Source organism: Corapipo altera, unplaced genomic scaffold (assembly GCF_003945725.1).
Source record: "Corapipo altera isolate COAL_440 unplaced genomic scaffold, ASM394572v1 46, whole genome shotgun sequence".
NCBI lineage: Eukaryota > Metazoa > Chordata > Aves > Passeriformes > Pipridae > Corapipo > Corapipo altera.
This window is the reverse complement of record NW_020884883.1, coordinates 9,042,995-9,115,083: the sequence shown is the minus strand read 5'-3', so window position 1 is coordinate 9,115,083 and position 72,089 is coordinate 9,042,995. Positions and strand designations below refer to the sequence as shown.

At 41.0% G+C, this 72,089-nt stretch overlaps 1 protein-coding gene and 1 long non-coding RNA gene across 3 annotated transcripts; both read right to left on the bottom strand.

Moving 5' to 3' along the window:
• Nucleotides 1-7,864: 7,864 nt before the first annotated feature.
• KCNF1 (potassium voltage-gated channel modifier subfamily F member 1) lies at nucleotides 7,865-10,569 on the bottom strand. The gene is made up of 2 exons (XM_027641185.1): nucleotides 10,185-10,569; nucleotides 7,865-10,083 (listed from the first exon to the last, which is right to left on the bottom strand). Exon 2 carries the CDS (start codon nucleotides 9,885-9,887, stop codon nucleotides 8,424-8,426), a length of 1,464 nt encoding a protein of 487 aa, XP_027496986.1. The 5' UTR covers nucleotides 9,888-10,083; nucleotides 10,185-10,569; the 3' UTR covers nucleotides 7,865-8,423.
• A 26,120-nt stretch (nucleotides 10,570-36,689) lies between these two features.
• On the bottom strand, nucleotides 36,690-54,279 carry LOC113946040. Of its 2 annotated transcripts, none has more exons than XR_003527274.1 (5): nucleotides 54,199-54,279; nucleotides 52,863-53,017; nucleotides 51,364-51,488; nucleotides 38,181-38,247; nucleotides 36,690-36,838 (listed from the first exon to the last, which is right to left on the bottom strand). It is a non-coding gene; the product is annotated as an uncharacterized LOC113946040 (long non-coding RNA). The 2 variants fall into 2 exon arrangements; XR_003527275.1 differs by lacking the exon at nucleotides 54,199-54,279 and adding an exon at nucleotides 53,598-53,637.
• Nucleotides 54,280-72,089: the final 17,810 nt, after the last annotated feature.

Sequence of the window (72,089 nt, the reverse complement as noted above, 5' to 3'; positions counted from 1 at the left end):
CAGGTCCAAATGGTAAAGGCTTTTGCGAATGGAATTTGCTGTTCCAATGCAAATAACAAACTGGCAAACAATAACCACTCCAGCCCTAAAGCCCGACCAGCAGTTGGTTGACATTTGGGCTGCAGAGAGTTTGCAGATTCCCTACGAGTTGGATAGGAGCTGTGTTTTGCAGCAACAATTGATTTATTACTGTGACAACGAGTAGAAATAGAAGGACTTGCTGGCAGGCAAGGTTGTGATTCGTTCCTTTGCAAACAAGCAAGAAGTGTCCAGCTGGCCAGTGGCCATTCCCAAGCAAAAACCCAGTGGAGGATGCAGGTTTTATCTCCTCTCTGCTTGAATTTTGCCTGCTAAATAGTGTTGGAATTAGGGTGGATTTTTTTTATATTGCACAAAACCACATTTGTATTTAGTAAAGTTTCGACAAAATGAGTAAGTAAGGGGTATGCAAAGGTCAGGCTGTCTTCTAGATATTTCATTTCTCAAGCAGTAGGAGGACACTTTATCTGTTATTCATGAGCAGAAAATCATTCTCATTTGTATTGCAGCAGCCCCAGTAGGGACCAATCAAGGTCCCATTGTGCTGATGCCTGATTGGTGGCTGTGAAGAGAAAATTGCTGGAGCCTGCTTGGATGCAGTTCAGCAACATCCATTTTTTTGCCATGTAAGGTTCAACATAAGCACATTCTGATCAGCAAAGCACTTAAGTGCATGCTTAAAGTGATCTCTTTCCAGCCAAATGCTTCAAAGTGTTCCAGCACTCTCAAAGAGAGGGGAATTTAAATATGTGCAAAAATATCCTACTAAATCAGACAGGGCTGCTGCACATGAACCTCGCTTATTTTGAGTTTTACACATGTAAGGAAGTTTTCTGTTGATGTAGGGGTTTGAGGATAAGAGGAACATGTCCAGATGAAGTTTTGAGACAGTGTGTTTTCTCTCCTGGGCACGCTCTCATCCTGTCCCTGTGATCTGACACTCTTCAGAGAGCTGCGACTAGTGGGACAACACTAGTCATTCAGCAAGCATGTCAGAGATGTGAGCATCAAGAGAGATGAATCATTTCCATTTTCTGAAACAAAACATTGAAGTGTAATAGACTGAAATTAAGGTATGAAAAATGAGGGTGAATGAAGGGAAAAATATACCAGTGAGAAGAAGTGTCTAATTATGGAGTAATCTTGATGGAACAAGGGAAGAAACCAACATGGTATGCATTATTTCATGGTGATTGATCTGTTATAGACTAAGTCAGAAGGGTTAAATCTTCACTGGTTAATAATGGACAAGTGGAGACTTCAGAGATATGGGAAGTTAAAATCAATTTTATATGGATCCAAATCATGGTTCATCTACCACCAACACCTGCGGCTCTTAGAACGCTTCCATCAACACTGTCTCCGTACAATCCTAAACATCCACTGGTCAGATTATGTGACCAATACATCTGTTCTAGAACAAGCATCAGTCACAAGTATTGAGGCCATGTTGCTGAGAACACAGTTGCATTGGGCAGGACACGTCTCAAGGATGAAGGACCACCGCCTCCCTAAGATTGTGCTTTATGGTGAACTTGCCACCGGCTGCCACAAGAGAGGAGCCCCAAAGAAAAGATACAAGGAATTCCTGAAACAACATCTCAGCCTTGGCCATATTGATCAACATAACTGGTCTACTCTGGCCTCCAATCGTGAGGTCTGGAGACACACCATCTATAATGCTGCTGTTTCCTTTGAGAACGCACACAGGATCAGTCTCAAGGAGAAAAGACAACGCAGAAAAATCATGTCTTGCCAATATCATCCAAGGGGTCTTTCTGCTGTGCCTTTTGCAACCGGACTTGTCTATCTTGTATTGGCCTCTTTAGCCAGCATTCTTGTAGCAAATGTGGGTACAGCCCTCCCCAAATCTTCCTTCACGAAGCCTAGCCATGATGATGACAATAAATACATTATTTATGTGAATATGGTAAAGGACATTTGTAGTGTATCATTTTTGCTGTAAAAGTAATAATAATACAAAAAAATCAACAATAACCAATGGCTAGCTACAGCTGCTTCATATTCTAAATATTGTGTAAAATATCCGTATCTTACTATGCTAGTAAGCCTGGAAAACACTGACTTCATGAAGCTGATAACAGTAATGCATTGGAAACATTGTGTGGGATTAGTGGAGTGCATCGTAGTGATAAAGAATTTCTCTGTAATGCTCTTATAGTAATTGAAGCTGCAGTTTGTTTCCTGCACAGCAAAACAGCCTGAGGCTGCCAGAAGGTTTACCAAAACTTCCCTTTGCAGTGCCAAATAGTTTGCTGCCTTTGTCCAGTGACTGCTTGCCTGAGTTTCCATAACTTTGTTAGCCCTAACACAGAACTTGTGAGCTCTAGCACAGACTCTAATGAGTACAGTTCATTTTCATTTGTTAAGGTGTCTAACTGCCGTGGAGTGTACGTGTTACTTCCTTATAGGATGGAGAATCACAACATTTCATGTTTAAATCAAAACCCAAAGCACTAGGGTCAACATTTGTGTGCCTCATTATCACTGAAATCAGTTTAATGATGCACTGAAAATAACAGGATTTTTGTAGGCATATACAGCCTACCATTCAGTCTTCCTTTTCATTATGAGACTTTGTTTTTAAAGAGACTCCTCTGCTTAGACTCCTCTTAAAATTTCTTTTCCTTTCTGCTTCTAGTGTTTATGTTTAACTGACCAGGATGATTTAGCAGTACTTGATTCTCAGCGAGTTAAAAAAATATTCAAGGTTCCCCTTACATGGCAAGACAAAAAGCAGCTTTAAGACACTGGCAGCTTTCTCATCTACATATGAAAGCAAGAAGAGAAAAGAATCAATTAAATGGCACAGCTTCTCCTGGAGCTCTCAGACTTTTCCATCATTTTCATTTTCCTCTTAGTGATTTATGGGAGCTTACCTGGTGCATTAGCCAGGCTGTCTTTGCTGCATCGTTCCCCCCCAATATTCCTAAGGCAGGCAAAACTCCTACTAAATTCAAGCCTAATGTGGTACATTTCAGGAAGAGAAATCAATTTTGGTTTTAGTGGGATATATACAACTGAAGCAAGAGTATTTTATATACATTGCCCTGAGCTGGCTTTTACACTAGTGTTATGTTGCTGCAACTCTCAGTGAAGTTTGGTTTACACCAGGTAATGCAGAACTTATTATCCACATTATTAAGGACCATCTGTCTCAGAGGGAAAGTGTCTTGTGGAAGCTGGTATGGAAGGAAATGTTGATATTCCCAAATGAACAGCACAGGGAAAATGCAGTAGTATTTGAATGGAAAGTTAGCCAGATCCTCAGAAATCTGGTTGGGTAGCAAGTGTGCGTGCCCAGTAACTGTTCTACCTGTGTGAGTAAGGAATTGTGAAGTTTGTTGGTGGATATAGGACTGATGGCTGCGTTGACAGGTGGGAGGGAGGAAACATTTCTGCCTAGATATAATTCTTACGGGACACCACTCTATTTGCTTTAGCGCATCTTACAATGCAGATGTGGCTGGAAGAGGGTTGAGGGAGGGTCTTTCAGTATAGCTATTTACTAACTTATATTCCTTAACCCTTACTTTTATGGATATTTGAATGCTCTGTTTCAACAAACATCTGTTTGTCACTATTTTATCCAGTCTCAGGTGAGCGTTAAGGGTAGTTATTTGAAAAAACAGTACAGAGAGAATACCTGAGACCAAAAACAGTTTTAGTTTCTTCTCTTTAGCTTTTTTATCAGATACATTCAAATAGTACATTAGGCAAAAAGAAAGCTGCCTAGAGGGTTACCGAAACAGCATCACTTCAGCTGCAAAAAGGACCTCAATGATGAATACCCCTAGCACAGTCAGGGACAGATGGACTATGCTGCATGGTCCTCAGACCTCCCTCTCTTTAATAGGAGCTGGCTTTGCCTCCTCATGTTCACATTCCCCTCAATCCATGCACAGACCAGAGAGGCCATTTCAATTAACCTTGTGTGGCAGGTGCCACACCTGCAGGGCTGAATGTCTGTCCTGCATGACAGCAGAAAATAACAGTATTCTAGTATTTCTGAAAATTTTTATTTTATTTTAAGTGTCTTCAAATCGTGTATATGAGTCAGTCCAGCAGTAAAACCCTAGCTGTCAATGACTGTTTCTGCCTGAACCTGAAGCTGTCTCCAAAGCCAAGGTGGCTGCGACATGCCAGCCAGGGAGTGTGGTGTGAGCTGATGTGTTAAACACCTGTCACTTCCCTGAGACTAATACTGTGTATCACTGAATACTCCAGCCATCTCCCACACTTCTGAAAGCAATTTCCACTCTATTAAGCTCTACTCTTTATGGTGTCCAGGAAGCTAGAAACAGGCTTTATTTTACCTAGAGCTTAGCAGTCACCACCAGTGTACCCTTGAGTGTGTTATTAAATTAAGGCTATTGAATCAGATTCTGTTGGCAGCTATTTGATGTCAAATCTGGACTAATCCTAAATTTACAGTTGAAGTTGATGTTAGTTAGGAGCTAAAAGTTTGTTGCTTCCAGTTTTAGCTCTGTATATCACAGGCTGTTTTAAAGATTCAAAGTTTTCTAGAAGCAGCCAGAGCAGATGTCCTATGGAATACTTCTCAAGCGGATAGTTTGATCTGTTCACTGTGCTCTGAAATTACCTGCACAGTGAACTGAGGAACTTCTGTATGAGAGGGGAGGACAACTAAAATTATAGTAGTTTGGTTTTGTTCTCTATAATTCTGCTCTTCTATAGAAGGTTACTACATTTTCTTCCCAGAACTCCCAGATCCTTTCAGGAAGGGTGACCCCTTTCCTTCATACACATGTGAGTCCAAAGAGGAGTCTTTGTGCGGCAGAGGTAAGGAGACATCTATGTGATTTATGTAGATTTTTCTGTATTTGGACACATGCAGGCTGTCCCAGTCCTGGTTCTCAGGTGAAGGTTACTAAATACTGGGGACATGGTTCCCCTGAGAGACAGCTATCTTACAGAGCTTCCCACATGTGTCTGGAGATGGTCTCACTGAGAATGCCTTACGTTAAGTAATTTAATTGTATAGACTCAGCCAAAGCGCGCCCACAAAGTGCTCAGGAAAAGCAGGATGTGAGGAAGTTGCTGGTGTGTGCAGCCTGTGCCCCCTCACCTCACCCAGCATATAGAAATAAAACCTGCAGGAAATGTGGTGCCATTTCCCCTTTGGAAAGACTTCAGAGCTTGTCCTAACTTGGATTTGAGAAAGTTCTGTGTCTAATAGTGGGGAACACCAGAGACTTTGGAGGGTGTCCCTTACTCTCTGAGAAGAGGCTGCTCTAACCCTCACCTTCCACCCCCAAGACTTCCAGATTTTTAAATCCTTTTCTTTTTTTAGACTAACTTGTAATAACAGAAAATCGGCTCTGCTGGGTTGTGCAAAAAAATAGAAAAGAAACATTCCCTAGCTCACTCTATCCTTTAAGGAGCAGAGCCTTCTCTCCAGCCCTGATTTCAGACCCAGTGGCTTATGGTCGTTTCTTGGTCTGTGAAAGGTGTCTCCCCCAGGGACCTAGAAAGCCTCTTGCTTTCTTCCATCAGGGTTATACACGTATAAGGTCCCCTTGCTCTTCTCCAGTCCCACCATGTGCTGCAGGCTGCCAACCTGCCCTGTCCTTCCATCACTGCCCACATCTCCTCTTGCCCCTGCAGGGTTCCCACACCACAGGCAAGGCAAATATGCAGGAATCCATCCTTCCCACTAACAGCCTTTTAAGAACATATAACTTAACAGCAACAAATCTAACCAATATGGTCCCTGGTGCAGCAAGCCACATGGAGCCTGGCTTGAGACCAGCCTGGGCTGAAATGCCACCAAAGTTGTCTCAAAATTCTTTCCACAGTGACACAGCATAGGCAGAGTCCAGTGCTCAATGGCACAACTCATTGGAGAAATCAACCCATAAAACTATTTCTGATAATAGAGGCTTATTTTTTATTTCATGTCAGGTTAAATAAATCACAAAGCATGGCAGTAAGGATTTAGCACTTGTGGTACTAAACCATATTACTTAGCATTTACATAGTGCTTTTCTCATTCAAGAAAGTGCTTTCTCTAACTTCATTTACTCTCCCTACCCTCTACATGTCACGAGGGAAGTCAGGAGCATTTAATATTCTTGATGATCGACAAGGCTGGACTCACACAGTTTTGTTATTTTTTCTCTTTTCCCACCCTCACCATCCCAGCTGAGTCGATTTTTGGTGGCTGCAGCCCATACTTGTGACCTGGAAATCTTATGCAGTGCAAGGAGCACGATCCTGTCCCTTTGATGAGAGCTGGGTAGGTCCTGGCCAGGTAGCCAGGGAGCAGAGCTGAGGCTTATTGCAAGCAAGGAACAGATCTCAGCAGAGGAGATGGATTGAGAGAGCAGTCCTAGAGGCAAAGAGCTGGGATAGAGGGGAGGATGGCGGTGAAGGAATGCTTGGGCTGAAGAGGTCATTTGAATTGGCTGTTTGCCTTAGGTGGCAGAGAATTTGGGACAAATGCTAGTGGAAGGATTCAGGTACAGAAAGGTTTAGAGATTGTTCGAATTATTTTACTTGATGGAGGTATGTAAGGCAGGACATGGTAATGAGGGTAAGAGGACATTAGGTCTGGCACAGAGCTGGGGCATGGGGATACAGATATCCCTAGAGGTGAGCAATTTGAGGTGTGAGGAGTAATACTGGGAAAGGCCTTCAACCTGGGGGAGCTGAGGGCTGATTTCCATATCAGGAGAAGCATGGGGCAGGTGGTGTTCCCTGAGAGTGGCTGCCCTTCACCACACACCTGCCCAGTCCCTACATACCACCACTGCTCCCATTCCCAGCAGGGCACTTCCCACCAGCAGACACACTCCTTCACTAGAGGACAGGGCAAACAAGGTGCCAGGAGAGAGCACAAAGCCCACTCCACAGCTCTGTGCCCCTCCTGTCACTGCTCCTCTGGGGTGGATGCCACAGGTACATCAGTTGCCCAGATTCCAGGAAAAGTCCCAGGGACCTGCAGGGGGATATTTGGCATGAGGTGTCCATGGATGGGCTGTGGTTCATGCTACTGCATTTCACATGGGTGAGGAGCTGCTCAGCACAAAAGAGAACAAATAAGGACAGCTACTCTAGCCCTTTAATCATCTGGTATCCTACTTTTAACGTATGTGCCAGTGCTCCTCTCTCCTTTAAACTGACATAACTCCTTCTTCCAATGGATTTCTCTGGTAGAGACCAGATGCATTCATTCATTGTTTACAACAGCTAAATTTAGGCTTATGTAGATGGCACTCACTTTTGGAAAAGATAGTACCTACATATTAGTGTTGATTAATACACTGATTAATTAATAAGATACTGATTAGAGCCCAATACCTCTGTAAACTAACATTTACAAAACCATGCAGTCATTTTAGGGGTGAGATGTGGTGCTTTAAAAAATAACGTAGTAATATCTTCATTCAGCTAGATATTTTTATCATAAATCAAATGGACATTATTTTTACTGGAACTTTCTCTACACTTACTTTCAAACAATTAAAGTTTCTTTTTAGAAACATTAAATTTAACTCCCCTATAAACTTCCTTTGCTTTAATAGTAAATTAAATATACCATGAATTAACTTACAGTTTTAAAAATTACTTGATTATAAATCCTTCCTGAAACGTCCCTGCTATATAAATCAAACTGCAATTAAAAGCTAGAACAAATATTTTTAAATTTTCTCCTTAAAATACATTGATTCTTTTCTGCATCTCTGCTCAAAACATAGCTTCACGTCTCATTGAAAATTACATTTTATCTGAAAAGAGGAACAGAGACCTATCCAAAAAGTTGACCCCAAATTACATTTTATAAAAACAAAGCCATTTATTCACTCTAATATTCTGCACACATTATATGCTGATACTTTCAGTATCTCTAGGCTGAAACTGCTTGTAACATTTTGCTGTAAGCCTGAATCTAGTACAAGTGAGAGGCTGTTTTAATTTTTTTGAGGAGCGGTTCCCCTAGATGCAAAGGCATTGAAGAGAGCCTGGAAGACACAATCTGTGTGATGCTGCTCTTTATTGTCACAGGTACAGAGTTCTGGTGTGGCAATGCTGCGCATTCAGGTCATTGAACATTTACTGATGGGGAAGGACTTTTCAGTCTCTGAAATGGTTACAAATGGTTTTTGTCAGAACACATTCAATATAAGCGGTCTGATCTCAATGGAGTCCTACTATTTTATTTTGGATAATAATGGCAAAGTCTTACCAACTGTCGATGGGATACCATGGGGTTAATTTATATTCATGTTGGAAAAGCAAAGCAGAGCTCTCTCCCAACTCTGACAGAACTGCAGCTCTCTTCAATAGTTGATTGTCAGGTTGCCCCGATCTGTAGCTTAGTGCTGACAACAGTTCACAGTTTATTTGCAGCTTTGAAGCCTGGTCCTATAGTGTTTCTCTTCTGACAAGAGATGAATAAAGGTGTCACTGTGGGAGACTTTTAGCCGGTTGCTATAAAAAGGACTCTCCGTGCCTTCCCTTGAAAGATCCTCTAGCTCACTTTTGGAGCCTGCGGCTTTCCCCTCAGCTGAGTTTAGCTCCATCAGCTCCAATTCATGTTTGGCAGCTGTTTCTAAAACTCTCTGTTTGTTATAATACCTGACAAAGTTGTTAATGATTGGGTGGATGGGAAGGGCGATCGCTATCACCCCACAAAGAAAACTGATGGCAGCATTCAGTTTTCCTAGTGTTGTTTTAGGGTATATGTCTCCATATCCAACTGTGGTCATGGTAATGATTGCCCACCAAAATGACTGAGGGATGCTTTTAAATAAAGTTTCGGGGTGACTTTGCTCCATGGTATAACCTAGGGCAGAAAAGACAAAGATTCCAACAGCTAAGTACATGAGGAGCAGCCCAAGCTCCTTAAAGCTGCGTTTCAGGGCGTAGGTTAAGGTCTGGAGCCCTGAGGAGTGCCGTGCAAGCTTGAAAATCCTTGCGATCCTCATGATGCGCAGTGCCTGGACAGCCTGCTGAACATTGCTCAGCTCCATCAGCTTGGCTCCTAGGTGGGTCAAGGTCAGGCTGACATAGAAAGGAAGTATTGCTAGCACATCGACAATGTTCATAAAAGAAAGGGCAAAGTGGAGTTTGTTGGGAGAGGAGATCAGCCTCAGCACATACTCCATGGTGAACCAGCCTATACAGGCTGTCTCTATGCTGTCCAGGGTTGGGTGTTCCATACGGTTCCCCTCTGCATCTATGACCTGCAAATCTGGGATGGTCCCGACACACATCACAACAGAGGAGATCAAAATAAACAGAAAGGACAGAATAGCAACCACTCTAGCTGGATAGGAAGATTCTGGCTTCTCCAGAAATTTCCAGATGCATTTTTGGCACCTTTTCCAGTGACTTTCTGAGGCATCTACTCCCAAGTCATCCAGAATGAGTTGCACCCTTCGGGCTATTTCTTCCAGTTCCTCCTTTTTTTCACTTAGATGAGTTTTGCAGCAGTCATCCAAAAATTTCAGATCCACTTTCCAAAATTCCATTTCATTTTTGAAACATATGGGGCATATTCCTTTCTTCATATGAATTTCCCCAAAGTAATATACGTCAATAATGCATTTGAAAGCATCTGGGTCTCTGTCAAAGTAAAATTCTCTCTTTCCAGGATCATAGTCATCACAGAGGGAGAATATGCTATCGTATCCCCCTGATAAACAATTGATCAGCTCTGCCAGCCGTGTTTCTGGGTATTGATTCAGGTTATCTCCGTAGAACACCTGCCTTACTCCACCGACATTGACTACAATCTCCATTTCTTCACTTTTTTCTGATGCATCAGTCTGCACATCTGGAAACATAGAGTCACCTGCCATTTTAGTTGTATTTGATTTTGTTGGATTTTTAGCCCGTTGTTTGGTTTCACAGTTTTGTGGTTTTAATCTCTCTTGAAAGCAAATCAGCACTGAGCCAGCTCTACTACAAATGTCACCAAAGTGACCCGGAGTCGTGGTGGGAAAGGTTACAGATAGAAACCTGCAGTCAGAAAAGCCGTGTGAGGTATGCAACAAGCTGCAGAGAAAAGACAAATCATCAGGCTGCTGTGCCTGCAAGCAGGATGTTAGAAAGCTCCAGCAGACTGGAAAGAGAAGAAACCATTTAGTAAAACTCACCACTCTGTTCAGTGCTCGAGAGTCTTTTCAGGTCCCATTCTCTCTCTAAAAGTGATATCTATTCACAGCTTGGAAGTCACCGCAGAGAAATAAATCCTGAGCTCTGATTAATGCAACGTGCAGTGAGTGACAGTTCTCAGAGCGACAGTCGGTGTGGTGAGCCCACAGAAACTGCCACAGCTTCTCCCTTCGATTCCACAGATTTCCCTAGAAAGCTGCGTTTGAATTTTGTTTCTCTTTCCGTTTTCTGTTTACTTTAAGGTCTTCCAGAGTTCATCTGCTGACTCTTGCACATTGTCGGTCGGTGCAAGCATGCAGAGGAGAAACTTGTGCTTGTTTTCCCTTTGCTGTTTCTCAGCACAATAGGGAGCCCAGGCTGCCAGGAGTCCTTTTCCAAACTCTACCCTCTCCTGGTGAAACCCAGCAAAGCACCAGCGGCACAGAAAGCACATCTCGGCTTTTTATATGACTGCCAAAAGGTGCAATAATGTGTTTCTATCCTGCCAGGAACTTTAAGGAGTTTTAAAAACATTTTTAAAAACCTAATGCAAAGCATAATTGTGCATAAAATCATTCAGAGTTGCAGAATGCCCATGACACAGGAAGACACACAAACATCGATTTCTGGTGGCAGAAACCAGAAGTAAAACTGTGTTTTGGGAATAAATGTATGGCACAAATTTTGCTCTCAGTGGGACTGGAGAAACTCTGGAGCATCTCTGTCCTGGGTCAGGACATTGAGTTAATGTAGATTTGTACTGGTGTCATTGCAAAAGAGGTAGAGATCATAAAGTTTTTATTGCATCTGTAGAGCAAAACTGCCCCTGCATTTTGTGCACATTTCCCAATGCTCTGGGTCCTCAGTTTTAGCCATGTTTCCTTGATCTGCAGTCAGCTGAGCCTGAGGAAGGTTTCAGTAATTTATGTTTATGACGATTTCTCTGGGAATGCTGTTTACCAGAAGTAGTGTTGTGTAGTACATCCAGCACTTAAAAAGCAGAAATAGAATAACAAGCATTTCATTTTAACTTCATTTTCTCCAAATTCCAGGATTTGATGAACATTTGTTCCCCAGACCCTTAAATGCAGGAAGGTCTACCACTCTGCTCTTAAATTCTTAAATCTGACTCTAGAGTTCATTTTACTGCGTCCAACAAAATCTACAGTTAAAAAGTTAACTGTTTCTGGCCACAACAGAATGATCTTTTCCAGTTTACTGGCTTCTGAAAAGCTTCTCAGTGGAGGGGAATAGAGAGCAACAAACCCAACCGACAGTTTACTTCTCTAGGCTTGTGTCCATCCTCGGAGAAAGGTGAGATATGTGATGTGATGTGCCCACTGTCCTCATGGTTGTGTTGCACAGTGAGGGGGACCCTGGTGAGTATACAGTGCTTCTGTTCCACTCTCTTGCCAGAAGTTTATGATCGATTAGTAAGAGGCTGTGTACCAGACCTCATCAGGAGTATGCACATACATCACATACCCAGGAAGTGGTAATATCAGGTCCCAGGAAAAGTGATATCTTTTAGTCTACACCTGAGTCACACAATCTCTGGAGGCCAGTGTCACCTTCATGGGCTCCTGAGGGTGCTACATAGTGTGGGTATAATACAAGATGTCCCTTGAATTGTTTTCCAGGCACATATAAGTCTACTGAAACTTGTAGACTTCTTGGGACAAGAGCAATACCTTGGAGGCCTGGAAAACCCCTGTTTTGTGGGTTCATCAATAAACAATTATCCACCTGGGGCTTTCCTTCTCACTAACATGAATGTTAATTACTTGATTTTAGCAAAATAAATATTAAGATACCAATAGCAGTGACATGCTTGAACAGGAAAAAATATAGATGGGATTACTCAGTATCTGATCTTACAAAACAAAACTGAGCTCTGAGAAAGTTAGGTTTCAAATTTTGTCAGCCTTCATCAGCATAGGGAAACAGGTTCTTTAGATGTAAATCCTCAGATTTAACCATCTCAGATCCTACTCTCCTTGATCAATTATTTGTTTCAATGACCTTTTGGGTTTTCTCTAGGTAATGATAAGAAATCAATGTAGAGTCCAGCATGACCGACATAGAAACACCACCTTTGTTTCTGAAAGGACTCTTCCCCCCTGCACCATTTTACAGAACAAACACCTACAAAATAGGCATGCAGGATTAATACATATATTGTTCAGTTTGAAAGGTGAAATCAGCTCCTCTCAAATGATAAATCTCAGCACATTCTCAAAAGGTTGGGAAGAAACTATTTTTGAAATGCCAGATACATCCTTATAAAGACTTCACTTAGTGCAGCTGCTAAAATCCTTGTGCTTTATTCTCCCTCGTCTTGCACCTTTTCAGAGTTCTTTACACCTTTCAATGTGCCTGTGAAATGTTAGAGATCTGGTAACATTTTAAATCCACTTGGGCAAATGTAAATGATCCAAAGAACGGTCCGGGAAAATCATAATTAAACTAAAACATTGTTTTTGTAGCTGAAAAGAGTGATATAGGCTTACTTGATGAGTGTTTTGTATCAGACATATCATAGAACAGCAAACAATAGGAGCAGAATGAATAACTTGCAGTAAATAATTTATTTCACTAATTCATCATCCATGAAAAGAGAGCTTCTCTAATCTAAAAATTTCAATAGATAATTGTTGCCCTGTAATTCATTTATGACCACTTTCCTGTAATTATTAGGGCTTCTAAATTCAAGTTCTGTTGATTTACGTGATCAGGACAAACAGGTCAAGCTGTGCTGTGTGTCTGCTGGAAGCAGTGTATAGTGGCAATTGAATTCCTACAGAGTCAACGAGAAACACAGAGGGGTTTGTTTCTGTGTTGGTGCTTTGGCTCAGAGAACAACATGCGTTTGAGCTGACAGTTGTGTTAAGTTTTGGCTGTGGTTCAGACAAGCTCCTTCAGGGAGAAGGAAGCTCAGCTGGACATCAAGCCCTGAAGCCCGAAGGAAAGACTCCTGGGTTGCTGGGCAACCCCACCAAATCCAGCCTCAGCTCCAGCAGGAACACAGCATCTCCCAGGGGTATTTGAACTCCAATAGATCTTGGTCCACAAGGTGTAGGTGGAGCTTGAAAATGGCTCCTCAGTGGCACTGCTCTCCACATGATGGATGTGGGTGTCACAGAGCACCCACAGTTCAGCACCTGGGGACCTGTAGTGGCAGCGGCGTGCAGAGGATGCTGGTGCTGAAGGTCTGGCTCCCTCATTGGCGACTTTTTGGGAAAGCACATTCACCCCTGGGTGACTCTGTGCCAATCTGTGAAGACAGGTTGCTCCTCTTGAGCTGTACACTGGCTCATACCTTACTCCTGAGTCCCAGCCACCACCTCTGCCCTCCTGTCTGATGCACCCCTGCTCCCCACACAGCTATGGGCAGTAGTGGTGCATGAAGGGCTGTGAATAGGTTAGGAGCCAACCCTAGGGAGATACGGTTGGATTCCACATAGGGAGGGACGTTTTATGTAGAGGCAGGACTTGGACAACCTCTGCAAGCAGGCTGTGATGCAGTCAGACCCTGTCTGCACTGAGCACAGCCCTGCCTGCAGTGCCTGGGACCATCTGACCCCTCCGTCCTTCCAAATCAATGAAGTGTTTGGTGCTGTGTCTACACAGGCAAGCTCAAGAAAGTTTAGGGACCTGATAATAACCGTCCAAGCAAGAAATAACTAGAGCATGTCTGACACGGGTCCAGCCCACACTAACCAGCTAACATGGCAGCGTCCCATCCCTCATGTGGTGATCAGAGACCATTCCATACAGGCTATTTGAAAGCAGCATCAGCAGTGGAGATTAAAATGACTTCTTAAACTAGATGGAGATGAGTTGTCAGTTGGCCTCAGTACCCATAGACATCCCTGAGCACATGTAAATCTCATCATGCTCGGTATAACCCACAGAAACACTCTTATTCTGCTGTGTTATATTTGGGTTTTTTAATGACATTTGCAATACTGGACCCATGATAGATCCAGCATCTAACACACAATTTGTTTTCAGCTAGATGCAGACTATGGAGATCTACTCAAGACAAGAACATGTGATCAAAATGTACTATAGAGAAGTCGATCAGAGACCTAAAGGAGGGTGGGGAATGAGGATATCTTATTCCCCCTCCTTTCCTTGAGGCATTGCGGGGATAAAGCTTTCAGACAGCTGCATGGGTTCTACTTCATCAGTTGATAGCACAAGGTTCTGTGTGGAAAAAGTACCATGTAATTACTTTGTGCCCATCACAAGATATGGGAGGCAGATAATCTGGAAGAACGGGAAGCAATAAATATGTCATTATGGGTTTTAGAAAGAGAAAGTCATCCAGAGCAGCTCCTCTGACTGCTTTAGCACAGCCAGATTTAGTAAGAGATGCAGGATAGATTTTACTGTAAGTGTCCTTTAGGGCTTCCGAATATTAGGTGGATTCTATTGGTTAGTGCAGCAACCTCATTGGAAGATCCATCACACTCCGGCAAATTAATCTGACTACTGCAATATGCTGGTTTATCCTTTATAGCTCAATATTGCAAATCTGTTTTGAAATCACACCTTCTTTAAACTTTATAACATGCTCTGCAATAAAGCTGTCTGGTTTGACACATTAAGAAAACATGAGATTGCGTTCTCACAGGTGCTGTGGTTCCCATCATGGGTATGGGGCCACTGCCATAGCACCGGCACCGGCCCCATGCACCGCCCCAGTGCATCTGCAGGACAACAATGCATGACTTGCTCTCATGGACTGTAATGCCACAGCATGTGGGAAAAGAGTGTTGTGGGCACTGACTGTCTGCAGGAAACCGTCGTGGTGCCACGGCAGCAGGTCATGGTCCCAGCACTGATGGGTGTCTTGTGTGTGTAGCCACGAGCTACTGGAGGGAGTTCGAGCCTCAGAATAAAACATGTTCATTGCCCACTGCTGCTATTTCTGACAACAGATGAGTCTTTTAAATCCCTTGATATCGAAAAAGAAGGGTCCATCAAATGCAAAGCGACTGAAACAAATTCTCTACATTTTTAAATACATCCTCATGCTTTGTATGATGTTTCTCAATACACTGGACTTCCTTCAGATTGATATGTTAAAAGTAAGAGGTTATGAAATATCTTAGCTGAGGTGGGTATCTAGACTATAACGCATACCTTCACCTTATAAATCTGGGTTTATGTGTCTCTGTCTCCAGCATATTTATGTATTCCTCCACGGCTATTATTTAAGATCAAACAAGTCTTTTCGCAGTTTATTTTCCCCTCTCTTAGCTACTTTGGTTCTTTTTTCAAGTTCAAAACTTATACATATTCATTCAACTTATTTTATCAGATCTTCTAATTAATACCTTATAAAAGGGCTAGTAATAGCTTGCTGCAAATTTCAATTTGCCTTGCTTTACATTTGACATTAATGAGCCTGTTTTCCTCTACGATTAAACCTGCCTTAAGTGACCACTCAGGAGAACACCCAAATCTCTGATTTATTGTGAATGACCTTTAATATATAAAGTACAGTCTCCACTGTAAGCAGCTAACACTTGGGTTCAAATTGAGCATATCAGTGGGTCATGAGTCGGATGGGACTTGGAGATGCTGTAAAAGTTTTAAGAACCTTGTCTTGTTTACAGCATCACTGTGTTTTTAGGAAGGACTGGAATTCTGCTTCCTGGTCTTAAATACTGATATCAAAAGCTTTGAATGCTGTTGCATGTACAAAGAAAAGAGAAAAATGAAGTGACAAGACTTGTTACATTTGCAACCAATGACTTAAAAATTAAGAAGTGCATGTACATTGAGTATGGCAAAGGTCCAAAAAATTGCATGCACACATTCAATTAGGGGATGTATCATAATGAATAGGCACAAGATGGTTGAATGCAGTATGCATGGGTGACCTCAGCTCTGGCATTCCCAGCTCCAAGTGTCTGCATCTACAATCCCACTGTTGGCTTTTGTCACAACTTGGTGTATATAATTTCTTGCAGGACCCACGATGCACTGGTGCTGCTGCCCGGCAGCATCCCTGGAGCAGCCTCACCAGCTTGAGTGAGGGAGGCCCAGCAAAGAAATGTAAACATACTGGGGTGAGTGTAAGAGGGTCTTGGTGGTGGCAGTGGTGAAATGATGGGGCTGACCTTCCCAAAGGTGAACATTCCCATCTCTACCAAATGATGTCATTACCAATAATTGTCTTGAAGGAAAGACCAAGACCATGGCAGCAGAGAGGGAGGTGCCACGGGCAGACTGTCTGCTAAATTTCAGCAGCCAAGACAGAAAGCCAGTTTCTAAGGCTGCCAGGGAAGAGATTTTTAATGTGTTATTATGTGTTTTCTTTTAAAAAATTCAACACTGCAACCCTCTAATGTGCTTGGAGTTGGAATAGTTATTAATAATACTCTGTACAAGCTGAGCTGTTGTTCCTAATTCTTTGAAAGAGGAGTATGTGTAGCAATTTAGTGTGTACCATTTGCCAATAGAAGAATATTTTTATATGAACTTATCAAAATAAGGAATATAATAATGTAATTCATAGTAAACATGGTCAAAGACAGTCCTATATGTGTGCTCAAAGAAGAGGAAAAGATATGTAATATTTTCTAATGTGAAAAAGCTGTAAAAAAAACTGTTGGAAAATACCCATGGAAAACATTTCATCAGTGTGCTGAAAAAGAATAAAAAATAAAATACTTTCATTGATCCTAGTACAGAGGAAAATACAGGCTTTAACAAAGCCTGCAATTCTCACAGACCCTTGTATGTACAGCTATAATTTTACTTCTTTAGTGAGTGGTAGCAGACAAAGGAGAGGAAGGTGTGTAGGCAGAAGCAGGGGCAGAATTCAATTTTCACAATTACGAAATTATCATACCCATGGAGAAGTCCTGTGGACATTTGATTTCATTAAATCCTGCAGGACTAAGGGCTGTGGCATGATGCCCTGGAGCACCTTGCTGACACCTGCCTCCCACAGCCTGCAGGCTCTCTGGGCTTGCTCCCTCCATCTCCTATGGAGAGGTGATGGTTGCAGACCTGCCTGTGACCAGGAAAGCAGACAGGGACTGGAGGATCTGGTGTTCCCTCACAGCATCCTGCTTGCGCAACCAGTACAGAGCAGAAACATTAAAGCATGCAAATTTGTGATCACGAAAGTAATTTTTTATCAGTAAACTTTTGCACTATAGATCAGGGAAAGAGGAACATCAAATGTGATTTCTGTTTCCCTTGGTGTCCAAATTACTGCTTTGAGAAGTGATGGGATCATGTTCTTACTCTTACTGCCTTCGAAAAAAGAAGTCCAAACCTCTGTATGACCCTGCCTTGACAAACTGCTTTCTGCATCTCCCTTTTTTTTCTGTATTCTTTAGTTTTGCTTAGCAAAAACATTTACTGAATTTGGGTCAAATTTATGAAGAGTTTGAAGTCAATGAAAACTATATTTTCTGGAAGAGAAATGATGTGTCAGAAATAATTCCCTGGCCCTACTCTGGATCTGTTTTCTGCCACTGGTCAAGTCTTTGGACTTCTTGCTACTTTTCTTAAGCTGTCTGGCAACACATCATATTGTTTAATAGCTTGCAAAGGAGTCAAATCATAAAACATTTTTAATTTGACAAACAGATTACAAATAAGCTTTTACACTGTCTGAATGGCTCTAAAGCTAACCCACATGTTTCTAAGTGATTTGTCTAGACAATAGTTGAGTCAAGCCTTTTATCCATTCTGTTTTATAAAATAATCGGTTCTGCTCAGTTAAGACTGCATTTAACATTACTAAATTGAATGCCTTTCATTACTATGTGCTGTTTAATTTAACATAGTATTGACATCTTGCATACTAATTCACTTTGTTCAGGGTAGAGTCATAAACCCCGTTCGAACGACGCGATACGTGCAACAGAGATCCATTGTACTCACTGATAATGTCCTCAAAGACAAGACTGTAGAACCCAAGATATCCCAATGAGCAAAAATAAAAGGCTAAGGAGATGAAAGAAAGTTCAGTGATGAATGGGAAGTGCTGCTGCTGAGACCTTTCTTTATTACTATTCTCTGGCATTTTCAATTGTTCTGTCCCGATGAGTAACGAGGACTTCATCGCTTTTGTCAAGCTTCACTGCAAATTGCTGCTGTGACTAACACAGGTTAATCTCAGGACAGGCAGGAGCTCCCCACTTCTGGTGATGGGAGAATTTCAACCACTCTCTGACTTTTCTTGGGTGACCTTGAAAACAAGTCCCTGCCTATGACAGCAATGTTACGACTTCCCTTAATGGAAAACATATCCAACACACTCTATACCCAGTTTTAACTGCCCAGTCCTCTGTAATCTTTTCTTAGGCTTCTGTGCACTGTTACTGAGACTACGCAGTAGCTGAACCACCATGAGGAGGAACCATTTACCTCACTGGGACATCCACGGTCACACTTTGCCACAAATCACTCGGACAACTCCCACAGAGCAGCAAAAAATTTCCTGTTTTGGCAGAAAATTGGTGATTGCAAGAATGATTAGAGTAGAAACCATGATGATTCCTGATATTCAAAATTTTATCCAAATCATGCTAAATACTCCAGTATTTAGCTGGTCTCATCAAAGATAGCTAGTGTTATAAAAAATAGCTCAAATCTGTAAGCAGATTTCCTTTATTTTGCAGTAAGCATGGATAGCATCATACATCTGAGGTCAGACTCTAGTTGCAAACATCCCCATAAATGTGACCAGAATATACAATTATCAGATCTTATACGTGCAAATAGTAGGCGAATTAATTGTCTGTATTTGGAAATGTCTTTGCACCTTATGACTGAGGTTTTATAAGCAGTTAACAATGTCTCATAATAGGGTGTTTGCCTTTGGCTTATTTGAGAATAGAGCTGGATATACAGTAATAGTACCACCACAAGTATGCTAAATAATCTATCATTAATCAATACATGGCTGGTTTCTTCCCTCATATTGATCTTAACCTGGCTGTGTACTGAAGGCAAAATCAGGTACTGTGTGGTTGTATATGTCTTGCAATAAATTCCTGATGTATATGCATGAAGAAATAAATGATGACACCACATAGCTGAAGGACTACAACCCTGCTCCCCAGCTTCACAGCCTGCTTGGGATTTCTTTTTCAGAGCTTGTGACAAATCATTTACTAATCAGTCTCACTTATCTCTTGAAGTCTACTTTTTCCTTGATAAGACTGACTAGCATTAATTAATATTAACTAAACCTGTACAAAATACAGGACATTTTTCTAGGAATTTCTGATACCCTGACATTTTGTTGAGATGCAGGAGGAAGGAAAAACTAATCTGCATTTTAAAAATTTCCTTGCAACATGTCAAACAAATCTAAATATAGGACATCCAAATCTTTATTTTAGCAACACTGAAATTTAACATTGTGAAAATGTTTATACACTGTATACTAAATATTACATTCTGATATTTTATTATAAATGCAATGCTGCTATTGCAACATAAGGCCAAAATAAAAAGAAGTGAAATTACAAATCCCAATTAAAACATTTTAGCTACAGAGATAATTATATTTTGATATTATGAAAACAATTGCTTTCAATATAAGGATGTATCATGATTAAGTGTTTTTATTTCAGTTTTTGACAACTTTCAATTTAACTGCACTGTGTTTATCTGACATCAATCTCTTCTGTCAAAAAAATTATCTATTCTGTTTCCAGTTTACAACATCAGTAATTCAAACATTCATGAGATTCTTCTCATTTCCCTGCCAGACCCTTTCTTAGGCATTAGAAATGACAGACAGGATTTGTCAGATAAAAGGATATTTTCTGAACATACAGCCAAAGGGTAGAAGAAAGAGTCAACATCCTCCAAACAGATTTTTACTAGCTGTTGCCTTTGTTTTCTCTGTAGCCCCTCTCATCTTATTAAGTCTGAATCATCTTCAATTTCTCTCCATGAGTACATTTTTCAAAAGGAAAGAATGTCCTTAATAAAACCTTTGGGGAACTAGGGGTGTAATGAAAGTACTCTTTACACTAATCAAAGAGTAACAAAGCCGATCCATCCCCCATGCATGGACTCCAATCTCAAAAGTGGTTGAAAATCAGTAAAACACCAATGAAAATAATTTCTTTTTGTCAATATATGAATGCAATGAAAAGTAGAATTAGAATCTTATAAAAGAAACCTTTCACTGCTCCAACCACAACTGGTTTCTAACTGCAGCACTGCAACATCAATGCCTGGTATTTACAGTATGAAAATGTTACAGTTGCAAGGCCAGAATAAATATTAAGCTACCTCACATGTGACACACCTCTATACAAGCATCTTGCACATTAATGTATTTTTTTATGCAAACATCTAAATTTCATCTTCTGTAAACTGATTTCTTGTATAGCACAAGAGTAAAATGGTCCACCATCACCCTGGGTATCAGGATGAAATGTATGTAAAACTCCCTCTGCAGTCATTCCTCAATTTGAATAATGCTGTTAACTCCTCTTTTTTTTTTTTTCGTTTTCCATATTTGATTGTGAAGAAGTTGGCACTTGTGGGTTTTTGGGCTAAAATATAGCATTCCATCAAAATGTGTGATTTTGGACAAAATTAAAAAATACGTAATTTTTGTACACACATTGTGGAAAATTCTTTTCTTAAACTGAGTCATTATTTAAATTAACAACTTTATTAATACGTGTGCTGTATTCCACAAGAATTCTGTATCAGGTTACTCGTTGATGACAGTAAGTTGATTTTCAAAGGATGCAAAAGCTTCCAAATCAGCATTTCAAAAAGCAGGTAAACATTCTGTAGACTGTAAGTGCAGAATATAAACACTAGTGGGTCCAGACAGTGTTTCAAAACTTGCTGCATGTTTCAAATAACTGACAAAGTGAAATTCCCTATTCTGTTTACCGTAAAGTCATTACAAAAAGTTCTCTCAATTTAAATACAGAAAATTATTGCAGTCATTTTGTTCTTTTCCCTTCTCACAAATTGCTTGCAAGGTGATCCTGTTATTTTTCCAAATATATGCTCTATCTCTACTTATTATCTAGTGGTATTTACACAGGTACCATTGAATAGGTCTTTTTCATGTATTTGGGAAATTATTCTAGCAATGAACAAGAAGCAGACAAGAATGTATAGCAATCAAGGGTACTGTTCCTGATACAGACCAGGATGCCATTGGCCTTCTTGGCCACCTGGGCACACTGCTGGCTCATGTTCAGCTTCCTGTCAATCCAAACTCCCAGGTCCCTTTCTGCCTGGCTGCTCTCCAGCCACTCTGTCCCCAGCCTGTAGCGCTGCAGTGGGTTGTTGCGACCAAAGTGCAGCACCCGGCACTTGGCTTTATTGAATCTCATTCCATTGGAATCAGACCAACTCTCCAGCTTATCCAGGTCCCTCTGAAGAGCCCTCCTGCCTTCCAGTTCATCAACACACCTCTCCCCCCCAACTTGGTATCATCTGTAAATTTGCTAATGGTGGACTCAATCCCCTCATCCAGATCATTGATAAAGATATTAAACAGAACTGGGCCCAGCACTGATCCCTGCGAGACACCACTGGTGACCAGCCGCCAACTGGATGCAGCCCCGTTCACCACCACTCTCTGGGCTCAGCCCTCCAGCCAGTTCCTAACCCAGCACAGGATGCCCCTGTCCAAGCTGTGGGCTGCCAGCTTTTTCAGGAGTATGCTGTGGGAGACGGTGTCAAAGGCTTTGCTGAAGTCCAGATAGATCACACCCACAGCCTTCCCCTCATCCACCAGGCAGGTCACGTGATCATAAAAGGAGATCAGGTTGGTCAGACAGGACCTACCCTTCCTAAACTCATGCTGGTTGGTTCTGATCCCTTGTCCATCCTGTAGGTGCTGTGGGATTGCATTTAGGATGATCTGCTTCGTAACCTTACCAGGCACTGAAGTCAGGCTGATGGGTCTGTAGTTTCCTGGGTCCTCCTTGCAGCTCTTTTTGTGGACCAGTGTGACATTCAGCAACTTCCAATCATCTGGGACCTCCCCAGCGAGCCAGGACTGTTGGTATATGATGGAAAGCGACAACAGCTCAATGAGTGAACATTGTGCTGCTGTGGCAAAGAAAACCAACAGGATACTCATCAACAGGGGGATCACCAGCAAAGAGAAAAAAGTCATTATCCCACTCTATTTGGCAGTTGTCAGGCCACACCTGGAACACTGTATTCAGTTTTGGTCCCTGCTATGCAAAAAAAGGATGTGGACAGGCTAGAGAGGGTCCAGAGAACAGGCACAAAGGTGATAAAAGGACTAGGCAGCCTGAAATATGAGGAAAGGCTGAGATCTGGGTTTGTTCAGCCTTGAGAAAAGAAAGTTTAAGGAAGACCTTATCACCATATTCCAGTATTTAAAGGGTGGCTACAAAGAAGTTGAAGACTCCTTTTTTTCCAGGGAGTCACATGGAAAAGACAAGGGGTAATGGGTACAAGTTACTCCTGGAGAGATTCCAATTAAGCACTATTGGAAAATTTTTCACAATGAGAACAATCAACTATTGGAATAATCTTCCTAGGGCAGTGATGGATTTCCTAACACTGGACAGTTTTAAGATTCAGCTGGAAGGTGTGCTGAGCCACACTGTACAGACCATGCTTTTGCCAAGGAAGTTTGGACTAGATGATCTTTTTGGTCCCTTCCAACCTGGTATTCGATGACCCTATGATTCATAAGCCAATACCCTTATCCACATGGTAACCTGGAAGATTTGTTGCATAAATAACAACCATTTCTTCAACTTGTAAACAAAACTCGTGAGTGTTTGTGTGCAAGAAGAGGTGTATGGATTATTCCAATGGCTCTTTGGCATCAAACTGATTTGAATGAATAAATACCCCTAAGCCCAGCACTGACACTACGTATGTTAGAGTTCTTGAGTCACTAGAAATTCCAGAAGGATGAAAGTGAAAAGACCCATTTTAAGTTACCTATGAGACAGGTACCTGGGATTGCAGCCTGCCACACTCATTGCGAGGCTCATGATCTGGTTCTGCAGGGCCCAGCTCTGTGAAGACTCCTGTTTTACTACTGCTCCACATTTAAAAGGAATGTCTCAGGTCATTGCAATAAGGAAAAATTAGCATTGGGGCATGTATTCTGTGGCACAGTGATGCTGTGTCTCAAACTGCTACATCTGCTCTGCACATTCATGGAACAAGTTTCCCCAGAAGGAAAATGAAATCACTGATTTCCTCTTGCAAGAAGAATGATAGAGGCAGAAAGAAGACTCAGCCTAATGTGCATGTCCTTTGACCCCACCTAGAGTCCAAAACAGGTGAGCTGTTGAGTTCCCCATCACCTTCTCATCCATCACTCACGTGAATATCTCCTTTTTCCCTGTCTTCCCTGAAGGCTCTCAGCAAAAGCCATCACAGCTGCCTGAGGAAGCAAAAATCACCAAAATAAACACTGCTCCCACACATCTCTCATCTGTCTTCCCACACATAGTGGGCATTATGGAAAGGAACTTTCTTTTGTCACATTTGGAAAGCTTTATTCCTCTTAAAAGTGTAAAGCTTGATATTTACTGTCAGCTGTGGGATGTTTCAGTTCAACGAAATAGTTTCCTTGCTGTAGATCCATAAATAACCCTATCGAGTAAGTGAAAGACATGAAGTATACATTTTATCCTTCACAAAATATACACTTCTTACCATTAAGTGAGTGACTTCATTTTATCTGGAATTAGCAGTGAATTTCCTAGTGGTCTGCGTTGTAGAAAAACAATAAATAAATAAAAGTTAGTTAGAAGAAAAGAGATTTATTTGTCCAGATTTATCTTGAAAGGTTTTTCTTCCCTAAGAATATGAGTCCATTTATTTGGTAATTATTTTATTTATTTTTTTTTAGATTGTATATTCTCATTTTAGCAGTAGTTTGAGAGGAAATCTGATGGTGTACACACATTAACACAATAATGTAGCTTTATTTCCTAAATCCTCTCTGAAAATTCAGGTGTTATAGTCTCAGCATTTCTACAGCAGTACAAATTCCCTAAGCACACCACAGGGTTTCATACACCAATTCCTTGCTAGAAAAAGGACACTGAGTGCCCAGTACTCAGGGCCATCAGAAAGGTACTGTCAGGTGAGGCACTGAATGAGGAAAAAAACCCAAAAAAACTCAGTAATCTTTGCTAAACAAAATCAGCTTTCATGGCCAGTCCCACCCTCATTCACTTAATTTCTTTATCTGATCATAAAATTTGATTATATGTCTTTTATCATGCCTTGGACCATGGCACGTGCTGCATGAGGGAAAACATTGATTGTCCTTTGCAATGATTCAGAGAGCAGCAGCTTCGAGTGTCCTGCCACTCCTAACACATCTATCGATTCTCCTGCAGGGATTCAAAATCTTACCAAAGGAGGAATGGAGCAGCAAAAATATTTCTCTTTCCTGTTTCGTGGTCTCTAACTTTGACCTCCTTGGCCTGCTTCCCTGTGTTGAATGAACTTACACTGATTTAAAGCTGAGAGGATGCACTGAAGAATTACCCAGTTAACCAGTTGGAATACACTGCATATTTTTATCACTATTCATTCTTGATAGGACTTTTTAGCCACACTGATGTACTACCACCAGTCTGAGTCTGAGAAGAGATACTCAAATATAAAGCTGCTTATTACCAGGATAGCTTGGCCTTCCCATACAGCAAATGTTCTTTTATATTAATACAATTGCAGAAGGGGAGTGGCAATGTTATTGGTAATACCAAGTTTTAATACTTGAAAATGCTGCCTGATGACCACTTATTAAATCTGTCTGTAACAAAGAAAAACTAACACAATGACATTCTACTTTTTCACAGGAGCTGGGACTTGCTCTGAAGTGCAGTTACTTTGACCTCAACCTCAGCACATGGGTGGAGCATCTGCCAGGTCACTCTCCCCACCACCACAGCGCTTGCTCAGAGTTAAATACAGTAACAGATACTTAGGAGCACATGGGTTAAATATGCTGAGTTTTTCTGGCTCACTCATGGGAGATTCTCCTTTTGGTGCTTTCCTGTCTCTCATTCCAGGTGGACTAAAACAGTGGTGGATATACCAGTTCTACACTCAACTACCTCTCACTACCCTCCTCATGCCAAGGACATGAGTTACCTAGGCAGGCCTTCAGTTCTGGTTGTAGCATGCTGCATGGAGGTGCCAAATTTGCACACATTGGCTTGTAGACCAAGCATTGCAAGTGATAGCAAAGTCTCCAAAAATGGTAGTTGAGGGCAGAGGATGTAAGGAACAAGAAGAGTGAGTAGCTGACAACACTCTGCATCCTTGTGGTGCTATTACCATAGAAAAGAAAGTCCCCATTCATTTTCTCTTATCTGACAGGCCCAGCTTTATGGTGTCTGGAAGCCAGAGGAAAGGATCAATAGGTGTTTGCTGACAACTGAGATTTTGTTTTAATCCATCCACAAATGTTTATGTTTTGGTAGCGGATGTTTTTATACTGGTCTGAAATGAAGAGAAGGCCAGCTAGCCCTTTCCAGGACTCATGATTTAAATAGCAGAAATACTGCTTGCTGCAGAGTAGAGTTCCAGTTTCTGCTGGTAAAGTCCACCCTGGTGACAGAGATACAATTGTCATGCTGAGGTTAAAAGAAATTTATTCTGCAGGTAGGTTTTAAATAGAGATAGTGCCATTTATTAGCAAAAATTGCATCCCTGAAGGAAACAAATAAGCTTTGAAGGATATAAACTGCCACCTAAACCTAGTAGTCCACACCTGATGAACTGTGTCTTTGTAAATACCACTTGGAGCCTGGATGTTGAAGTTGCTGTACAGAAATACAAGGTTTTTTAGTAAGTTTATGGTCAAGCAGTATCCAAAAGCCAATGAATTCACATGAATTCATGTCTATGCTTTTTTATTTAGTTTTCTTTAAGGGCAGGTACACAGGAAATTTCCATAAATCGTACATCAGGCTGAAACTGCTAATACCTGAAAGAAAACCTTAGCCTGAGAGAATTGTTGGTTACATGTGTCCAAAGCATCTGGCTACAGTTATGATAAAGGCATGATGTTTCAAGCAAGAAGGAGTAGAGAAAAACCAACCCATCTCAAGTCTTTAAACCAGTCTATTTTTTATTTAACTTTGATTCTAGACAAAATGGCAAACAAACATATTCAACTCAGATTCACACTCAAGTTATGGACAGCAATGTTTGGTGAAGCCTTTTGAGATTCTCAACCAAATTGCTGGACCTCTTTCCTTCAGCCACCTCTTACAGCTGTGTTTGGTGCTTGGGTGTTTACAGGGCATCAGTCAGTGTGATATAGTGGGCTGGCTGAAAACCAAAGACAAGGAGTGTTTGAAAAAGTTATTTCCATTAAAATGACAAGTTGTTTTGTTTGTGCTCCCAGCTGACTCTTAAGACTGCATCAGCTGTAGTACCTGTGCTTCACCCCCTGGTCTTCAGTTACATTATAGATTGTTTTTTGGGGTTGGGCTTTTTTGCTAGACTTTTCAGGTTCCCAGGCACATTGCCATGTTCTGTTACTTACACACAATGCCTCTATAAAACCCTTATTCTCCAATCTTAACACTCCTTTGGGCTGTATGAGAACTTTAATTTCAAATTTCTAATTTCAGTAAAGGCACTGCACAAAAACTGTTGAATTATTCAGAACTATATGTAACAGGTACAAATTCTCTAGGGTCTGTCTAGTTTAATTAAAAGTAAATCCCAGCACATTGTAATTTCTGTGAGAGACTAAACAGGAAGAAATAAAAAACCTGTAAATGGAAGATAAGTAAAAAAACACCTTCTGTAGATAACTGTTCCCCTGCATTTCTATCAAAGCATTCACTGTTAGCTTACCTAAATTCTGTTCATTTAGAACAACCTACGTCATTACACGCAGGACTGACTTTTTACACCAGGAGTAGATAGTTCTTCATAGAAAGCTTGTTGGAGTAAGAAATTAATCAAGTTATTGTTTATCTGGTGCCTGATCTCCCTGAGGCATAAAAAAGGTAGAAGTACCTGCCTTAGGAAGTGTTGTCAGTGTGTCTTTGTTACAGCTGGGGAACATAAACCTGCCATGGGATTACAGCAATGGCCCTGTCAGATCCAAGACATCTAGACATCTGAATTTGGGATATTCTGTCTCAGACCGAATCCCACCACCTTGTAAGTGTCAAGAGGGACTGCAGGTCTGTCCTGTGCAACTGGCCGGGCACTGAGGGGAATATTTGCACCGAAGCTGGAGAACCGAGTGAGACACAGATGACCATGAAGAACAGCTGCACTTATTATCATTAGAATACTCAAGTGAATAAATAAAACTTCTAACAACTGCCATAAGCAGATGTTAGAAGCCAGAAACTGTAAAGCAAATGTTACCTACAGTATGCTGACTGAAATGAAGTATCTGTTCATGAGCACTCGGGCTAAGTCCGCCATAAGAACGAATTGGGTAACCACTGAAAGCATTTACTCAGGAATGCTCCCTTTTACAATTGATAATGTCACTTCTGATCCCATTTCCTAGGATGTTTGTATCTGTGATGGTTTAACCACTCAGCTTCTGTGCAAACTTAGACCAACAGAAAGAGTTGCCTTCTCCCTGTGTCATTCATGCAGGTATCTATAGGATGGCAGAACTGAAAGAGAACTCAGCCGTGGGTAGAACTAGAACACCTTCACAAGATAAAATCCGTTTGGGGATAGGCAATGCCTTCTCACATTGTCTTGAGAAGATGCCATAGAGGCCTCATGCTCTTAAAGTAGACTGGGAAAGCAATAACCTTGTTTCTCTGCTGTTTGGACGAGGGAATGGATTCTGTATTGATTAATGTCCACAGCAAAGCACAGTGGCAATCTTCTCCAAATCAGATGTGACACTATGAGGGAAAGTTGGGTGAAGCTCTGTCAGCTTTACTGACCATCTCTCATTAGTACTGAATTTCAAGACTTGGTTCACTTGCCCATACATAGGCACCTGGAGCCATTTTAGATGCTTCAGTTGTATCCTGCTTGACTTCCAGGTGCCAGAAAGGTACAAAACTCCCATTAGCCTTGTGTCATCTTACTCAGCCTCATGCCAATAGCTCAGATGTCCTCGGGCTCCTCTGTGCTGGTCCCCAGTTTAGAAAGGGTAGGTAATCCCATGAGAGGACAGAAACCCTACTTAATTGATCTTTTATAAAGCTGCAATTCCACATTCTTGCTATTAGAAGTTTTAGACAGCATTCAGGCTAACCAATTTTTGAAAGCTAAAATATAAACAGATTTACCAATATTTACTTATTTATTTATATTATATTTACCTAAAATTCATAAAACTTCTAGAAAATAAATCTGTTTATGAGCAGCTTATAAGCAGAGTGGGGCATTAATTTCTGATGCCTTGGAAACAAGAGCACTCCGAAAGAAAAGTGTAGAAGATGAACAGAAATACTAGTCATGTCTCAGTTGTTTGTGGAAAAAATGTGTGGGTAAAAAAAAGAGGTAAGATATTTCCTTCTTTTAAGGATGGTATTATCCTACAAAGTACAATATTTCCTATGGCCTGGCAGGGAAGACTAATTCGAAGATCTATGGACTTGTAATAAAGGAGACAATTCCCATGCACTGAAATTTTGGATGTCTTTTTGGCAGGGAAGTGATAATGGATGTAAGCAAGATTTGGAATACACTGAATATCTGAAATGAATGCAGACCGGATTGTTGCTGCCTATTGGCAATTTAGTTGGAATTTAAGGAAATGGGCAGGGACGAAAGGCAGGAATGGTACTCAAAACCATCTTTCCATTCACAGAAAATGTAGCATGGCTTTGTAGCAATATTGGGAAACACAACCTATGTTTACCACAGACTTCTTTCTCCCCATCTGAAGAAAGAAGTGAATGACATTTGCTTCATCTCAGCGGTTGCCTTGGGATGTATCAGAGACAGGGTCCTTGGAACAAAGGCTAAAATTGTTGAGGTTATTTATTAGAGATGTTTTACTTTATTCCAGCTAGTTAGAGCTAAAAATGCTATGTTTCTTGAAGTGTGGTTTTTTCAGGAGTTAATATTTTCTCTTAAAAGTCTGTAATTCTGCAATAATAACTAATTCTAACTGAACAAATGCTACGAGGCAGTTCTGATGGCCAGAGCTATGAATATGTTAGTAGCACTGAAATTCTATTTATCTATTATCACCCAGGCCAGCACTAGAATGGTCATGTGAACTCACATGCATTTACATAGTACCCATTCACATGTGAAGTGTTGCACCTTTGTGTTAGACTGGAATCCAGTGTTTTCAAACACATATATTTAAAGGTAGATATCCAAAATCCTTATCTAGATAGATCAATTATTCTTTTCTGAGTGGTCTGCCATCAACAGTTCTTATTCTAATTAGGAAATCAGAATGCTTTTACCAGACTGACAAAATACAAGGTTAAATGTTCAGTGTCACATATTTGGTTATCAAGACTTGGGCTTCTGCAAGTCTGATTGCTTTCTGTGCAAGTAAACTTGCAACTTCATGTAAGTATTAAGAGGTACAAGGAAAATGAAGGTGCAAGGTTTGTGTTTAAAAAGTTAAATAACTAACATGTTTATCCTGATAGCTATTTAAAATCACATATAAACACTTCTTCATTCAGTTTTCCTATCTGCATTAGTATATTTATGTTTAAACGTAAGTATCTGCATTTTAAAATACACATGTTCTCTCATCTTGTACAAGTGCTGAAAATGCTCCCATACCATGCAGAGGAATACAGTATGTGGGTGGCAATTTTCTCCAAACATTTTATCAAGCAATTTTCAGACAGCTTGGATTACAGATTTTCTTTCCTTGCTAAAGAAGAACAACAGTAGTGCGGTTAAAGCTATTAAAAGATAACAGCTGATACCTACAGAGCTAGAGAGGGCTGGGAAGGTGGGAGAAAAATAGTTCTGTTTTAGATAACTGAGCCTAATCCTGTATTATGCTGAGCTGCCCCAGTTCTTCTTTCAGGAGTGTACAGAACTCAGTGCCTTGTAGCCTGGAGTGGCTGCTGTCAGTGAGCATGAATTTCAGTTCTTGGTACCTGATCACTAAGACATGTCTGGCTGCAACGAGTCTAGGGAATGCACCTGAATTAGTAGTCTCGGAAACCCAGACTTTATCTATACGAGGAAGGCAGGGGAGACCTGTAGGGTGCAGACAGGTTGGAGATGGTCCCCACTGATCCACATTCCTGCAAGGACAGGTATGGAGCAACCCAGCTGTCTGTATGGTCTTAAACCATGCTGTGCTAACTTAAGCAGGTTTTGCATGAGCTGGTACATCTGCACAGCACAAAGACACAACACAGCTTGGAGTTACCCTTTTAGTCTGTGGTTCTCCATGACATTCTCCTCTCACACTGATCTACTGCTAGTAATTGAAATACAGATAAAAATGATTCATCCGTAATCAAAAAGGAAAGCATAGTCATGGTTGTATAAGAAACTAATGAGAACTAATCCTGATCCCCCAGAACTCTGGACTAAGAAAGAGGTGACCCTATTTCTAACGTGCTCTTGTTACTGTTCATTAATACAGGTATAGAAGACACCTGGTTGTCAGATGTATTAGTGAAGAGTGAAGAAATCACAAGTTTGCCAGTAAGCTGGTATGAAAGAAAGTGCCATGTTTGATATCTTATTATAAAGAAATTATTGAACAGGTAAAGATAGTTTCCTGCATTTTTTTATTATTATAAGAATACCACATGCCTGAGGAAGTGGGGACATGGAGTGAAAATATTGACTGTGAATAGAACTTGATCAAGAGGGAAAGGAAAAAGCCCTTCTGTGTAAGCTAATGAAGCCCTTATGCCCTTCAACCCAGAAATAGCTTTTATGTATCTTCTCAAATTCTGCAGTTAAATCTTGGAGCTTAGTGCAGTGTCTTGCATTAAAGGCATCTACCATTCTTTGAGATGACTGAGGGTACTCATCTTGGTTCAGTCCAGAAAGACCTTGATCTTGGGTCTCTGTTACACCTAAAACCATGCATCCTCGGGCACACCAAAGAGCACTAGATGCCAAGGTATGGCAACCGAGTGTAGCCTTAAGACTGGACCTGTCAGATCCTTCTTCCAGCTCTGCTACAAATTTCCTCTGGGACTTTGGTTAACTCTAAAGTTAATTACTGTAGAGAGACTCAATTTCCATTAAGTTCAGTGGGAACATTGATTCTTAAAGAATGGGATTCAGCTAACCTAATTTAGATACCTTATCTGTGCCTGTATTTTAGGTGCCTAGTGAATAAGTTCTCCAGAAATCCAGGCAGACAGTATCTTCCTTTGAAGACATCTCACCACTGACTGTATGGGAAATATCAGATCTTTTTTTAGGAAAACTGGTTTGCTTTGGTATTTAAAATGCATCACATTAGATGTCTGCAGTTAGATAGACTGGATTTGATAATTTAGATATGTGGATGTGAACTGTATAATTTAAGTTTAAAGAACACCAAGATGTACAGACTTTGCGGCTAACTTGTACTTGCATTTCTGAGCAGACCAAGCATGCCTGTGGAAGCTGTATGCCCAAATGTCCATTTAAGCAAACATAGCCTTTTGGCAGTGCAGATACCCACCAGAAAAAAGGGCAGTGAGTGGAATTTATAGCAAACCATTGAAGCTGTTGGCATTAAGTTACACAATTTGTTTAACTGATATGATAATATTCATATGACCTAATTGCAAGATAAACAAATATTTAGGAAATACACAGTTCTTAAGATGGATAGTGAGCTATGAACTGAAAATTATTATTGTAATTTAAAAGCACCGTCTGTGTTCATCACACTAATTCATTTTCTTCCATCATCCTAATTCAGAAAAAATGGAAACAACATGACATTTTCAGTGTGCAAAATGATCTGCTTATAAGCAGAGCAAACAGCAGCCTAGGAGAGTGCAGTAGAAATGATTCAATGAATTATACCAGATAACATCTGAGAGAACCATGATATGCTTTCTGAAAATATAGAAACAAGATGGAATTCAAGAAATAAATTTTTCAGTGTGAACTGGTCTGCTAGCTGTACTTGAAAGTTCAAAAAAGAATAAAGTCTAAGCAATGGTACCTCACCAAAAAGTTCTCCAACACTGCGGTAAACACAGACAAAAGATTTTGGCATTTTATTCTTTGTTGTCATATCAGAAGCAGTTGTTCAGTCTATGCAAATACACTGCTCTTCAAAATTTGGGACTGGGATTCGTCTCACCTAGCTTTAGACATTTGCAGTCTCGACAGCTATGTCTGAGCCCAGCACCTTTGGCTTGCTTTGTACTCAAAGGAGAGCAATAGGTAATCTAGAGTGCAATTCAGCTGTCCTATTTAGAAGGCCTAATTTTAGGTTAAGATGAATCACATTCCAGAAGTGTCTATGTCTCTCCATCAACTAGAAAGAGAGCTCAGATATGAAGTTTCGCATCTTATTTTTTCTCAGTGAACACCGCTTTAGAAACTCTGAATCTTAATGCTTGCAGACTTGATTTTATACTGTGTAAAAAGGGAGAAAAACAAAGTTAAAAAAAAAAAAGAAATCTTCTGGAGGCTAAAACAACTTGAGACAGCTGAAGGTAATATTAAAACGTCTGGAGCAAAGGTAAGCTAGCATTTAGTGTCACATTTACAGAAAAGGGAATTCTACCTGAAGAGTCCTTGGAGGGGTTTGATTTGTGTTTAAGACTGCCCTGTCATCAGCGAAGCTTCTCCCACGGCCATGCCATCGACCTCTGAGCTACTAGGACTACCAGGAGCAATTCCAGCTTCTTTCTGCATCAACATTAGTGACAGGCATGTTTTGGATGAGGCATCAGCTGAATGGCACAAAAAAGGGCATAAACAATGAAAGCCCTTCAGGAGCTTGCTTTACAAATTTTCCATAAATCTTTTTTAAATCATCAGTCTAATTCAATCAGCCCAATTTTTTCACCTCAAGTTCCTCCTACCTTAAACACAAATAAATAAGAGGAGAACTGGGTCTGTTTCATTAAAGATTTTTCATGGATGAGTTTTGCATTGTATATGGTAAAAACCCCTGCCTTTTTCCATTCTTCAAATAGACACAACAGAAGAAATGTCTCAAGGCAAAAAAAGGGCTGACCACACTCCTATGGCTCCTGCATACTGTAGCCACCTCTGTGCATGGAAGGTACAGATGACAGATGATGCTCCATAGCTGGGACTGAGGGAGGATTAAGCACAGCAGAAATACTGAGCATAGGGCCTCCTGTGGCCAAAATCTGTTGAAATGGAAGTGTAATAGATCCTAATAAAGTCGTTTTCTGGATAGGAATCAAGCTAAAGAACAGATTACTGTCCATAAGAAGAAACTAAAATCCCAGAAATTGCATAATTAAGACTATTCTAAGGCTACAAGTAAGGCACACTAGTGTCCTGTTGCTGGGGGAGATGTTTCTGTGTGATAGCTCTGCTCCTGTCTTTACCAGACTATGTCCTTTATATGAGAAATAGGCCAATATGATTGAATTTTACAAACCAAGGCATGTATTTGCACTGGCTGTCAGCATTGTGGTTCTGGGTTTTCTGCCTGTAGCTGTTGTGAAAACTGGATACTGCAGCCCCGCCAGAGCCAGGGGAACCAAGTCTCTTGCAGTAATTAGTCCAGCCCAACTAACAGCAAAAAACATTTTCTCAGCAGGGAAAAGGTTGTCCTTGTGCTTTTCATTCTTTTTCAGCCAAAACATGTAAAACATAGTTCTTCTGATATATAAAGTACAACTATCAGTGACAAATGTCATTCCCCTTATCTTCTTCCCATCTTACATTCTACATGGGCTATTCTATTTTACGACAATTAAAAGGTCCTGTTATTCTTTGAATTGCTGTAAAACTGAACAGTCTCCGTGTGTTCAGAGCAGCTTGCAATTAGCATACCTGATCTTAGAAAATTCAGTCTATTAAAAATATGGACATATTAAAGCACAGCATATGGAAATCTGCATATGTTCATCTCACACAGTGGGCTTCAAATGCCAGAGTCATAAAGGCTCCTAGACATCTCATAAAAGAGCTTATATATGTCACCACTCAGATGTAGAACTTCAGGGTATTTTCATACTTTCTTGGAAAATATTATATTACTTCACACTTACCTTTTATGATGTTTTCATTTGAAAAAGATGAAGAAAATATGAAGATATTTTTTAAAAAGCTAAGGTTTGCTATTATATAATCACTCTATTGGATTTTGTAATTTTCCTTATAGCCACAGCACCAATAAAACCATGAAGATAAGAATATGAAAATTTTAATGCAAACTAAGATGTATTTTGCCATGCAAATTGTCTCATTTTGTGAAATTTCCTTCAAACCAAGGGCCTTCTGGAGAGCCATTTCTGCTTAAATGCATTTTTATTCTATCCTATAAAAAGTGCAAGAAGTAGTGCTTTCATAGGAATACAAAGTAGAGATTAAGACTGGGTTTATATCTTTTTCAAAAAAGGAAGTCCTGTAGTGGACCACAGAGTTTTCCTCTTCTTATAACTGCCAAGGCAAAGACAGGTCTCTGTTTTATCCAGATTCTCATTTAAACAAATACGCTGCAGTAGCTGAGGGCTGGTTTCCATTTTAATAACAAATATTCTGTCAATAACAACCTTGTACATGAACAGGAGTTTTTCGATTTATATTAATCAAAGTAATTGAATCACAAAATTTACTGCTGACAGTAGGACATTGTCCTGACATTGTCCTGACACAGGACAATGGATTCTAGCAGATCTGAAGTGTTTTTGGAAATGGTAGTACTGAAGTAAAAAAAAAATTAATTATTCATTTTGCTGCGTACAAGACTTAAAAGCAATATTTGGTAACAGAACAAATGCAGCTCAGCCTCTTCACTTGTCTATCTGAGGGATGAATTTGGCCCAAAGGATGGGACTTGGTTCACACCTCTTCTGTAAGAGCAGGTGTTCATAGGTAGGGAAGGTGGCTGAACACTGTAGCCAGTAGAGATTTAGGATAGCCCAAGCAAGTACAAAACATGAGTTAGGAAAGATCTGATCCTTTCTGCATAGAGCTGCTGAGGCCAGGAGGGTATTGCAGGCCATTGCAAACATCTTGAAATCCATGTTTAGACAGTTTCTAAACCAAAAGAGTAAGTGATGCTTGACTAAGCAGATGCACTTACCCACTTTAGGACAGGGTGAGTCACCCTCTAGATTCCTTTTGAGGCTTTGAGCAGTTCCCCATTGACTATAGGATTATAGTGGGATCTTAAAGATTTAGCATATAGGAACATACATACATTGAAGATGCCTAGATGGATGCATCTGAAGGCAGTTAAATGACTCCAGAAATGCACCTATTTTTCCTCTAAATATAGAGAAAGCTTACCACATTGGCTTAGACTGGATACCTGATACAGAGACACCAATATGGTGAGTTGAACCACACACTCTTAGCTTGCCTTATACTTCCCAGTTTAACATAACTGCCCTTTGTATCAGGCACTCTTCATGTAGAAATGAGAGAAGACAACATTGTTATGCTATTCTACATCAAAAATATAATGCAAATATTGCCTCCTAACAGGTACCAGAACAAGCTTGGTTAAAAAAATCCAGAAGCTGGTTCAACCCTCATGTCTGTGCTGGTACCAGGAGTCTGAATCTTTGATTTAGAGACAAAACTGGCAAAAAAATGTATCTAAATGCCATTAATATATTTGTTAGCTGCAAGTTGAGTTTCTAGATGTTATTCCATAATAATCATGGTTTCATTGTGTAAAAATATGTGTGTAATCAAATTTTCTTTTAATCATAATATATCTATTGCCAGACTTTTTGTTATTACGAAATACTTCCAAAAGAGTAGTCTGCTTTGTGTGATTTTCACCACTGAAAATAATCAGGTAAACCTGTAAGATCTGTTATTTGACATCTTGACTTTAGTTACTCCCCACATACTGCATTCGGTCTCTCATAGACCTGACCAACTAAGACTGTTTTTATCTAGATGTTGAAAACTTGATGGAGTGCTGAAGAAGGTCTGTTTATTCAGAAGGTTTGGCAGCTGAAATTATTTAGACCTCAATGACTCTGCAATCTGCTGTTTGCAAACGAGAAGTCTGAGTGGCAACACATATTCTCCATACCCCACGTATCTCGGTAAAATCAGTTTTTCTTCACAATCTTCAGCAATACTAATCTGATGCTTCAGCTGCGCTCTTCCCATGTCATAAATATTGTGACAGCATCCTTTAGCGTATCTCAATCTCAAATCTCACTCAATTTCATCTGTCATTTACAGGCATGCTTATAATGGTTCATTTGCTTATAATGGGTAGATTCTATGCTTTCAGTAACAGGAGTAATTAGAGAATACCAATATGGCCAGAAAGCAGAGAGGAGACAAAGAAGGAACATGAAAGACGGGAGGAAAGTAAATCATAGAAAGAGAGCTATGGAGATCACTTTACCCTTTCTTAGAAAAATGAAGTCGGGACAAAAGTGACAAAACTGAGAGGTAGAAAATTTAAAATTAGAACTGTTTTTTCTTTCAGGTTTCAATTACCAAAAGATGCTCTTAAATATGATTTTCCATGTTATTTCTCTGTGTGTCTGGTCCTCAATGCAGAGGTGGTTTCCAATCCTTTTGAAAAGTCAATTGCATCCTTAGGCACCTTTTGCAAAAGATAATAAAAAGAATGCATTAGTTTGGCTTAGATATCCACATGTTTAGTAAAATATTATGTGTAGTTCACAAAAAGAATCTGAATAATAACTAAGGAGATATTTCATCAGCAAACAGGAGAAAAAGCTGTAAGAACATCTTTACCAGTGTCTAGTGCTGACTGATGTAAGAGATGGTCTATAGTACTGGATAAGCAATACTCTGTTTTTGTTTCTTATTCCTGTTCACTGGCAGAACTGCCAGTGGTATGACAAAGAAAAGCAAGAAAAACCCACTTAGAAATGATTCTCTGGAGTCTTCAGTCAACCACTTCACTGAGGAATAAGTAATCTGAGAGTAAAAAGCATTCCTACTCCTTGCAGCATTACTGCAACTACTAATAGAGTTATATGTCCTTGCTATCTATTTTCCAGTACGGGGTTGTTGATTTTTCTGGGCAGTTGCAGCATGTTTTGAAATTTAAAAAAAAAAAAAAATGTTTTATTGACTGCTTGCTGAAAGTGTAGCAGAAGGCTAGATTTTGTGCTCACTTCTATAAGGAAGTAAGTAAACACAAAGTACTCCTCCCCTGTATTTTCTGCAACAGCAATCAAGTTCCTGGGCAATGAAACACAAAAATTTTCAAGGTTTCCTACTACTTACCCATTCTTACACCAGGAAAGAGGGTGCCATATGGGACAGATAGAGCACTGGATCCATGCTTTGACTACTCACCCTAAGAAATGAACTATCAAAACCTAGATTTATTTGCTGTGCACTATATTTATTCCCTCTGCTTTCTGTAACAAGGAGGAATTATGATTCCATGCATCAAGGGGAATGGTAGTAGCTCTGGCACCATAGATTTGGTGTGTTGCCCCTACTCCGTGCTATGCCTGAAGTCTGGTTCTAGCTCATTGGGATGGGTTTGCAATGTCTCCATCTTCTGCCCAGTTTCAGGAGCCGTACTTAAGCAATAACAATTTTAAAAAGAAACAATTTATCTAAATAAATTAAGGGCTAATTATCGTACATATGAATTCGTGAAGCTGGGTGTCATGTGCTGTCAGTAACTTTTTACCTTGATTGGACAATGACGAGTTTTGGAATTATATCAATACTCCCAAGGGTAACAAAAAAACCCAAAACCAATCCAACCAAAAAAACCCCACTGCAGATATATTCAGGAAATTGTAACTGGGAGACTTTTGAAACTGGAATAAACGAAACTAAAGGAATTTACAAAACTCTTTAGAGGGGCAAGTTGACCTGCGCTACATAAATTTTAGACATATATTTATATCATCACATATAGATATTACATTCACATACAGATTTGTAGAGCAAATTACCTGTGAGTATAAAATGCTTTCCTATTTCCAGCATGATGATGGAACAGATAATGATAGATTCCCACTCCTGAAGTGGGAAGACAAAAAAGGGTGATGAAACTGAGCACACAGTATAAATATGTTATACTTGTAATTAATAAGCAATATAAAATATGGAGTCATACTTACTGTCACATTTTGAATGAAAACAATGTTGCTTCATAGCAAAGAAAATTCCAGCTTTAGATTTACTAAAAAGCATGAACATGTCCTAAGAAATTAAGCAAGAAATTAAAAAAAGTTTAAAAAAATTCCTTGACTTGTTTTCGTCTCCTTATTCTGTATTATTGAATAAGCCACAAATAAACATTAACCCTCTGCTAACACAGTTCTGACACAATGACTGCCATGTATTGGATGCATCATTCATACATATTACACAGGCTGGGACAACTGAGCACACAGTGTAACATGACCTAGAGGAAAAAATGTCTTTAGCAGTGATGCTAGGAAAGGCTTCTGCAAGCAAACTATGACTGTCAAAATTATTTACCTCATCACAATCGATATTTCTATACTTAGAAATCTGGATCAATTTAATTTGTGGATTTTATTAGCAAACCCATACAGAGAATTGTATATTTTGAATCACAACAAAAAGTTTAACACTGAAGACAGTAAACTGATCTTTAGGATACAAAAATATCTCAGTTCATCTGTAAATCTGAATTAAGTACATGGAACTAGTATCCTATGATCCTGAACTCATTTTTAATGAGTCAAACAGCAACAGTGCAGCTTCCCATAGTTACCATATTATTATGATGATTTCTTTTGCTATCTCTGAAGATGTGTTTCAGCTATATAAGCTACAAAAGAGACACAGTTCTGCTCCAGAATGCTTGTAACATCTAACACAAAAACATGGGAGAGGCATGTTCTCCTGGAATTAACAAAGGAGGAAAACAACTTGGCTTCTATTAAATCTCTTGTTGGGATGATACATTAATTCAGTGATCAAACCACTCCTGATCTCAGCCTGTGGGACCACGTGGGTCTCCATAGGAGTCTTCTGTCCTGCCATATAGGTCTGTGGGAAAAAAGAGGGAGCTGGTGAGGGAGCTTCCATGAAAGAACTTTGCAGAGACAGGAATAAAATAACTGACCACCCCTCCCTGTCCAGAGGGAAGCTCTCATGCCTGTGTTTCTTCTCAACATTTCTGAGTTCCCACCACCCACTGCTCTCTAAGAGTGGTAAAGCTGAGCAGCTGTGACCTACCGTGGATAGCCCCCCCCCAGCAGCACCATACTGTCCTGCCCTTGGCTCCACAGCACACTCCTGGCTTATCCATGCATTCTAGGGAAGGGAAATTTCCCCTAGCAGAGATTTGCTCAAACAACCATGATGGGAATGATCCCTCCAAAGGCCTGAAAGCGACATTTACTGGTGTTATTGTAAAGTGTACACAGGGGGTATGGAAAAAGGTACCAGAAACTACTGAGACAGATTGAAGGTTTTTGCTAGAAAATACAAAAGAACCTCTCAGTTTACACAAACAGCAAGAGCAGGCAAACACTACACCTTTTTGTAATATTAACATATGATTTTTTTGACTTTTACTTAAAGAGCAAAAATATTGCTTAAACCTCTGCACTTGCCCACCACATGCAGAGAAACATTCAATCTCTGGAGTGCCATTACCACCACTATTGCTTTTCACGGGAGCATGTGCCAGGGAGGAACACAGCACACAGCAGTGGTTTTTCAGCTTTCTGTTTTTCTAAATATGTGCAGAATGAGACATTCATTTCACAAGCCTATGCTGTGCCCTAATAAATACTGTGCAGTTTGAAGTTTTAGCACTTACGCAAACAACGGTTGGTTGAAGGAGATATTCACATGGGGCTTGATTATAGTGTTTTATCACTCAGCTGAACATCTAATGTTTAGCACAGAAGTTGGAGTGCTTCTTTTCATGTTATAACAAAGGTTGCCCTCTGATAGTAATTACAGCCTTCCTGTAAGGAAAGGCATTTTAGAACTGCCTGAAAAGTTCAGGATCTAGAGATGAAGCTTGGAGAAAGAGTTTACCATCACTTTGCATGTGGCAAGTAGTTTGGTGCCTGAGCTGTTGTCCAGAAAAATGACAGAGCTGCCTTGAAAACATTTCCTCAGAGTTGGAAACATTAAAAAAATCACTACCTGAGGAATAAGAAAGTCTCTGCGATTATTAAAAAAAAAAAAAATCACAACAAAGTTAATATTTCTGTAAAAAAGTACAAAATCAATGTGACGAATTATCATATGATCTTTTTTAGTTATGTAGAAAGGCATAGTGATGAGGAGACGTAGAGCAAAGCACATGCAGTAAAATATATTCAGAACAAAGCTGCCCATACGCAGCACTCACAGCTTTGCCCTGGAGCAATGAGCTAAATTTTCTAGTGACATTTCCGAATGCATCTTATTGGGGCTCTCATGAACTGCTAATGGTATATATCTGTGCCTTTTGTACTTAAAACATAATAATCAGTTTAATCAAAATAATTTTGAGAGTTTTACGCAGTTTAGGGCACTAAATTACAAATATGCATCTCTCTCTTCTGTCTTTGAGAACTCCAGGTCAATCATGTTTCTGATCTTTTGGATTTATCTTTTCCTTTTCTGAATTTCAAAACTATTTATCAGTGGCCAGCAACTTCATTAGTATCTTATTAATTCCAACAAATGGAACTGTTAGTTTTACCTTTGTAACTTACCAGGGATTCTCTTTTATTTTAAAGTAGCAGTGGTATTAACAGTTCAAAAGCCCAAACTTTATCGTCTTCTTCACAGTTGGAGAGGACTGTCGTGTATAATTTTATTTTCTGTGCTCTGATAAGTAAAATTTTTCCTGTTTCTCTTATCTGGGTAATATTTTTTTTTATTTTGTTGTGTGTCTCCTTTCCCTATAGAGATTAAATTACTAAATATGCTTTTCCAAACCCTATGTGCTGTGTAAGCTCCTCTCTATTGTCATGGTTTTGCATTCACCTTTTTCTGGATTGCAACTTTGTTTTCAAATTAAGGTGTCAGATTTTGACATATTTCTATGTGAATAAACTGGATTTTCATTTTCTGTGGTGCATAAGCAGTGACACTACGTCATGGTAGGTATTATTTGATCACAAAATTAGAACTTCCTACCCTTTTCAAAAACATGCCTTCTCTCATGCACAGCTTCCACATCTCCTGCTAAAGCTAGGAGATGTAGTTCTGCACTAAACTGATTAGCTTTTACGGCTTGATGCTGCATTTCATGCTTAAATAAGCATTACTTTATTAATATGTGTGGTCACAGAGATAGTTTGACACCCTTCAGGAAATTTAATGGTGGTTTTCTCTTTGCTGTGAAGGCTGAAATATTCACCCTTCTGTGGTTAGGTAGCAGATGAAAGGTATTTTCAAATGTTTTGAACCAGTCAAAAATGTACCACAAGAAACATCCAAAGGGGAGGAATGAAGGGAGGAGGAACATAGGCTGTCCTGTCAGAAACAGCCTAAGATGAAGCCTGTTGGGAAGCAAGGCATATTTTTCTTGTACATCCTTGAGCCAACAAGAGTTCTTGTATGATCCCTCATCCATGCTGATGGCACATGTTCCCAGCTGCAAGACTGGGAGGGAGGGAGAGAACAGCCAATACACTGGATTTGTGACATGTGGGAGAACAGGAATAAGCAGGAAAAGCAGAACCTTCCCACCAGATTTGCAGCATCCCATTTTCAGGTATTATCAATATTATCATTTGGGAACCTCTGACTTTCAGATATGGACACATGCATAGGCATATGCATGTCTGTATGTGTAAAGCTTTGGAGATACTGAGCTGAGCTGCTGTTTGCTGGGCAGTTTGGGGCTAGTGCAGAATTCCATCCCCATCACCACCACTGTGTCTTGCAGTCTCCAGATGTTGGGTAGCAAGTTTATGGGGAAGAAAATAACAGCAGCCTAAGGAAGAAGATTGGTGATTGCAGCTTTTAACACTATACACGTGTGGTCAAGCAAAGGTTTGTTTTTGCTGCACTATGGTGGGTGTTGTTCATGTCCCTGCACAGCCACTTGCCTTTAGATAATTGCACAGATTATTTCTAGGCTTCAGAAGCTCATTGCAGTGGTACCCTCTGTGCCTTGCTTGGTGTCTGGTCCTGATGGCTGACTTTGCCAGCATCTCACTGGCTGAAATGTTGGTGTTTGCTTGTTGGAGGTGTCCCATACCTACTCAGGTGACACACAGGCTGACACAGTACAGCCACAGCCTATTGTGCACTCTCGTCTCAATCACAGGTATTGTCCGAAGTAATGCTCTGCAGTACTGTGCATTATTACAAAGATTTTATTTTATATTATTCTATGTGCTTCCAAATAATCAATAACCATTCTTGATAATTTGGAAATACATTTGTATGTGTTCATACACATATATGTTTGTATACATGTTACGACCTGCCCCAGAAAAAGGGGAGGGGAGTAACCCAGGTTCTTATCAACAATTCCCTTGAGGTGGATTAGAGTGAAATGACACTGAATAATCGGTGTCTGAAAACCTATATTGATAAGGTTTATTTTAACGATTTTGTATCAACAGGCATGCTAGCATTTTGAGTGTTGTCATATAACAATGTGGCATAGAGATAACCTTTGGGGGGGGGGGAGAAAATGCATAGGGGAGAGAAAGACAGGATAAGAGTAAGGGAGAGTAAGGGAAAGAAAAGCTGAGAGTGGACAGATGTGTATAGTCACCGCCCGCGGGGTCCAGCGATGAAACTTAGTAGTTGCAGCTTCCGTGTCTGTCAGTTGAAGTGGTGGCCTTGATCTGCTGGGGGTGAAGGAGGGAAGCCCCCACACTCCAAGAAGTTATGAGTTACTATATCCATGGTCAGTGTCACGGGCCATGCCTTGAGCCTCCAACCTCTTCTTGGGCCTGCGCAGAGTATTTTTGTGTCTGGCCTGGTTCCCGCCTTTCCAGATTAGCAGAGGGAGGGAGGTTAGCAGAGGGAGGGAGGGGCCCGATTGCTCATCAGAGGTATTAACAGTCAAAAACCTTCGAGCTCGGTTTCTTGCCTTTTCAGGGCTTCACACCTTCAGCACTGGAGGGGGAGGGAGAGGCCCGATTGCTCATCAGAGGTATAATGCAAACCAAAAGCCCCCAAAAGTCTCCTAGAATGCATAAGTCATTAACCACTTCAGTCTCTGACAATACACCAGGCCTTGATATGCTAGGGGTTTTCTTCACAGGTAGCCCTCTAATACCTACACAAATCTTTTGTCCCAAAGCTGTTGTTCCCACATGAAGAACACATGGTCTTAGGACAGTGTACTTGCATCCTTCCTGCTGGGATGCTTTTTCATTCCTGTTGCTGTGCATCAATTGCCAGTGGGTCCCCAGGCCCTCAGGTGGTGCGGGGTGTTGCTCACACTGGAGGTGGCTCCCAGCAGTGACACACACATCTGGAGCGACTCTGTCTGTCTGAGTCCACCTCTCTCTGAGGTGGACTGTGCTCATTTTATGTGGAGGTGAGCTGACACGGTGCAGTGTCTGCAGTCGTTGGTGATGTGATTTGATGACTTGAGGAAAGCTCTCTACTTGTGTATTCTCACATAAACATGGAATCTGACTAATCCATGAGCATTTGCTGGCTTAGGAAGTCCTCTTCCTGACCATCATGTGAAGGATTAGCTGGCTTAGGGACATCCTCTCAGCTATTGAATCGATCACCTCCAACATAATTCTGAGCAATCCACTGGTTTTGGTTGTTTTTTTTTTTTGATAGAATAGATATATCTGAGGCAGAAAAAGTATATCTGAAAAGAAAGAAAAGGACCCAATTATTTAACTGCTGTCCTTGTGCCTGATGAAATATCTCATGTGCAAGAGGTTATTCACCAGGGCTATATATTTAGTCCAACCTGGAATGATGATCATCCAAACAAGATCATAAATAAGCCCTCTGTTTTTATAGCAAGGTCAGATTGGTGGGGCTTTGCCATCTCTGGCAAATTCTGCAGCTGTTGAAAGGGCTTTGCTGGGAAGCCCTGCAAATCTGCCTCAGGCAGCAGGTAACAAACTCAACTCTACAGAAAAAAGGGGTATAAGAGATTCAGGATTTGTTGCAGTTTTTGTCTCACAGGTTTTGCTCAGTCTCGTGAAGTGCTTTGCAGATGTCCAGGCTCATAAATACTTTACTACCAGTCCAGAATCTGGTTTACACTCCTTAGGCACTACACAATTCAAGCCCAGAGTGATATTTTTGTTTATGGCAAGAGGTTGTTAATACAAATCCTAATTTGTTCACATATGTGTTCTGCCTGTCAACCTGGCACTCCCTGGCTCTCTGCCACTGAGGACATGGCATTAGTGCCCCCCATAAACAGAAAAACAGACAAACAAGAGAAGCTGGGAGCATCTGGCCCCATTCCTTGCCATTTCTTCTAATTGATATTATAATGGCACAGAAAACATCTCTTATAATTCTTGGAAAGGTACATATTTCTTTTAAAGCCTGGAGGCTTCAGAGCATCCTATTGCTATTAACATTTCCCACTACCTTTGCCCGAAGGTATTTCCGAAGCATGTAGCACAGCAGATACTTGGCAAATGTGACAGGGATATGTGTGAAATATTTGACAGAGACAAGGTGAGTCAGGTTTGTTTTACAGACCATGAAAGAGGAGGTTGAACTCATGCTGTGCCATCAATCTTGTCAATTCACTGATGCAGAGTCTCTCCTGGAGGCCATCCAAGCCTAAGCAGAAGCTCTCATACAGGGCAGAAAACTGGCAAGTGCCAGATGATAAACATTTTAAGCTCCCAGTGGCACTGCAATGTCTTCATCTGAGTGTACCATTTCTGGAGTTTGGGGCCAAGGAGCAGCACAGCTGCCATATCCCATCCAACGTAAGTAAAAACAAGTAAAGCATTAAAAGCCACAAACCAGACTGTTGTCATTATGATGACCTAAAAGCACCATGGTAAAAATCAGGACCTTTTCCATCTGGAAAGAGATCTTGATTTTTGTGAACGTTTTAAGTGCTGGAGACTGATTACAGATTGCAGAAGGGAAATATCTCCAAAGAATAACCATGGAGAGTAGTTCTTCAGGAAAGGAGGGGCTGACACTCACCACCAAAATTGTTTTCTTCCAACAGCAGTTGGTCAAAAAACTATGGCCATGATCATGGTATCTAATGCTTCTTTGCCTCCTGCTTGCATTTAAGGAACCTGAGAGCTCCTCTTCATTAGGCACAGCAGGGCCTGTCTGCTCCTCCTTGTAAGTGCCCTTCAGTAAATGCTCACTCTGAAAAGCACACCAGGATTTTGCTCAAGGGCTTTCTCTCCCAGTGCCTGCACTCAGGACTGGGGCAGCTATGCTGCCTCCTCTGGTCTGTTCTGCCTCTCCCACCTCAGCATGTGCGTGTCACAAAACAGCCATGACCCCATGCCACAGCCCAGGCCCAGGTCACACCATCCTGGTGACACAGATTGACTATTGTCCTTCTATCATACAGCACTCAGATTTTGTCTCCCTCCACTGACACTGCCATTTTCTCTGGCCTCCATCTCCCTCAGTAGCTGGAGGTGACGGGGAGACCCTCAGCAGGAAAATTGCTGTTGGTCTCTGCAAGAGACATCTTCCCATTGCTCCCATGCTTGGATGCTGTGAATGGCCTTTCTGGTCCCAAATCAATCCCCACAAGTTGTCATCACTGATGTTTTTCAATGGGATCAAGCTGTGGTTTTCACTACTACAGTTACCATAGTGAGGAAACCAACAGATGCTTAACACGATTAAAAACAAACCAGCAGGTAAAAATCAGAATCAAATTCCCTCTTGTCACCAAAGCCATGAGCCAGGCTGACTGCTTTAGGATGACTAATTTTGGAGTCTTAACACAGGTACCTGGCTCTAGGGTGGTGGAGGAAATAGGACCCAAGGGGTTCCCTGATGAAGGAGCTCAGAAGGAGACTCGAATAAACTACTACCAAGCTGACAGTGAAGAAGGGAGTCAGCAGATATGGAGATCAGGTCCAAGACAAATTCCTCCCTGGCCCTACAGACTCGGAGCTGCGCACTTGGCATCTCCCCATGCCCATGGTGTGAAGGCATCAGCAATAGCATCAGTGTAACAACCCCTCAGTCAGCACTCCCAAGGGAAGCTAACGAGTTCAACTGAATCTTCCCCTGAAAGTCCCTGATTTTCCACCTTTGCCTCTGGAAGGGTTAGACAGAAGGTCTCTGCATGACTGAATTATACTTTCAGAGATGATGGGACAAGGACCTTAAAAGGCAACAAATGGGCAATACTCTGCTGAGCATTTTGCTGCTGCTGTGAATTACACCTGAAGTACCCCAAGCTTTAGCAATTGCCCTTTTAATTTCTGCATACAGAATTAAAGACCCAGACACAGGCAACCCTCATTCCTCTTTTCTGGGCAATCCTACAGGACATAGGCACTACCTCTGATTGCCAGCAGAAGCAGCAGCCAAGACTGCAACCATAAGAGATGGAAAAATGATCATTGCTTTTTTGTGATATAGGGTAAACACTCTAGAAATCATTTTCATAATTAGGTCAAGGACTGAGACTGCTGCCAAGCAGGAACAAGACTCAACCACTACCTTTAGGGGGTGCATTACAGGGCCAGGAAGCTGTTCTCGGGAAACCTAGCCTGGTATTCCTCACTTGCATCAATCCAGTGCTGAGTATTTTCTCAGAGTATTAGGACACCCTAAAGGTACCAAATGTAAAGTAGTTCTAACAAAAGTAGCAGGATGTTTTGTTTTCTGTGTGCAGTGCCAGATGAAAACCTGATACAGGGATATAGTCGTATATAGTGTCATCTAGAGTTTTTCCCCAGGTCAGGTTAATATTTTCTTCTCCAAAATCAAGATTAATTTAGAGGTTCTTTGTTAATTTCTTAACAAAGACAAGTCTGTGTCTTTAAGTGGCCAAAAGTGCTTCCTACAGTCTAAGTTGAATCTGCTTCTCTTTCTTCAGTGTTTGCTGTATCTGGAGTCCATGTTATGGCTGTGGTAGACCTTTAAATACAGCACTGAGATGTGGTTCTGGGTGCAACTGGGGTAACAGTTCATTCTCTTTCTTAGGTGCTACCCAGTGGAAATTTGGCAGATGAGCCTGTTTTCCACAGAGAGCCTGATGCATCTGGTCTGCCAGGCAGAAGAGGTGGATGAACAAGGCATCTTCAAAGGTGAATAGAACCAATTATGCAGGTGACGGCATTTCTAGCAGACCAACATCAGTCCAGCACTGCTCCCCAATATCTGTCTTGCTCTTGGAGTAACAGAGGTTCATCAGTTGAGAACTCAGACATCCGCTAAGCCCAAGCCAACATGAAGAAGAAATTAGTTTGGCTGTAGTGCATGATGTAGCAAACACTCCTCAGGCTGTCTCGCCTCTCTATCCAGATTGTAAAAAATGGTATTAATTTTAGCTCTACCATTATTCCATATTTATTGAAGATGTGGGACTTGTGCAACACTTTTTCTTCTGTTTATTCCCATTTTCTCATTAAAAATTGAAGCTAGGCTGCACACTAGAATTAAGTGTGTTGCTCTGAAAGGCCAAACACTGCTTTCTCTTCTGGCAGTGACAAAATTCCCATTAGTTTTATTGGCAGAGCACTGAGCCCTAAAGCTAAAAGTAGCTCCATGAGTGACAGAACCATTGCATTCAATATGAAATGCTGCTCCTGATGCAGAGTTGAGTTTCTTTCTTTGTTGTCATTTGTGAAAAATAATAATGATCTCTGCAGATGCCATCTGTGTAGGTCTGTGCCTTCCCTCCAAACCCTTCTGCAACTCGGATTGTTTGGCCACCACCACAGAAATGCCAATAAGCCAAAATGGGCACATTTAAGCCACAGGCAGTCAGGGTTACATGGGGAAAGAGATAGGCTCAAGGTCAGTTCAAAGTTTGGGTGCCGAGGGAGAAGATATATAAAGGAGTCCTCTTTTCAACAGTCCTGGGACATGGAGGATTCTTCTTTCAAATTACAAGACAGGAAGATTTAAGGTGCATTTTCTGGTTATCTCATGCTATTTTTCTTAGGAAATCAGCTTCACCTGCAAAGCTAAATCTTGAGAAAAGAAACATGATGTTTTCTTTCCAGATAAATTGTTTGATCAGTTCAGAAAAAAACCCAAACCATCACTCTGTGACAACTCTTATGAGTCTGTCATGTACCTGTAATTTAGTGTCTCTCAGAAGGACCCAGATGATGAAATTCAGAGACTGCAGAGGAGCGTCAGCTTGAACTTCTAAAGAAAAGTTTGGGAAAAAAAACCTTTAAAATACAAATAAAGTGTAGGTAAAGTAAAGATGGAAACCTAAAGACTGAATTAAAAAAAATAGCAACAAACTATCTAAAAACAATCTTATGCTTTTTAAAATAAAATCTCTGGCTTTTGGAGCTGCAGTTATGATTTTTGATGCTTGTAAATAATTGCTATGTAAATATAATATTCATGGCATCTGCTTGTCAGTAACACCAGCTCTTTGTTAAGCACTCATATCTTCCTGTGTTCCCCGTGGCAAATATGCAGACAGTAGAATGTGTGCTAAAAGTGGCAATTCAAATGTTTCTGTTAGGTGCTGGATTTAGTTGTGGCAGGACAGCTGACTGGATAGAAAGCCCTGGACAGCAAAGCCTGATCCCTTTGAAGCTGACACCTTAGTACGGCTATTTTTCATCTCCTTTCTGCTAAACTTTTTGATGGCCATAGCTCTTGGATCAGATGAGGGTGTTCATGGTCTAACACTCTCCAGCACACACCACCACACTGTGGTAACTCCTCCACAAAGTCCTCCTGCAAAGCTTCACCCAGAGAAAACAACTCTCCCTTTCTTTCCTCACTTAGGGCATTGGTTGGGCTCCAGACTAATCTGCAGATTAAATCTAGGCAGTCAAAACTTACAGCCAGCACCTCACCCATGTTTGCAGGCTTGTTTAAGACATGAACTCTGTGCAAAGAACTTCTTGAAACCTACTGGTAAGATCTAGCCCCACAGAAGGTTTCCAAATGTCTAATTATCTCATTTAAACCTCCTTCTGAAATAACTTTATTTCTAAATTATGAAGAGGTTTAATAACAGCTTTCAGCTTCATTAACTGTTTTATATACCTGGAATTAACAAAACCCACAAAAATCTTGATTAATTGCCCAGCAGTCTTGTCTGACACAGGGTAGGGTTTATACCAGTGTTAAAACCTTTCTGAGAAAGTCGATTTTTACATGCGGTCAACGTCTACTTTGTGAAAAAACAGAAAACCAATTCTATGTTGTATTCCTCCTTTTCCGAAAAATTTCACGGAGCAGCAATTTGGCTGAAGAGTGCAGCGATGCGTTCAACTAGAACGGAACCCTTTAAAACTGTGTGAAAACTGCAGCTTGACAGTATTCCACACATAACTATCCAAGGTCAGAATTTAACATAATAGCCACACTTTGTTAACAAACAGCTCTTCTTCTGATGTGGAAATAGCATGAGATGAGTTTTAAAATAGAGCAGCACGAGCGATGGCTATGCACATGGTTTCTAAAGCTTTATGCTACTGTCCAACACCCCTGCATTTGAGATGGTCAGCACAAACTGGATTCCTTCTTAAATAGTCTGTTTTACATGCAAAATTCTGAACTTTTTATATTCAAAAGCCTTGCTCCAGTCAACATACATTTGGGGGGGGGTGAGGAATGGAAAATGAGCCAGTAATGTACTGCCACTAGCCATTTGGCCAAACTGACCAATCCATTTAAGAACATGAGTGACTTCCAAGGACACCCAGCACAGTGTTAATGTTGAAATTTTAAGACATTTTCTTTGACAAGAAAGTGAAGATAAAAGTAGCAAGACGTCAAAATGAATGAATTGTGAATTACCATTTAATATTTCAGTGAAGCGACATATGAATAAAGACAAGGGTGCCTTGCTGCTAAAAATAACCTCTTATTTTTAATGCTGATCTGCAGCTGTAATGAAAGTGTTCAGCATTTTTCAACTCTGTCAATTTTTAAATCCAGCAGGTTATGTCAACCTGAGAGAAGAAAAACTCTCTCTGACTTTTAGACAAAATGTAATTTCTTTCTAACTTACTTTTGATTTTGGAAACTAAGTATATCCTCCAAACCAAAGGCAAATCAAAGGCAAGCTATCACCTTGGTATTATGCAAATAACGGAGCAGTGAAGAGAGCCCCTGGGAGATAAGAAATACTTAGTGTTAGGACCACTTCAAAGAGCGTAGGATCATCATTCTGCTCTATTGTACAAGTGGCTTTTCACATGTAAATCTGCCATGATTAAATTAATATTTGTGAGCTTAACTCTGATCCTTTCTCCTTTACTTAATGAAGGACTAATTCCACTGAAGCTGAAGGAACTACACACATGTGACCGATCCCAGAATTAGGCTCCATACATGGTTGGGATGACTTTGATTTTTTGGGGGGCTCTGTTGAGCCTGCCTTCCCAAAGCTTTCCCTTCTTCCACAGATGCCCCTGCAACATTAAAAGGTTGGTTAAAGTGAATTTACCAGTGGGAAAACATGCATTTATATTTCGACTGGGGTAGAAAGAACATCTTCACTCAGGAGCAAAGAATATAGCAAATGTCATATTTCCAACAGGCCATTGATATTTTGGCAACGGTTTTGGCACAATTTGGTACAGTGTCCAAATATATTTGTCACTGCTAAGTAGTCTGTTCCAAAAGTTTTGGAAAAAATAAAGATCTTAGGCACAGAAAAGAGAGAGAATGCAACAATGTAAGGGAAAAGTGAAAAGAAGGGAACTGTGATATCTTGTTTGAATGACAAGTAAACTTTCTGTGTCTTCACTGCAAGAGAAAAAAGGGATTTATGACTGAGAGGCATTTCAAAGGACCTGTCACAGCACAAAAATCTAGCAGAGACAAGGTATAGGTCTCTGATACAGCTACTCAAGGGAAGCTTTATATCTTTATCTCACTAGTTACAGTGAGATTAAAATACCCACAGTGCCTTGTATCTGCAAAGACTATGTGTTAACACAGCTGTCTTGATGTCAAAGAACATCTTTGGTTTTCCATAAGAATAGCTATGAGACCAAGTACTTTTAAGCATTCTATCAGATTATCCAGCTATATTATTTTTATAGGCTGAGGATTTACCAAGCAGATACTTCAGAACATAAACTTGGCCTGCAGGGTAGAGATGAGGTGGAGGTTTTGTGGTAAGTTCATATTTGTACAGTTCTTGTCCTATCTTCTCCAGCACGCAGCAACTGTTCACACCCCTAAAAAAAGATGCCAAAATTCACTGTCTTGCCAGATAACTCTCATTTATTCTTTCTGTTCTTTTTCCTTCACACCCCACTACTTTTCCAGCACCCATTCTGTAGCTCTGTAAATAAACAACATAACAAAATGGCTTTTGTACTCAGGCTTAAAGAATTTCAGTTAATAGATGTAATTAGATGTAATATTGACTAGATTTAATTCCAGAGCACAGCAGTCTTAGAAAAACAAGTCTTGTTATCCACAGGACCAGTTCAAGATGAGTACAGTATCACAGAATCACAGAATCAAGTTGGAAGGGACGTCTGAAGGTCATCTGGTCCAACCCCTCTGCTCAAGTGGGACCACACAAGGTACAATTGCTGAGACCATGCTCAGACTGCTTTTGATTATCTCCAAGGATGGAGACTCCACAACTTCCTTGTGCAACCTGTGCCAGTGCTGGGTCACCCTCACAGTAATATAGAGGTAGCTCACTGAGAACCATTTATTGGCCCTATGGTCAAAGGACGACTTCTGCTTCCAAAATATTATTCAGACCTCCTGGAACCATGACAGCTGCAATGCAAGGTTTTTTATGACAAATGGAACTTATTCCCAGTGTCCACTGTGAATTATGGATCTGCAGGAGTCAAACTGGTCAGACACCTATATCTACAGAAATACGTGAAACTTTTATCCTGTATTGTAAGTCCACAGCCATTACTGTGCAAAACTTCTAGTTGTCCTATGGAGTTTCAAATTCCTACAGGTTTAGAAAATTGAACCGACTCCAGGACTATTTTGACTAGAAAGGCTGCTTAGGCACTTCAGACTCCTGTAGCTACCCATATGCAGGTACAAAAATGTAATTATCTCAGTCTTGATCTGAATCCCATCCCACCTCTGTCCACTTCTAAGTAAATTATTATCATTGACTACTCTGCACCCGTGTGACTTACATTTCTAGTACTGACATAAAAATGAAAAGCTACCGTTGAGAATTTTTAAAAGAAACACAGATTTAGAGTTTCAGCTCTTTTATCTTTGCTTATGATTGAATGAGAAACTTCGTAAAACTGAACTGTGATGGTATGTTTTCTAGATACAAGTCTAGAGTAGACTGGTCTGTAATTAAGGTAGTTATTAGCTTAGGAGATCCCCTGACACATATTACTAATTACTGCAGGGGAAATTGGCTGAAGTTCCCATATGCTATGCAGACCCATTCTAGCTTTTATAGAGCATTCCCTGGGCCATGCAATTCAACATTAAATGTTCCTGAACCTATTTCGTTATTGGATCTAGACTGACTCCTCTCAAAGCAACAGCAAAACCATTGTGGACAACTGTGTTATACCCTGTTATGTCACATTACAAGGCATGACACTGACCTGTTGGAGCAAGTTCAGAGGAGGATCACCAAGTTGATTAGGGGGATGGAGCACTTCCCCTGCAAGGAAAGATTGAGACAATTGGGTTTGTTCAGACTGGAAATGAAAAGGCTTTGGGGTGACTTAATTGGGATCTTCCAGTTCCTGAAGGAAGCCTATCAGAAGGATGGAGAGAGACTATTTACAAGGGTATGTAGTGATACGGCAAGGGAGAATGGCTTCAAATTGAGAGAAAGTAGGTTTAGATTAGATGTTAGAAAAAAATTCTTTGTTGTGAGGCACTGGAGCAGGTTGCCGAAAGGAATTGTGGATGCCCCATTTTTATGCTCCGGATTAAGCTATAAACTGCCCAGAGCGGTTACATTTTTATTTAAGAATTTTTAAAAGCCTTTTGGTTTGTTATAACCTCTAATTAGCATCTGGAGAAAGAGTCACACACTCTAAGAGAAATTCTTTTTAATTTAGTGAGACAAATAAGATATTTTGGCAAAAGGTTTTTACAGGAGTAAAACACAACCAAGAAAAAAGCATTTCACTGAAATATTCAGCACAAAGACCCATTCCACAGGAAACACCCACTAAAAACAATCCATATACTACCTTTAGTAAAACACAGTTCATTGGTTTTAAGTTACCCACAAGAGAAGGAAAAGAGTAAAAGAAAACAGATTAAAAGGAATAAAGAAAGAGAGAAGAAAGAGAGAAGGAGAGAGAGAAAGGAGAATAGTTATCGACAAGATTAGATGATTCGCATGGTGCCAGCTGGAGAGGGAGAGGAGAGAGGAGAGGGAGACCGCATGGAGTCTCGTGTATTTATAGAGTTCAGTTTTCTCTCCCAGGTAGGATATCCGGTCAGTGCCTTCCAGGCCAGAGTGAGTTGTGCTGTAGCAGTCACAGGCTGCAGGGGGGTGGTGTGGGTGGGCTACCAGGCAGGTCTGCCTTGACTGACAGCCCAGCTGCAGGGCCTGCAGCTCTGTTGTGTGCTCTGCGTGGGCTGCAGGCCTTGCCTTCAGCTCTGCCCTGTGCCCTCAGCGCAGGCCTGATGTGCAGGCCTTACCATGGACCCGCAGGTCCAGGTTCAGCCCTTCCCCACATGCACACACACTCAGCGAGTTGGTTCCGACCCATTTCAATAATTCAGTGAGATTCAGATCCAGGATCTCACACCCATCCCTGGAAGTGTTCAAGGCTAAGTTGGATGGGGCTCTGAGCATCCTGGTCTAGTGGAAGGTGCTCCTGCCCATGGCAGAGGGATTGGAACTAGATGATCTTACAAGGTTCTTTCCAACCCAAGCCATTCTATGATTCTATGATTCCATGATTACATGATACTGACCCTACTGTCTGCTGGGAAGTAGCATGACATGTGCCACAGCTTAGTGAAGAACTAAACCATAGGGTCCATGACCTACCCTGCATGAGGGACATGAGGAAACTCTGTAGCCACTAACATGGTGACAGCTGATGAGCAGAAATAGAAATGTGTGTATTTTTTGAGAAACGGAGGTACAGAGATCTCGGCTTTCATTGCAGAAGCACTAAGAACGGGATGCTGGCAATTATGTTCAATAAGTAGTTCGGGGAAACAAAAGCTTTGATTCCCTAGAAATTCCTAATGCTGGTCAGCACACAGTTCTGGGGCCAGCATACAGGTTGTCCATCTGACACCTGACATTATCACAGAAACAGTGTTAGACAAGGTCCCACACCCATATTACAAATGGACCCCTGCCACAAGTCCAATGGATGTGTGTGTACACAGGGAAATCTGGGGCTTGGCACAGGCTCTGGCTGGCACATAAGGGCAGAGGAGGTGTGCTCAGTGGGCTGATACTTCATCCCTCATCTCTTCCTCAGAAATTTCATCCTCTTGAACACTTGAGCAAAGTTTTGCCTTACTGTAATAAGCAGATATCTTCAGTGTTTTCTTCTTAGCCACTGCCAAGTGCTTTTAATACCATCTTTCTGTTTTAAGTGAGCTAAGGAGCATATTTAGCCCTAATCAAATAACTGCAGCTTTTCCAGGCACAGGAAAGCTAAAATTCAGTGATTTCAGGCCATCTACAGAAACATCAACAAAATCTGAATTTCTTATTATTGAAATTATTCATTTTATCTGAATGTCACTTCCACTTATGTTAGTTTTGATCTGATTGGGAAAGTGAGCAGCTATTGAGGCTATTAAGCAAACATTCCCTGAATCAAAACAATAGGCTAATTACTTCTAGACACATATAGGTTTTATTATGCATGAATTAGTTACTAATTCATCCATACTGCATTTTAATATTCAGCTAGCAAGCTCAGATTGGTTTTACAGAAACTTTTGTGTTTTCCCAAATTGAGACCTTTGCTACTTACTGAAGAGTTCTAAACAGTAAATAAATATTTAATGAGATCTTGGGGAAAACATTCTCTTTTAACTTGTTTAAAGAAAATAGTTTATTGAACAGCAGAGTAAAATCAAAGCTGAGCCATGTTCTCCTCAAACTCAGCCTGGAGCCTAGGAAAAAAAGAAAATGTTGCTTTAACACATAATGCAATTTGCTGGTGTCAGAAGTGAAAGGGCTGCCAGAGCCTCAAGCCAGTTAACTCCGATTGCTCCCCATTGCGAAGGGCATTTGATCATGGATCACTGGTGACTCACAGGATGCATGCAAAAGAAATGAGCCATGTCATGGTCTAACCCCACCCAGCAACCAAGCTCCACACAGCCACTCATTTACTCCCCCACCGGCAGGATCGAGAAGCAAATTAAGAAGGGTAAAAGCAAGAAAACTCATGGGTTGAGATAAAGCCAGTTTAATGAAGAAAGCAAAAGATGTGCACACAAGCAAAGAAAAAAACAAAAGATTAATTCACCACTTCCCAAGGGCAGGCAGGTATTCAGCCATGTCCAGGAGAGCAGGGACTCATCACACATAATGGACTTTGGAAGATGGATACCATCACTCCAAACATTCCCTCCCCTTTCTCCTCCTTCTTCCTCCCTTTTATATACTAAGCATGATGTCGTATGGCGGGGAATATCCCTTTGGTCAGTTTGGGTCATCTGTCCTGGTTGTGTCTCCTCCTAACCTCCCATACATCCTCAACTTCTCTGTCACTGTGGCAGTACAAAAAGCAGAAAAGTCCCTGGCTCTGTGCAAGCCCTGCTCAGCAATAACAAAAACATCTCTATATTATCAACCCTGTGTTCAGCACAAATCCAAAACACAGCCCCATACTAGCCATGGTGAAGACAATTAATTCTACCTCAGCCAAAACCAGCACAGCCATGTCTTTGACTAGGAGGAAGAGTAGGAGGATGGGGACAGGAGGTTAAGAGAAATCCTGTCTCTCTACATCTATGGGAGAAACCAGAGCTATGTGGCTGCAAAAATCAAAGTGAGAAGCTCAGTCTGGTGCAGTAGAGGAGTGGATGGCTAGGAGATAATTCCCATTTGCTTTTATTATAAAGATATTGTCTTCATTGTTACAGAAGAGCAGCTATAAATTTTCTTGCCATTGTCACATAGAAGCATGATAACAATGGTAAGGAGGAAATTATTAATAAACCCTGGCTTTTTGTAGGAAGTCAAACTCCTCAAGAATTCCTGCTGTAGCATCTTTGCTGGAAACAGTTAAATCCAGAAGTAGTTCAACAGCCATAGGAGGAAATGCAGGTCATGTCTTCAGGTACATCTGGTAACTCTCACCAGCAATAAAACACAGGAGACGACAGCACCCCGGGCCAGAGGAGAGCTGGGTCACACAAGTCCCTCTCAGCACTGCATGTGGAGACAGTTGAACTGCCTCTGCCATGCTGTGGGGCAGAAGCCCCCAGTGTGGGATTGGCAGTAGTGCTGATGTAGGGCATCCCATTCTCCTTTACCATGGGGACATGGGGATGGTTTTGCCCCAAAGCAGCCTTGTACATGTGACCTGCTCCATCTGCAAGACTGACCAACACATCGACTCCCATACTCCTCAGGTTCACTGTCTCTCGAAGGCTGTGCTTGCAGCAGTCATGGGACAATGGAGAACTGATTTGGACGTTTATTACAGGGGAAGAAGAATGAAATCTAATGAATCAAAATACAGAATTTAGGATACAACTTCTAACAACTTGACAAACCTGACAATGATTTTTTGTTCCTGTTATGGAGCCTTGAAGACCATTTATGTCATTATTCTTATATATATGCACAGATACTTAAGGATTTTCTGTATCAGAACTTCTCCCTTGAGGGCACAGTGCCATATGATGAGTCCTTCAGTGAAAGAGCCAGTTTATGAAGGTCCTGTGTAAATCTCTGCCATGGCATGCTGCCCATCCCTGTTTCAGAGGTTGCCTCATTGGTTACAGTGACACAGAATCTACGTGATCACACTGTAACTCACACCTTTGAAACTTTCTAGTTTTTCACAAGTGCTTTTGGGGGTAACATCACCTTGCAATAGTGGGTTGTGCAAAAACCAGATGCCCCTTAATGCAACCACCCAAATCCCAGGGATTTTGTGTATAATGAAATTTTAGCTCCTTCTGTCTAGCCAATGGTGAGAAACAGCACTTTGAGAAGGGATCCAGCCCTGTGTCTTTGGATGAGACAATCTCTGGAGATACCTGCTTCTCTCCAGCAGCATATTCAGAATGACTGCTGTGTGCTGATATCAGACCAAGGCTGGCTGAGATAATGTCCACTCAGATGCTTGTGGAGAGGGCACAGAGGGTGGAGCTGCATCCAGAAACAGACTGTGAGTCGTTTGGTCTGATGTGGGTATAACTTCTTCCTCAGGTGTTGTCGTGGGGATAACCCTGCTCAGCTTTGATGGCACAAATCTCAGCTGGAGGTCTATAGCCACAGAAGATCCTGACTGGAGCAGACAGTGGCCTGCAGCCTGTGCCTGGGAAAGAGGACCTCTGGCACTAAAGCAGCCCAGTCATACAATGTGGTGTAGCAGGTGAGTGTCTTACTGTGCTCTGAGGCAGTGCTGCCTCTGGGTGCCTCTCTTTCAGATGAAGGTTCACAAGAATAGGAGCATCTTCTCAGTGGAGAATGCCCAAGACTCGCAAATTGTTCCATATTACAACAAGGGAAAACATTTTGAAATTTCCCAAGTAAAAGAAAAGGACAAAATATATTTGGGATCAGTGGGAAAATATGTTCTAAATATATCACTTTGAATTTTATACTGCAGGAAAAATGCTACATACTTAATGGTGTCTGCTATTACAATGAACATTTTAATCTAGTAGTCTAGATTGCAGTCTAGCATCGTAATGCACTGATTAAATTGCAATGAAATGTTTTGGCTTCTCCTCATTGTAAGTTAGCTGTAATTAGAAAAATTGATTTGTTCCCATAAAACATACTTTCAATTAAACAGCATTTTTCATTGCAGGATCATTCTTTAAGAATTTTCAGGTAGCTTTACCTATGACAAGAAGGACGCATGGATTACAGATGCTGCTGGTCTGAATTTGTCTCCTTTATAAACATATTTCCTGCACCACACTGGATTTGCAGATAAATCTTTTTTCCCAGTATAAAATAAAGCAGAAAAAAAATTCAGATTAAGAGAGATTATTTTAATCTTAGAACTGTTAGAAAATAGATTGATGTGTTGTCAGAGTGAAAAAGAGACCCAGGGAGTGAAAGCTAAGGCTGAAAATGTCAGACTTAAAATAAATCTAGCCAGGCAAGTTGAATTTCAAATTGTTCCATAATGCTACCATGACACTCTGAGCAATAATTAAGTTCTCTATTGTTTGCATTCAGCAAAGAATCTTTTAATATCCTGCAATTTATCATTCTAAAACTGCATAGCAATATAATCCTCTCCATTCTAAATAGAGCTGTAATCGTTAAAGAAATGGTAAAATGCATTGGTAATTCACCCCAAACTGCTGGCATCATTATTCCTGGGACATGGTTTGGTGATTTTCAATAAGATATTGAGATTACTTCATTAAAAGGCAAAATCTGAAGAATTACTGAACAGTGAGCAGAACAGAGATGCTCAGGCCCCCTATGAGAAGGGTTGGGGTCTCTTTGGTCCTTTTCCTTTAAGCACAGGGTCAAGGTCTGTTCTTGGTTACACTGGTGGATGACTGTGTTTATTTTAGTGGGTTATCCCAAGAGCATGCTGGTATAGGTAGCAGCAAAACTGGGCCTGTGCAGCAGCACACAGACCAGCTGCATCTTCCTTGCCACTCATGGTTTGTGCAGTTTGGAGCTTGTTGCCCCAGCTGACTGCACAGGTGAGATCAGTGACTCTGTCATGCTGAGGAAGCAGGTGATATGGAGTCATCCTCACCCAAGTTTAGACATTCAAAGTTTTATATTTTAAATTTTTGGTTTGCCCCAAAGCTTACAACTTTCTTAGGTCTTAAAACTCCAATGTAAAGCTACAGCACTTCTTCAAAGAAGGCAATGCTCAAGTTAAACAGCTTCTGGTAGTTCCTTATTCAGTCGTTTTGGACCAAGAGAGAAGGTTATCATCTCTAAAGCAAGTCATTCTCCCACTACTAAAATTCATTCTCTCTTAATGCACGCAGATGAGGCGTGTCATTTCATACCGCCACAGAGGTGAAAGTCTCCTTCGTCCCTGTTCGTACTGAGCTTCATCAGTTTCAGTGGCAGAGACCTCCTGGTAGCTTTTGTCATTGATCACCACGTGGTACCCCTTCTATCAGGAGGTACTTTTTAGGCTGTTCCTCTTGAATTTTTTTGCTAGATGTGAAAACCTTTAAGCTGAGAACTAAGTGCTTCATCTGCATGGCAGGCTGGTGAATGAGCACAGGACGACAAATATCCCAGAACAAGGCAGGGAAAAAATGTGAGGATGTCAAAACCAGGAGAAGCTGCTAATTCCCAGATGTAGAGGACACAAGCAACCCACTGATACACAAGGCAGGGGCTTCTCCCCAGTTCCCACAACATTATTTCTTTCTCAGAAAGTGGCTGTATGCAGGCAGTTGCCCACCACCCCATTTCACACCCTGGATTGCTGAGCCAGAGTTTTTTCAAACGCAGCTGAAAGCTGCAGGACCCCTGTCCTCAGGAGGGCCCCCTGATATCTGAACAGAGAATGCACAGGAGAAAGGGGAAGCACAATGCTGCCCTCACACAGCACATCCTCTGGTCCTCTCCTGGGCATGAAATTATCTGTAGGTAAATTTCCAATAAATATCTCAAGAGACAGGGCCTTCAGAAAGGATCTGTGTGTGGAGAGTGGTGGAAGAGAGAAATCATGGGGCAGTGAGTGTTAGGGAAACAAAATAGGTAGCTGCCAAAACTTGAGATATCTGAAAATATGGACTATGGAAACATAGTGTAGTGGGTTTCTGTGGCTAGGTTTTGGTAGAGGAGGGGGTTATAAGGGTGGTTTTTGTTAGAAGCTGCCAGAGGCTTCCCCTGCCTGGCGGAGACAATGCCAGCCAGCTGCAGGACAGGTTTCCTGTTGCTGGCCAAGGCCAAGCCAGTCAGGAGCAATAGTAACGCCTCTGTGATAACATAGTTAAGAACATAAAATTATTGCATAGTTAAAAATTCCAGCCAGGGAAGAGTGGAGTGAGAACACGTGAACAACAAAGTAGACACCAAGGTCAGTGCACAAGGAGGGGCAGGAGGTGCTCCAGGCGCCGGAGCTGAGACCCCTGAACCCCATGGTACAGACCATGGTGGGGCAGCTGTGCCCCTGCAGCCCATGGAGGACCATCAGGGTACAGAGACCCACCTACAGCCCATGGAGGAGCCCATGCTGGAGCAGGTGGATGCATGAAGGAGGTTGTGACCCTGTGGGAGGCCCAAGATTGAGCAGGGTCCTGTCGGAGACCTGTGGCCGTGGAGAGGGAAGCCCAGGTTGGAGCAGGTTTTTCCCTGGTGGGACTCATGGCCCCTGTGGGGCACCCATATTGATACAGCTCATTCATGAAGGACTGCACCCCATGGAGGAGTGACCCATGGGACAGCAGTTTAGGAAGAACTGATGCCTCTGGGATGGACTCACTCTGGAGAGGTCCATCAAGGACTGTCTCCCATGGGAGAGACCCCACGGGAGCAGGGAAGGAAGGACTCCTCTCCCTGAGCAGCAGCAGAAACAACAACTGACTGCAACCCCCATTCCCTGTCTCTCTGCAGTGCTGGGATGGAGAAGGTAGAGTTTTGGAAGGAAGGAAGGGTGGGGGGAAGGTGTTTTAAAGATTATTTTACTTCTCCCTCTTGCTCTGACCCTGTTAGTAATAAATTCAATTAATATCCCCACTTGGAGTTTGTTTTGCCCATGATGGTGATCAGTAAGCGACCTCTCCCAGCTATTATCTCCACTCATGAACCCTTTGCTGTTTTTTCTTTCTCTCCTCTGTCCAGTTGCAGAGGGAGAGTGAGAGAGCAGCTTTAGTGGGTACTGGGCATCTGGCCAAGGTCAACCCACTACACATGGTTAGGATAAACCATAGTATTTTTAACACAGGGCTCAGTGAGTTGGAGAAAAGAACCTTTGCTTTCCTCACTGGGGAAGGAGAACATAAAAGAAATGAACTGTGACAACAAAGCAGCACATAATTACTTTGCCTTATTACCCTGTCACATTCCTCTTTCCCCTCAGCCCTCATGAGTCATCACTCATCCCAGTGCCAGTGTCACAGATCTTCTAGTGGAAGCCACATTCTGCTCTTGGGGCTAAGGACCAGGTTCTCCTCTGAGCCAGACAGGAAGAATAGGGAATGAGCAAACAGCTTCAAGTACCCTTGTCTCCCCTCCTTGGACCTTGTATGGTATAGGGAAAGAATTGAGCTGTGTGCAGGCAGAGAAACCAAGGGCAGCAGCTATCCAGGGTGGCCGCAGTGCCAGAATGCAGGAAAACCAAGGAAAGGCAGTTAACATTAATGAAACTGTATGAGTATGCAGGGGTTTTTGCCTCTAAATTTCCCCACATCCAGACTCCTTGGGTACTATGCTTCCAAACTCAAGCTCCCATTTGTAAGTCATTTTACTCATTTCTGCAATTATTTTTTTCCAGGAGGAAATATAGAATTGTAGGGAAAAAAAGTTCTAGGATTTTGGGTTCTTTCTCTTTAATTCCACAGAATTTACCAGACACATTAATTAATGAGATCTGGGACTCTAATAATTATTATTATTCTTTCTCAATATTGTGTTTGAAAATATGAAGTTCACTCATACTTATTATAAATCTTCATCTGCTCCTACCTAACCATCAGTTTAAGGACACAAGCAGCACAGGTAGGTAAGATGTAATTTCCCTCTGTACATTTGTAGTACCACAGGTTTCTGAATCTCAGCAGTATCAGAAAGCTAACTAATCTACCCATTTCAAAAGCTGATTTATTACCATCTCAGAAAGAGAAACAGCATTGTTAAAAATGCACGGTAATTTGCTGCTCTTAAAATCAGTCAACCTCAGCCAGCACTGGCTGTTACACTGACAGTATAAAAACATAAGCCTGCCCACTACACCAGCTCCAGCATTGTTGGCTGAAATCTCATCAGCCCAGAGACAAGTGTGAACATTGCCAGCCATGTCCCCATGGAGTTCACAAAAATCCAGCTAAGAGTAACTTGAAGGCAAGCAAGTATTTAACATTTTCTTAATATATTTCAGAGATGTTCAGAGGAACTGGAGGCTGAAACCCTGCAAAAAAGGGTAGCTACAAGCTGTTAGGATGATAAGAGATTGACTTCAGAGGGATCACGGGAACTGTTTTTGTTTTGAGTGTCTTACGGAAGGAGCTGGGAAAAGGAAGGCGGCTTTCTGCTGTCCTGTTTATCCCAGGGGAAATGGGTTGAGCCAGTGCTGTACAGCACTGTCCAGCCCCACCACTGTGAATCCATCCCTGCGGTCACAGAGACCATATTTCCCAGTGCCTCTTCATTTCATGGGGACACCTGAAATAAGGGACCACTCTGATCATGGCTTTCTGCAGATGAAGATACTGAGTTCTGTTAGTGGAAGTAGTGACTTGGTATCTAACGTAGGTTGCAAATGTTGTTAAGCCTTGGGCTCAAACGGTAGAGTCAGATCACCCAAGCAACATGCCCTCAGATGACAGGCCAAAATCATTAAGATGATTTTAACCAGGACAGTCTGCCAACTGTGATACACTACTGAGCACTGCTCCATGGCTGTCTTCTCCTAAAGTGCCTTCCTAACAAAGACATTGTGAAGTCTCTTGCAAACTGAGGTCTGTTGTCTTTGCCATCATCTATATCGATGAACTGAACAATGACAGAGCCCCTCATCTACCCCTAAAGCCAACAAACACAGTTGGTTGGCATCCTTAGTGCAAAAAAAAATGTGTGTAACCACATCTCAGTTGTCTACCGGGAGAAGTCTCTGGCTCATGCTACTTTTCAGACCATGCCCAGGAATTCTTTGGGAGAGTTCTAGTTCATCTGGGATTAAATCATGCCATGTTTTTCTGTGCAAACCCATAATAATCAAGTTTAAGGGTCTGTCCCTATTTCACTGAATAGTAATTCAGATAGTATCTAGTGTGCATCTGTGAAATCTTAGCATTGAGTGGGGGTTATGGTACAAAAGGACTAAGAACTACTCTGGTAAGGGATCATTTACTGTTTCTTGAAAGTTGCAAAAAATCCAAAATATAGACGGTAAAACCATCGTGTTCGTGTTTTCAGTGTGAGTCTCATCCAATCTCTGGCTGTTATCCTAGCCTTTACTCTGAAGTAAGTTTACTGTAAAATAATGGGTTTGGAGTCATCTTTCTGTATTGTGAGAAGCCAGTGAACATAGGGACACATAACTCCTCACAAATGGTCAGAATTAGCTAAGGAGTTGTTCCTATTCAATCAAGGAATAAAAATCTCATATGGCAGCATTCCCCAGAGGTAGGGAAAAAATTAAAAGGAAGAGTAAATTTTAAATATTTTTTTGTGCATTCTCAAGGAAATTTTAAAATATAGAAAATTTAGGGGAGGTATACTGTTGATTTTTTTTTCATGGTTTACTCTTTCACTGAATTTATGGTAGTTATTGGTTAACTATTCTGCATAGGTACCAAAGCACCATGGTGATGCCTGTGGCATAGAAGCCAAGATAAGGAAAATGAATTTGAGGCTGTGGCAGATTGAAAGGTCTGTTGTTCTGCTATGATATCATTGATAAAATAAGTATTATAACCATGACATTCTTGCTACAGGGATCCATCCTTCCATGAACCCTCAGGATAGTTAAAAACCTTCAGGGCAGATACACTTTCCTGTTAGCTCCAGTTTTTAGAATATTTGTGTATAATAAATGGTTATAGTTAAACTCTGAACAAAATACCTAATCAGTGTCACAACTGCATTTATGCTATCTCAGAACAGTTTCCCCCAGACATCTTCATTTTAACTATAGCAGACATTTCTCTAAGCAGCAGCAACTGGAAGGCATCATCTCATTCATCTTTGTACTCCTGATGAATTAAGTCTAGACTACCAGTCAGGAGGTGGGGGAGAATCTGCCTCATGCAATTTTCTGTATTTAAAAAGTGAGTGTAGACATTAGGACTAAACAGCAGCAAAAGGCTCTTATTCAGACTATGCAATAAAGGGCAATTACATTTGTGATTTGAGTTTCTTGTCTTTAACTTCATGAGTCAGCTTTGCCATTACTATTACCAGATAGACCAGTGGAAATATTTTGAGTAGCTCACTTCTCCTTCACTTTATGCTGAATTGGACAGCCCCCAAAAGAAGTATTCTTAATTTGATCAGATACTAAATGAGGTTTCAGATTTTGCCCATGCAGGAGGCATTAGAGCCAGCTGATTTTAACAAGAGTTTAAAAGGGGTTTGACTCAACTCCACTACATTTGTTCCAGTTAATGATGGATGTGGTTTTGTTGGGAGCATTTAGATTGACCATACGATCTTTGCTTCAGATCCAGCCAGGCTCAATTTACAGACTGTTTGTCCTTAGGAAAGCTACATTTGTGCTGAGCAAAAAGTCTGAATATTCAAAAAGCATTTCCCTAGGGTGTGAATGAGGGGCTATTTGGCAGGAATGAAAGTGGCAGCCTGGGAGCCAAGGTCTGTAAAAATCTTGTATCTGAATGCTCTCAACCCTCTGATTTCCAGGAGTGCTTTCACACACAACCACAAATGAAAAATATTTTGTAAAGGAGAAGAGGGAAAGTGAAAAAATTCCTACCAGTATTCATGCTACTTTTATTAAGTAGAAGAATTACCCTGCAAGGATTGGATTCTGCTCTCATCCTTATTTTGCATCGTGAAATGCTATGACTTCTGTGATCATGGAATCACAGAATGGTTTGGGTTGGACCTTAAAGATCATCTAGTTCCAAGCCCTCTGACATGGGCAGGGATACTTTTCACTAGATCAGCATGCTCAAAGCTCTGTACAAGTTGGCCTTGAACAATTCCAGGGATGGGGCATCCACAACTTCTACGGATGACCTGTTCCAGTGCCTCACCACTCTCACAGTAAAGAATTTCTTCCTAATATTTAATCTAAATCTGTCAGTTTAAAGACATTCCCCCTTATCGTATCACTACAAGTCCTTGTAAAAATTCCATCTCCATCTTTCTTTTAGGCCTTCCAGGAGCTCTAAGGTGCCTCCAGAGCCTTCTCATCTCTAGACTGAACAACCCCAATTCTCTCAGTCTGTCCCCAGAGCAGAGGTGCTCCAGTCCTTGGATCATCTTCATGGCCTCCTTTGGATCCACTTCAACATGTCTACATCCTCATTATGTTGAGGACCTATGAGTTAGATGCAGCACTCCAGGTGCTCATGTGTTCCAGGTGGGGTCTCACAAGAGCAGAGTAGAGGAGCAGAATCCCCTCCCTTGCCCTGCTGCCCACGCTGCTTTTGATGCAGCCCAGGATACAATTGGCTTTCTGGGCTGCAAGTGCACATTGCTCTTCTTGACTTCTGTGATGATGTCCACAAATCATGTCTTAACCCAAGTCTCTCTGATTTAATAGGAATGTTTCCACTATCTTCAATGGAGCTATTACAGAGAGAAATGTAATAAGCAAAGCTAAGACTTCAAAGTCTGTATTTAATTTACTGTCCTAATAACATTGCTTTGCTCTGAAAACTGAGGACAAAGATCTCAATCCATTAAGTGAAATCTTCCGTTAGTATTCCTATGCCAAATCAAAATCAAACAGTTCAGTTTAATCAATGAAAAGCAGACTGATGGGAGTGGTTAAAACAAATAACTTACAGACATTCACCTTCTACAACACAGAGAAATGTCCAACAAGAAGTTACCACCAAAACAATTTGCTCCTGAGGTACTACAAGAGCTCACTGCACACGAGCTTAAGGGTGCTAACAACTACTAGGAGGTAAGACAAAACCCTTACAGGCTCAGAGGAAATGGCACTGTCTATGCTGATAGCCAGGTAGATTGCACAATGTGCATGATCCATACAGCAGATTGCTGTTAGAAATTGCATACCAAGTGCTGGCAGCTGTGGAAAGCATTGCCCAGTGGGAATTAAGTACAGAGAGCAAAGTTGGGCTGGTTCATCTCTTCTCTCATGTTCTTTGAAGCTGCAGAAGCTATCCTTGGAACTCACCACAGCCAGAAAACAATATTGTCTCACAATATGGGAAAGCCACTTTTCTATATTCCTTGGCAAAGAGATGTTTCATTCAAGTGACTCAAGGTACATGTGTTCCTAGATCACTTCGGATGCAGCTGATGTTCTTACATGCATTTTGGAGACATCCCATTCATGAGACAATCTGATAAAACTCTGAAATATGCTGAAAAAGCCTTCACAGAATTCACTATCAGCTTTCAAAAGAGAGTTTGCTATCAGTCCCACCTCAGCCACCACAGCTCCCACAAGGATTTTGGCATAACCAAAAGTGTGGCCAGAACAAGGTCTGACAGCCTACAAGTGTTGCCACAGGGATTCTACCAAGTTTTCATGCAAGGATGGAGGAGAAGTATTTCTACCATTTCTCCATTTGAACAGCTGTGCAAGGATTGGTACATCTGTCCTCGTGTTTCAGAGCAAATTTCTGGCCCTCACATTTGCCTTGAACAGAAACCATTTTCTTAAATCCAAAGAAAAAAAAATCTGGTCTTCTGATTCTGTGTGTCTGTAAAAACGAAGGAGACCTATATACTGTGTGGTTTACCTGCTTCATGTGTCATCCTACCACATAGCTGGCTCTAAGACCTGCTTAGAAGTGGAAAAAAATGGACAGGCATAAGACATCTCTAAATAAGACATTCTGAGGCAGGGAACAGCAACCTATTCTAACCATTGGTTAGAAAGATACTATTTTCAGCTACCAGCTATAATTAAACAACTCATTTTCCTAAGGCAGATTAAGATCACAAGATTCCTCCAAAGAAGAAGGGTTTGGTTTTTAATTAAGTTGCCAAGGAGCTGCTCTCTCAGCCAAGCCTTTGAGATCATGAGCTTGTGGGGTCGGTCTGAGACTGTCAGATATGTCCACATTTCATGAAAAAAACTATATACTTTAATGAAGACTTAAATGAGTGGCATATTAGGTATTTAATCTCTTTTATTTTCCTGCTGCGTGTCTTTGGACAAATAAGTAGCAGTTTTTTGGCTACAGATGCTTGGAATTATGATGGTCTGCTGTGAGTCATTATCTCTCAGAGGACATTTTCCCAGTGATAAGGAGCTAAGCAGGAGCACAGGTAAGGGGAAGGACTCCAAGGTGACCAGAGGGGTCTGAGAGGAAAGAGAGACGGGATGGCAGTCAGGGAAGAGCACAAGTGGGCCTCTCCACATCACCTGTCCTTCTGGGACCAGCCACCCAGAGCAGCCACCTTGCACCTCCCTGTCATCTCCTCTCTCCAAAGATTGGAAGCCCATGGACAACCTATAACATAAAAGAGGACCATACCCCACATCACTTCAGGAAGGGCAAAGGAAGCAACACAGACAACTGCACAAACCCAATGTCATTGGTGTCTGCTGATGTAATGTTAGTTTTTCTCCTTCTCCCCACTCATATCCTACCCTTCATTATTTACTCTGATTTTATTGTTCAGATCTCTAATTGCACTATTTTCTAAAGCATTTGTCTAATAGTCAGTGAGCTAAACAAAGATGTGTTATGTGGCATAGTACTGCTGCCTTGAGCAGAACTCAAATAAGATGGGCTCTCTTACGCCCCAACAATTCTTCCTTTTCCAGTAATGTTTAAAGTATGTAATGATGTGTTAGATAATGAGCTACCTTATTTGACATTTGAGAAATGCCAGTGTTATGGTTCCTTGCGTGCTGCTGCAAGAAAGGCAGCAGTCCTGTGAAAGCAATATGCTGAAATGCAGCTCAGTGCTGCTCCAGCCCATGGGGGCTGTTGGGACCACCCCCAAATGCTGCTGAAAGCCCTCACACATGGCAAGGAGGGTTGAGGGAAGATTTGAAGCACATATTAAGAGTTGTTGTGTAGGCTGAGGTTGGTGTGGGTCAGAGAGGAGAGGCTTACCTGCCTAGAGACTAGGTTTGTACAAGGTATGGAGAACACAACCAAATAGAACTGGGACATTTCTATCTGTAATTACCAATTTTTTTTTTCCCTTTTCCTAAGAGCAGATAATACACTGCAGGTCCAGTTAGGCCATAAAAAAAAAAAATCCCCTCATTATTTCCAAGAATCCCCTAATTTTTCTAAGGAAGAAAACAGCACTCTCTTAAATATATGCTGTCTTTCAAACCCAAATCAGCCTTCACCCTTTACTGATAATCCAGTCAGTCTCTCTACTTCACTTGATATCTTTTTTCCTCCTATCTCCTCCCATGCTTTTTTCAGTCCCTGCCATCATGTAGCTAATATAGCTCTGATAGCAATGGCAACTAAGGTTGCCAAAAGTGATGACAGTAGTCAATGCATCCAACAATCTCTAAAAGTGGTAGGGGGAAAGAAGGGCTTTCTGCTTTCTCCTCACCTTAGTACCCTGAGTCCACCATTGGGTCTGCCCAGGGGCACCCTGTGACTGAGTAAATTCAAAACTTGGACTTTGCAGATAAGATATAATTCTAAGGCTTTGTGTGAATTTGCTTGTATTAGAACATTGAAACTTCAGAGTGAAGACTTTTATCTCTTCATTTGTCTTGGTTTATATCTTATCCATGTTTATATAGGGCTTTTTCCGTGGTAGCAGCATTAACTGCCAGGAAAAAAAATGCTACAGAAAGAAAAGGCATTTATTTTCCTAGAAACCTTTTACACTCACCTGTCTCCCCCTTGGCACTCTGTTGGGAAGTGGGACAGCTAGATTTATTTAATAACCCCTGTGTAGTCTGTGCATTCCTTTGAAGTTGTGTATTTCTAATACTTTCTATCTCTAAATAAAACACCAAACAAACTCACCACATAAAGTGCATCCAGTCACCCTCTGAATTTTAATGTTCCATTTCTGAAGTCTCTTTTCTGCCCCACGGATTTTTAAATATATGATGGTATTATGTATCTGGAAAAAGACACGACTCAGTGACAGCTAAAACCACTTAAGCAGTCATTTGCCTCCAGACACAGAAAGCTTGTGCAAAACTTGCAAAGCACTGTTCTGTGTCTACCAAATGTAAAAAGCCAGGGAATTAAGTGGAATTCCCTGACCTAAAGCTTATTTAAAAAGAAAGAAAGCCAATCACATTTAAACCCTTAAAAATCAGAGGACTGCCTGAGTCAGATATCCCTGTAATTCAGCAGTGTCTCCAAAAACAAGAGGGTGCCCAGAATTGAGGTGTGTATACATTTGATATTCTCACAGAATTCGTCAAACAGGTGTTTCTCAAGTTCCTGAGAGGCTACATTCAGACAACTATGTTTAATAGTTTCTGATGCAGCTGTCCTCTACTAGTAAGTATAATCCCTTTCTGAACCCCTTTTCCCCTGCTGCGACCATGAGGTCCTGCGGCATCTACTGTGCATTACTTGCAGTCACTGTCACAGAATTTCACCTGTCATTTTCTTATCAGGTGAGCCAGTATCATGAAGTCGTCATGGCAAGACGAACTCTAGACACTGAATCAAAAATTTAAGTTGAAAACAAACCAACTTTTCCTGCTGAAGTGCTGAAAATTAGAGAAACAGCGGGATGAAAGCACACTGCTTTACAGCACTTCATCTCTGAAGGAGCTGCTGTTCAGTTGCCTGCTTGGTAGCACAATTTGCAAATCCCTTTCTCTTCCCAGATGTGAAATTTCCCATCCTGCAAAGGATCCGTGTTCATATACTTCCCAGGTTGTTAACACGGGCCTTAAGAGGGGCTTAAGTAATGCTTAAATTTTATACTGATCTCAAGAAACAGAGCATTCAGCAAGTCCATATTTGCTCAAGAAGATAGACACTTCTGGAAGAAACTCCTCCTGTATCCAAGACAGAGGGCAGCAGCTCCACAGAGACTCTGGCTGACACCACAAATGCTGCCAGTTGTTGCAAGCAATCTCCACAGCTGCAACCTGGCAAATGGCATGTGGAGCATCCTGACAAGGTTAGACTGCAGGAGCCCTAGAAGCTGAGCAAAACCCTGTGCTTTCAAAAAAAAAGTGAAATAAATAAAAAAGAGGTCATATTTTTGAGCCACGCTAGTAAGAATAATAGCCAGATGAATTTTGATTTGTGTGTTAGTTAATTATTTAAAAAGTTGACACTGGAAGATATAGAGCTATCCATAGCTGAAGCAGAAAGGAAAAAAAATATATTTAGCCCTCTGTATGTGTGTGCATATTTATATGTATGCTCACACACTTTAGAAAGCCCATAACAGTGCACATTCACAGCCTATGAAGGAGCCATTTCACTTTCCAGTTTGTACTGGCAATCAACTTTCCTATGATTAGTGTTCAGCTCTCAGACACTTCTAGGCAAGGAAATTAATCGTGAACAGATCATAGCCCATACCCAGGCAAGTAAATAAGCTTTAAACTTTTCATGTGTAAGGAAACATTTCTTACAGAAAAAGGTACTTAGTGTGACCCACGGGAATATAAACTTAGCTACTTTTGTATCTTGATGACCACTGGTATATTTTTTTTCTATCCATTTTACAAAAGTATTAGGAATATTAATTAGATCTCAGAATAATGTTTGCTAATTGACCTATGTTACAGCTTTAGAAAGCAATTTTGTGCACATAGTTAAAGAGACTGAAAATATGAGTTGCTTAAAATACAGGATTCCATCTGCAGAAGTGTTTATCTGTAGCATGTGAGTTTGTGTTTTATTTTCTGAGGTTGACAATGAAGTAGGTTTCATTTTGGTCAGAGGTGAAGTGCAGTAATGCAAATCTTCCTCCTTTTCCACAAAACTGTTCAATTCCTCTGAACTTAAGCATTCTAAAATTTTTAATTTCGTTATGATTAATTATATAACTGTAATTTTAAATAACATTATACAAATATTTATAAGGAAAAGTTCAAAATGTGAATAAGTGAAATGGCTGCTTTTGTTCAGAGTTTAATTTGGTTTCTTTCCAGTAAAGTAAATTGAAAATTTTCAGTTTTTCTTAACCTTTCTTTTTTTTAGCTATTACTCATTTCAGTCTTTTTAATCAAAAAACTCTAGTTGCATAACATTTTAACTAGTTTTATTAAATCTTTTAATGTACATCTCATTTGACTAGATCTAAATAAATTGCTGAACTAACAAAAAGACCAGAGATCTAAGGAAATTGTTTCCCTGAATCTAATTAGACACACAGGCTTCCTCTGGAGGTCTTCAGAGACATCCTCCTCTCCACTAAGTACTTTCTGGAGTGACCTCACTCAACTTTCATGTTTTAAAAGACCGGATTATACAGGGTACTCAAAGCACACAATAATAAAGTCACAGTCATAACGACTGGAAAGTAATTGGGCAGTGGTTATTCCAGATGCTTTTATAGAAATACATATTCAAACCCCCCAGATAAATAACATTTACTAATATTTCCTCTTATTTATACCCAGAACTTGTTGGATCAGCTCCACAGCAGTAAACCCTTGTTAATTACCTGTCTCCTCCATGCTGCTGTGAGCAGAGGATCACTGCAGTCTCTTAATAAATGGGTTTCAGCCATACCTTAAACCATTGTGATAAATTGAGAAAATGATTCGGGCTAATTAAAAGAAAATTGTGTATGGTCAATATGACCTGGAGACAGAAAAGAAAAACAAATCGTAAAACTTAATTGGGCCCCTGTAAAGAGATAAAACAAGTTATCTCCCTTTTACCTTGTGTAAGATTTATAGTGAAGAAATTTTGTTTAGTTC

Bases quoted from the DNA above. Each gene is read 5' to 3' on its own strand.
- KCNF1 (XM_027641185.1), bottom strand. From the start codon at position 9,887: ATGGCAGGTGACTCTATGTTTCCAGATGTGCAGACTGATGCATCAGAA.